Source organism: Azolla caroliniana, unplaced genomic scaffold (genome assembly GCF_043228905.1).
Source record: "Azolla caroliniana isolate FFs.n. ecotype wild unplaced genomic scaffold, voAzoCaro1.0.p SCAF_2, whole genome shotgun sequence".
Classification (NCBI taxonomy): Eukaryota; Viridiplantae; Streptophyta; class Polypodiopsida; order Salviniales; family Salviniaceae; genus Azolla; species Azolla caroliniana.
In genome coordinates this window covers 4,212,686-4,274,562 of record NW_028230437.1, presented here as the reverse complement: position 1 = coordinate 4,274,562, position 61,877 = coordinate 4,212,686, and the positions used below count along the sequence as shown (strand labels likewise).

Below are 61,877 nucleotides of genomic sequence, written 5' to 3'. Positions count from 1 at the left end.
TACTCGTAGTTGTCCGATAGAGTGCAGAAGTGCAATTCCTCCATTTTGGAGGTAGGTCCAAAGTTCTCATCACATTTTCCAAAAAGGGCCATAGCACCCTGTCGTAGGCCTTCTCGAATTCTAACATCAGAATAATCGAGCTCGATACGGAGCGACAGGCCAATGCCATAGCTTCACAAAGAAGCAACACATTATCAAAGATAGACCTGTTCTTGACAAATCCAGTTTGATTGTCATGGATGATGTCCGGTAAGAAGCTTGCTAACCGCCGAGCTAGGACTTTAGCGAGTATCTTGTATGCCGTGTTAAGGATCGTGATTGGATGCCACTGGCGCAACTCTAGGCTTTGCTCTGACACTTTGGGGATGAGATATATCATCCCCTCAGCCAGACCAATCGACATCTTTCCTGAGGACCAAATCTCTTGAACTCCGGCTTCCAAAGACAGGATAACACATTCCCAATGAATCTCGAAGAAATCTCTTGAGAGACCATTGGGGCCGGGGCATGCACCCCTTCGCAATCGCCTAAGCGCCTTTGAGAGTTCTAAACGAGAGATGGGGCTATCGAGCACAACTTCCATCGCTTGGGTTACCTTGGGGTGAATGCAAGACATCACTCGATCAGTCAGCTTCGTGTTTTGCCTCACATGCATAGGTGCGAGGAGGTCACGATAGTATTGTGTTGCCATTTCTAGAATCTCAGTCTTGTCTTCCATTATTGAGCCGTCTGGTTTGCGCAACCCTTGGATACGTCCTCCACCACCCTTGGGTGCCTTGTAGTGAAAGAAATGTCGGTTGACCTTGTCGTCTTTTCTAGCCCACCATGCTGCGTTTCTTCGAAACAACATTCGGTTCTTCTCCAAAGTCCTTTCCTGTACCTTCATCTTTGCTTCCTCCAGCTTAGCTCTAGACCAATTGCAACTAGGGTCTACCTGTAGTAGCCGTTGTGCTGCCGCAACGGCCTTCCTTAATTTTGTTTCAATGGCTCTAACTTGTTGGAGGGCGCGCTTGGTCTCCTGTTGTAAAAAGGAGGAGGAGAGGGCCAATTTTTTCTGCAAATCTTCGCTAGCTGATTCACTGCCCGTGGTGTCCTGCCATATACTCTGTAAACCGGCCTTCACCTCTTCACTTTTCATGATCTTTGTGGGGATCTTCACATTGAGACTGCCCTTGCTATCGATGGGTGGGTTAAGGTCTAGTCTCACCGGCTGATGATCTGAAAAGGTAAGACCTGCCAAGATAGCAAAGGAGCCCCCAAGCTCTTCGAGGGATGAGCTGATGTATATGCGATCTAGCCGTGCAAGACTACTGCCCCTAGCATTCCCAACGGCTCTGGAAAAGTGCAGCGAATGTGAGCTTCTCCTAAGGGAAGAGCCCCATGTATCATTCACCCCGATTTTGCCAATTAGGAAAGCCCATGAATCCAGCTCCACACCATAAATAGGCCTCTGGGTTCCTCCTTTCCTATCTCCCAGGAGTTCAGTCATGTTGAAATCACCTGCCATTACCCAAGCCTCGACATCAGGTAATGTTGTCGCTAACATCCTCCAAAAGATTGCTCTCTCGGGGGCTGAGTTAGGGGCATAAATGTTTAGCACCCCAATCTGTAGGCGATTCCATTTCAGAAGCACGTATAAGGCCCGACCCTCCACCAGTGTGCTAGATGATGTTACTTCGTATCGGGCCTTATCGTTGATCGAGATGCAGACCCCTCCTCTTCGGTGGAGGTCACCCTGCGCAGCCGACCACCATGTGGTCCACCCACCCGCAAGGGGTTTACTAAGCTCTGAGTTCGCTCTTGCGAGAGGTGGTGTGTCGAATACAAGTGTATAATGGACGTATTCACACTATCCCTTTTTGTATAGATCAAGTTTGGGCCATTTGTGTAATTAGCATAAATGGTAGATGCCCTAAGTCTGTCACTATATATAGTGACCTTGTAACCTTTTTGTAAGGTTGGGTGTTGTATTATTGCCTTGTGGAATAGAAAGAGTTTTCGTGTCTCTCTCTCTCTCTCTCTCTCTCTCTCTCTCTCTCTCTCTCTATCTCTGTGCAACGACCTAGAAACTGTCATACGCAGGTACTGAACAGAATCGAATGCTTCTTGATCTTCCGCATAGACGACCTTGTCTCCAACATCTGGTATCAGAGCCTGCACAGTATTCGGTCCTTCAATCCGCTGTCGGACGTCGTCTCAGCCTGCACAGCATTCGGTTTCCTGCGTCATTCGAAGAAGAGAGAAGAAGAAGAAGAAAAAAAAAACGAGGCTTACATCTCATCGCGTTAGATCATCTTCGCTTGGAGTAAGCCAGCCGGTTGTACTCTGTTTCTTGTGATCGTAACCGCTCGAGGTGAAATCCCCTTGTGCAACATTGACACGATCGTGCTCCACTCGGTTAAACGGCATCCGAAGAAGGTCATCAAACGCTGCTCGCCGCTCATTGTAACCACTCGGTGCAGATCGGTCTCAAGACAACAACCCCAATTCGTGCTTCATCCGGCTGATCGACATTCGAGAGGATCAGTTGGATCCGTCTCTCTCGTCGCTGCAGTCACCCGAAGCAGAATCGGTCCAAACAATCGGATTCAATAATCGGTATTTGGCATATATATTCGGAAGCGAACCGGGCTCACTCCGACTCGGCAACATTCGGGAAGACCAGTCGGTTCTGTCCCTCAAGTTACCGGAGTCAATTCGAGCAAGTTCAACAATACATATATCCGAAGCCGAACCGACTCGGGTTCAAATCCGACTAGAACGATATCGGGTGAGCCAACCGGCTGCACTCCAACAAGGTTCGTAGTCAACTCCGAACCGAGCTTCGTCAACCGAAACCAAATTTGATGGCATCAACATCCGGCTCGTCAGAAATGAGTCTACGAAAGTTCGATGGATCGAACTTCAACTTCTGGAAGGAGCAAATGCAGGACTATCTCATAGTCAAGGGGCAAATCGATCCCATCGAAAATGAAGAACCTCCAGAAGGATACAAACCAATTGAGTGGCAGAAGCTGGACAGAATCGTCCGCGCCACGATTCGGATGCACCTATCGGAATCGGTATACTTTACGGTGCAATCGTGTACGACAACATTCGAACTGTGGAAAACACTGTCGGACACCTACGAAAAGAAGGTCGCTGCAACGAAGATGTTTCTGATCCGGCGCCTCTACAACTTGCGGATGAAAGAATCCGATTCAGTCCAAGCACATCTCAATGAGTACGAAAGCATAAGCTCCCAAATCTCGTCACAGGGGACGGCAATCGAGGATGAACTCAGAGCAATGATACTCATGAGTAGCCTTCCCTCATCATGGGAAACTTTCGTCACAACCGTGTGCAACGCGTCAACCACGGCTGTTAAATACTCCGAAGTCACGAGCGCAATCCTGACCGAAGCAGCTCGGAGAAAGTCTTTCGCCAAAGACTCAACAGACGACGCTTACGTAGTACAAGGTTCGACAGACCGATCGAACATACGAGGAAGAGATTCCTCACGGCCGCCGAACAATCAGCGAAGACGGAGCCAGTCACGGGATAATCGAATCTGCAACTACTGCAAGAAACCCGGACACATCAAAGCCGACTGCCGCGCACTCAAGAACAAGAACGACAAGTCTCAGAGATCAGACAAGAAGAGTGGCCGGCATGAGGAGATCAATTACGTCAGCTTCTCAGCTGATGTGCTACCAAACGACCCGAATATACTATCAATCGAAAATCCAGTCGGATCAGAAGTTCTGCTCACGACTGAAGAATCGAGCACATGGCTCTTAGATTCGGGCGCGTCATTTCACGTGACTCCTCATCGATCCCAATTTCGGCAATATACGATCCGTCACTCCGACTCAGTTCGGGTCGGCAACTCGCAACACTGTGACATCATTGGAATCGGCACAGTAGAGCTCAACCTTGCAGGTGGCTCTACACTTGTACTTCACAATGTCCGACATGTACCCGAGCTCTCAAGGCCATTGATCTCGGTCGGACAACTAGATGAAGACGGCATTCGTGCCGGTTTTTCTTCGGGAGGGTGGACACTCCACAGGGGGAACCTCCTGCTTGCTAGAGGACCCAAGATACACTCACTGTATCCGTTACATGTTACGCTCAGAGAGGGTAACCTGTTTTTGGTGGATATTCTTGTGTCATCACTATGGCACATAAGATTAGGACACCTCAGCAAGGCCGGCATTACGCATCTATCAAGAGCCGGATACATCCCTAAACTCTCCTTCTCCGACCATCAATTCTGCGAGCATTGCCAGTATGGCAAACAAGCAGCCGCATCACACCCGACATCAGCACCAAGAGACACGAGACCTCTCGATTTGGTCCACTCGGACGTCTGTGGCCCAATGCCGCATCAGTCTCTCGGCGGTGCCTCTTACTTCGTCAGTTTTATTGACGATTCGACTCGAAAGGTGTGGGCTTATCCAATTCGCACCAAAGATCGTGTCTTCTCGATCTTCTCCGATTGGCTCGCTATGGTAGAAAATCAAACCGACCGAAAACTGAAATGCTTTCGGACCGACAATGGGGGAGAGTTCAAATCAGAAGAATTCGTCAAATTCTGCCGACAACGCGGCATCCGACGTGAATTTACGGCACCACACAGTCCGGAGCAAAACGGGATTGCCGAACGCATGAATCGGACAATCCAAGAACGGATAGTTTCCATGCTCCAACACTCCGGACTGTCGGATGGCTTCTGGGCAGAGGCTCTACTCACGACAGTACACATAATCAATATGTCGCCAAGCAGACCTCTAGGACTTCAAATTCCTCAGGAACTATGGATCGGCAGTAAGCCGAATTATGACAAGCTGAGGATCTTCGGATGCGAGGCGTACGCCCTTATTCCGAAAGATGATCGCCGAAAACTTGCACCTCGGTCCAGGAAATGCATTTTCCTTGGATATGGATCCGACGGCGAAATGGGATACCGACTCTGGGACCCCGAACACAGACAAATCGTTCGAAGTTCGGACGTTGTGTTCAACGAGTCGGCTATGAATCCATCAGTCAAAACACCGATCGAAGTCCGAAGGGTAACATTTTCCGATGTGCCGACCCTTCAAGAAGGCCCCGCTCTTAACACACGGTCAGCTTCACGGGTAGCTGAACCTTACACTACCGATTCGGACAACTCTGACTCGGCACAACAGCTTTCGGACCATCCGACCTCGATACCCGATGCGACCAGTCCAATCATACCACGACGATCCGAGAGACTGTCGCAACCTCCGGAGAGGTATTCTCCTGGAATTTTCTTCACCGACGCTGGCGAACCGACGTCTTACGAAGAAGCATCGACATCTGTCGATTCCACCACCTGGCATCTGGCGATGGAGTCGGAAATGCACTCCATTCGGGCAAACAAGACTTGGGATCTGGTCGAATTACCTAGGAACCGACGTGCTCTTCCTTGCAAGTGGGTTTATCGACTAAAAGAGACGTCTGATTCGACCACCCCAAAGTACAAGGCCAGATTAGTTGCGAAGGGCTTCCGACAAGAATATGGCGTCGACTTCGACGAGATTTTTTCACCAGTGGTGAAAATGACAACCCTTCGTTTTCTACTCGGCGTAGTGGCAGCCGACAACTTGGAGCTGATTCAGCTAGATGTCAAAACAACATTCCTCCATGGTGATCTTGAAGAGGAAATTTATATGGAGCAGCCAAAAGGCTTCGTGGCACCTGGCCAAGAACATCTAGTCTGCCGACTCAGGAAGAGTCTATACGGCCTCAAACAGGCACCGCGACAATGGTACAAGAAGTTCGACGACTTCATCCAATCGATCGGCTTCTCAAAAAGCGATGAGGACCATTGTTTTTTTACCAACACAGCTCAAGATGGATCACCCATCTTCCTCATCATTTACGTGGACGACATGCTAATTTCTGGACGCCACGCGGGCGAACTTGCCGATCTCATTCGGCAATTGCGGTTGAAGTTTGCCATGAAGGACCTCGGTCCGGCACGACACATACTTGGCATGAAGATTAGTCGGCATCGCGATCAACGACATCTTTTTTTTGTCTCAGACCGACTATATCGGACGTGTCTTGGAACGCTTCAACATGCAATCAGCCAAATCTGCTTCAACCCCGCTCCCCATGAATCTTCGGCTCTCTCAGCGAGACTGCCCGACATCCGGTCCGGAGGGGGAAGATATGAAGTCGGTACCGTATGCACCGGCAGTCGGCTCCCTTATGTACCTGATGGTCGCGACACGGCCTGATATTTCTCATGCCGTAGGAGTCGTTAGCAGATTTATGCACAATCCTGGCCGATCGCATTGGAACGCAGTCAAGCATGTGTTCAAATATCTGGCTGGCACAAAAGACCACGGCATTCTTTTCGGTCCGAACTCAACTACAGGCGTAGTCGGTTACACCGACTCGGACTTCGCCGGCTGTATAGACAGTCGGAAATCAACAACTGGATACTGCTTCAAATTCGGCAATGGAGCAATTTCGTGGAAGTCGAAACTTCAGGAGTGCACAACGACCTCAACGACCGAAGCAGAATATGTAGCTGCGTCCGACGCTGCAAAAGAAGCTTTGTGGCTCGGCCGGCTGGCGCACACGTTTCGACAAGTCGACCATGACTCGGCCCCAGTTGTCTATAGCGACAGTCAAGGTGCTGTTGCCTTGTCGAAAAATCCGGTTCACCACAACGCCTCCAAACATATCGACGTTCGATATCACTTCGTTCGGGACTGCGTCATTTCAGGGAAAATCGGTCTAGAGAAAATATCCACAACCGACAATGTCGCAGATGGAATGACCAAGTGTCTTTCGGCAGACCGCTTTCGGTCCCTTCGGCATCAGATGGGCGTAACGACAAACCAGTCCGGTTAGAGCCGGACACATCGCAGGATGGTTTCCGACAACCGACATCAGTTCCTTAATGATCGGCTTCAACTCTTCCGACACGACCAGTTCGGTCTTCTGCCTTCGGACCCTGCCGACTCGAACAAAACTGATATGTCCGAGAACCTAGGTTTATGCCTGTAATCTTAGATAACCCATGTATACGCCCATTACGGGGGAGTGTCGAATACAAGTGTATAATGGACGTATTCACACTATCCCTTTTTGTATAGATCAAGTTTGGGCCATTTGTGTAATTAGCATAAATGGTAGATGCCCTAAGTCTGTCACTATATATAGTGACCTTGTAACCTTTTTGTAAGGTTGGGTGTTGTATTATTGCCTTGTGGAATAGAAAGAGTTTTCGTCTCTCTCTCTCTCTCTCTCTCTCTCTCTCTCTCTCTCTCTATCTCTGTGCAACGACCTAGAAACTGTCATACGCAGGTACTGAACAGAATCGAATGCTTCTTGATCTTCCGCATAGACGACCTTGTCTCCAACAGTGGTGTTCCTGCAAAAGCAATATGTCAATATGGCCCCCTATATTAAGGGGATTTAGCTACTCCTGAAGTCTTCTGCACTCTTGGTGTTGTCGGCCTCCACCAAGGCCCTGTACATTCCACGTTAGGATCCTCATCCGAAAACGGTGATGTTGACGCCCATGTTCGGGCCGATCCCCCTGTTATGGGGCAAACTAACACCTGTTTCGGGGGGTATGGTCTCCACAACAGGTTGCAAATCCCCTATGGGATTCTCAGCCGGTCGTTCCTGACCCGCTTCAAATAGATCCCGCGATACATTTGTGCTCCGAAGCGGTGGCACATCTTGCATCCCTCTATCTAAGAGAGTTGTCACCAAACCAGGTGTTGGTCTGCCTATCTTACCCTTTCCTTTGTCCTTGAGCTTGCCCGTCCGGATCCACGATTTCACTAATTTGAGGCCACTACCACATTCACGTTCCAGCGGGAGGGGGGCCTTTGCCAACTTCTCTTCCGGGGTGGACGATACAAATTGGGGTTGCATCTCCATCGGGGTAGAGAACACGAGTTCAAGCTCTCGTGGGGGAAGGCATGAGGTATTGTTTTAGCAAAACAAAAACATGACAATTACGAAATAACCAATCTTGGGAAAATAATATTTTTTGGGAATGCGGTGGGAGTAGTACAAAGTGTAATAAAGAGAGAAAATAGGGGCACACTGTTGCGAGAGGATCTTACAATTTTGGGGGCTATTTTTCCCTGAATACTAAAGTTTTTACATTATAAGTTTCTTCTATTTCATTGTTTTTTGTTCTAATTGAGCTTTCACCATTTGATTGTTCAATAATTTCTAGATTTGAAGCTTCTTCCATCTTATCTTATCAATGACCTAAATATTAATTGATGACACCCTAAAGCTTATTTATCCAAGGTAACATGAGGTGATCTATAGCTTGCTTTTTTGGATTTATTCCAACAAGCTTCTTCTGTTTGAGGGTTCTTCTCCAACAATACATTCTTCTTCCATTCCATCAAAGATTGTTTCATTTCATTAGGGTGTCTTCATCTAAGGTATTCTTCATCTCATTGTTGTAAATGGGATTTCATTGTTCTTCATTTTTGAGGTCATGGGCCATGGCTTCATTTGTTTTCCTATTATTTATTTGATTCTTATGTGATTCCTTGCCCTTTTTCAAATCATGGTTTCCTTGTTTTTCATATTCTAAATATGATTCTTTAAGGGGTAGTTTGCTTCAAGAAAGATCTTTTTGTAAAAATGTTGCATGTTCATATTCTCATATTCATTTTTCTTCTTCCATTTCATCATTTTCAATTTTGAAATCATGGTTTTCTTTTTTGATTTCCTATTTTTTATGTGATTCTTTAGGATGGGTTTTTTTCTTTTTTTTTTCCAAAAATTTTAGGATGGGTTTTGTCCGTGTTGAGAAAAATCTTGTAAAAATGTTTCATGTTCATATCCTCATGTTCATCTTTCTTCTTCTATATCATTGTTTTTTGCAATTATGGTTTGATTGATTTTCATATTTTGAATGGTGATTCTTTAAAGGATTGTTGTCAGCTTTAGGAAATATCTTCTTGGAAGAATGTTGCATGTCCATATTCTCATGTTCATCGTTTTCATTTTTGCAATTATGGTTTTCTTGTTTTTCATATTGAAAATTTGAATGTGATTCCTCAAGCCTGGGTTCTTGTTAGCTTTAAGAAAGATCTTCTTCTAAGAATGTTGCATGTTTATATTCTCATGTTCATCTTTCTTCTTCCATTTTATCGTTCTCATATATGAAATCATGGTTTCTTTGTTCGATACTGTCGTGACTCGTGAGTAGGAGACAGTGAAAGAGAGAGAGAGAGAGAGAGAGAGAGATAAGAGTTGAAATGGAAATGAGATTATATTATGAGAAACAAGATTACAAAGAGTAGGCTAAGGGCTAAAGACTGGCGTTGAACAGAATGAGTTGTGATGAATGAATGGACACTTATTTATAGATCCTTACGGAGTATTCTAGAATGTTCTAGAATATTTTAGATATTTATGATAATAAATATAATAATGAAATATTCAAGGATGTTCCAGAATAATCTAAATATCTCCTAATAACTAAAAATATAATTATTATAATTACACATTATATATGTTGTTACAATGGTTTAGGGTTCAACACATAGACCGAGAATTTGTGGGTTCGATTCCTAGTTAACGTATGTCTTTGTGACATTATCCCCCCTTTTCAATGACGAGTTGTATGAGTCGGTTTATGAGGATATTGGTCGTGAAATGCAACAACCATGTCGGAGGCATTAGCAATATGCTCGGCAGGCTCCCATGTTTGATCATTAGGTGTATAACCTAACCAATCAACCAAATAATATAGTTTGTTGCGAATGATTTTGGAGTCGAGAATGGTAGCAACCTCATATTCAGAGCCATTGGAAACTTCGATTGGAGGTGGGGGAGGTGTAAGACGACCCGGAATAGAGCTTGTTGTGTAGGGCTCCAAAAGTGAAACATGGAAGACCGGGTGACGACACATATGAGGAGGAAGATCAAAACGAAATGTCACATCATTGATCTTACTAGAGATCACATATGGGCCGAAATGTTGATAATCCAATTTGTAGCAAGGTCGGGTGGTTTTGATGCTACCTTGTAAGAGACATACATGATCGCCTACTTGAAACGTAGCCGATGAATCACGTCGATGACGGTCAACAATCTTCTTTTGAGTGTTTTGGGCATCACATAAATGATGTAAAAGTATATCCTGAACTTCTTAGAGTCGGGTGAGCCGATCTTCAACAACCGGGTTTTTCGGGAGTTCGAGATGTTCAAGCATCATCCAACGAGGATAATACCCAATGTTCGCAAAAAATGGGGAATATCCAATAGAAGAATGTTCGGAGTTATTGTAAGCAAATTCCGCCGAATGTAATAGATCCACCCAATCATCTTGTTGATAGTTGACAAAACAACATAGATATTGTTTGACTGTTTGGTTGGTGCGCTCACTCTGCCCATTAGTCTCTGGATGGTAGCCAGAAGAGAGTTTACAAGAAGTATGTAAGAGTTTAAACATGTGTCGCCAAAAATTCGAGATGAATTGGGGACCCCGATCATTGATAATATCATCTGGAAGACCATGATGGCGAAACACCTCCTGCATGAGTAAATCAGTTGTCTCTTGACTAGTAATGGTCTTCGTGCATGGAAGGAAATGCGCCATCTTCGTAAAACGATCGACTACCGTGAGAATAGAATCAAAGCCCTTGGAAGGTGGAAGATCTGTAATAAAGTCCAAGGAAATAGATTTCCATGGGCTCTCGATAATATTCATTGGCTGTAATAAGCCATATGGATGATGTCAAGGCTTTTTTGATCGGCAACATGTATTGCAACTACGAACATAATCTGTAAAAAAATGGCGAAGCCATGACCACCAATATCGGTGAGAAATCAACTCAAAAGTCTTGTGGATGTCGAAATGTCCAGCCACTAGTGTGTCATGACATTGTTGCACGACTTTGAGTCGAGAAAGACCGTCAGGCACATACAAGAGAGTTTGTTGAAAAAGTAAATCATCATGCCAACTGAACTGGGTGTAGTCTAGACGAGGATTTTGCGATTGGGAGTTGGAAGCATGATCTGGGATAATATGGCTCAAACCTCTTGGGCGAATGCATCGGTCGCAATATGCTCCCGAATGGAATCAAGAAGCCTTGAATCTCCTGGTGTGTTGATAGTATGCATCGCCATTAGTCGTAGACGATCAAGACCTAAGAGGATTTACTTTTGACTTTCAAATGCGGCCTCTTCTGGTTGAAGTTCCATATACGAACGTCAAGATAAAGCATCTGGTTTTCCTTGTTGCATCCCAGGGCGATATAGAATTACGAAATCAAAACGAGTTAAGAATTGTGCCCAATGAGCTTGTCGACGATTCAAGACTCGAGCATATTTGGAAGTATGTTAGATTTTTGTGATCATTGTAGACAATAATCTGTTGAGAAGAACCCTCCAAAAAATGACGCCATTGTTGAAAAGAATCCACAATGGTAAGAAACTCTTTGTCGTGAATCTCATAGTTGATTTCTGCGGCTTCAAATTTCCATGAGTGAAAAGCCACAGGGTGTAATTTGCCATCTTCGCCAATCTAGGATAGTATGCTTCCGAGTGCAAAATCAAATGCATTAGCTTCAAGTATAAAGCGCCTCATTGGATCGACATGCATTAAAATTGGTGCAGATGTAAACACTTGCTTTAAACTCTCAAATGCAAAGTTCGCATCTATACTCCATACAAATGGTCAATTCTTTTGTGTCAGTTGAGTGAGGGGCAATACAATCTTTGAATAATCTTTGATGAACTTGCGATAAAAGTTTCTGAACCCCCAAAAACATTGTACATCCCGCATAGACTGTGGTGTTGCCAATCCAAATTTTTTTGAACCTTTGATGGATCCATAGAGATGCCATTTGAAGAGACTATGTACCACAAAAATTCCACTTGACACTGGTCGAAACTACACTTCTCCAATTTTGCATAGAGACCATATTCTCACAAGTGCTGCAAAACTTGGGGAATGTGTATCTCATGCTCCTCTTGAGTTTTTGAGTAGATCAAGATATCATCCAAGTAAACTAGGATGAAGATATCGAGGAAGTCTCGAAAAATGTCATTCGTCATATGTTGGAAAACTGCTGGTGCATTTGTGAGACCAAATGGCATCACTGTATACTCAAAATGACCATGTAGCGAGTGCGGAACACAGTCTTTCATTCATCCCCAAGACGAATTCGAACAAGGTTGTAGGCACCTCGAAGATCTAACTTTGTGAAATATTTTGCTCCGCTGAGGCGTTCTAGAAGGCTTGAGATCAATGGTAGAGCATATCGGTTTCAAATAGTCACTTTATTCAAGCCTTGATAATCCATGACCATACAAAGTGTACCATCTTTTTTCTTAACACAAAAGATGGGTGCACCAGCATGAGATCTTGAGTGTTGGATAAAACCATTTGCTAGGTTCTCATCGATATATTCACGAAGAACCTCTACCCCTGTGGGCGAAAGGTTATAAATTGGCCCCCATGGGGGCTCTTTTCCTAGTTGCAAATCAATTGGACAATCATATGGTCGATGCTCTGGTAGTCTATTCGTCTTCACCTTATCAAACACATCAGAGAATTCTATATACTTCTTTGGTAGTTGGACCCCCAATTCTTGTGAGCTAGATGAGGGAGTTGCTAAAACCGTGAACACCAACATGTCTTCCTTCCTTCCATCCTCACGTAACTGATGTATAGAGATTGTTGAAATCGTGTGGGATCCTAAGATCCTTTGTTGGAGTTTCAAGAGACTCGGATTGTACTGTGACCTCTTCAATAGTTCTTTTTCTCCAATCAATAGTTGGGTTATGTAACTCAAACCAATAGGGAGTGCTCTAGACTACTAATGATGTTGAATGAGATGACACTAGCCAAATTACCTAGGACTACATGAATTGGTTCAAACTCTTCGACTATATCACTTGATGCGATAGGGCGACCATCGATGACTCCTATGGCTATTAGGTTCAAGTGTTTATTCAAGAGGATGTTTTGGGTCAATGCAAACTCGTGATCCATGAAACAAGAATTGGTTCTAGAATCTAGGAGGGCAAAGTCTAGGACTCGATGACCTGTAGTTGTGCTAAGCTCGACTTGTGCAGAAAAACTCTACTAACTTGATTTGATGAAATGGAACCACAACTAGGTACTGACTCTACATATCTAGGATGGTCTAACCAAATGGCTCCTATTTTGGCCGGACTTATTCGTTTGACACATCCTCTAATTGGCTCAAGACATCAAATCTATTCTCAAGGCATGGGCTATTAGGCTTAGTACTTAAGTTATAGTAGAACCCGAGGTAGGGTTCTCATGTGCACTTACTTGGCAAACTCGACGTCTGGTTTATGTGGACAATAGAGGCATATGCGATGCACCCAATGTCATTGTTTCTCAGCATCTGATAAGGGCCCTCGATGTTGTGTTGACTCTATCTCCATCGGAGTGGGACCATCCCTCATAATGGGTCTGGGAACTTGTGGCGGTGTTGCAACTATTGAAGCATATGCCTGTTCCTGTTGGCGGCATAGCATTTGTTGACGTTCAGAACGTTGCTCAAATAGATGATTATCACATCACACAACTCAACTAATGGCCTTTGTAAGAGACTTCGACTAATGGCTTTTGTAAGAGACTTCGGATCTTTGTGGAAAGTAAGAAGAAGATCTTTGACATCGTTACGCAAACCCTGATGGAATTGATCCATTAAGGCTGCCTCATCCTAAGGGATGTCACATGCCAAGAGACGGAAATTTGCTGCGTAGGCCGAAGTGGGACAATCTCCTTGTCGGAGTCTTCAAATCTTGTTTATTGCCATCCTAGTGCTATTGGTGTCTCCAAAACTAGCTTGAAACTCCTAAACGAATGCCTCAAAATACTCCAACAATGGTGATTTCTTCTCGAGAAGCGGTGTAACCCATGCTAATGCTTTACCGCTTAGCAAGGTTCCTACTAATCCCACACGAGTAGCATCAGTTGGGTACCGATTGGGATGTAACTGAATCACCAAACGAACTTGATTCAGGAAACCTCGAAACAGAGATCTAGCACCATCAAACTTGGCGGGGAGGCTAATCTTTGGTTCCCTTGGGGAGTTTTGAACCCCCACCGCTTGTTCTCGTAATGTTAATATAATAGCCTTGAGTTGATGAACCCGTTGTGATAGCTCCTCATATTGATGAGCTTTCTCGGTACTCACTTGTTGTAGATCCCCAAGTAGCCTTTGATTTTCTTGCTCTAATGCCACAAACTTAGTCGTGAGTATGTCGAGCTTAGAAAAGACACACATATACTCTTGCTTGCTGACGGACTCTATAATTGAGGGGGAAAAAGAAGAAATCTTGCTAGGGTTATTGGAAAAGGAAAAAGAAATCATTCGGTTCAAATTGTCGTGACTCGTGAGTAGGAGAGAGAGAGAGAGAGAGAGAGAGAGAGAGAGAGACGTGATGACGTTCCAAGAATAGTGTTGAAACATGTTTCTGATGTAACTTTGTCCACCGAACTCCATTTTTTATGATTTTTGGTTCATTGCGAAGCTCGTTCAGAGGGCTTTAGAATGATTATTTAGAAGTTATATTTCGTTATCATTACAAGAAGCTATAAACAAAAGTGTCATCGTCTCAGGTTAGTTCTCTCAATCTCTATTAGGATGGTTGACACAACAACAGGAAGTGAGTTGATGATTGTTGATGGATGTGGTTGTGATGATGGTTATGAAAATTACAAGAGGAAAAAGTGTATTGATTACATAGAACATGAGAAAACATTAAATGCTGCTATTCTTGGTGGGAAAGATGTTATTGGAGATGATTATGATATTGACAGTTGTTGTGATTTTGCTAAGGCTTTGCTTTCTGATTTTATGGAAAAAAATGAGAAAGATGCTAAAGATTGTGTAGAGGAGGATGTTGTCGAGGTGGTGATGGAGACCAACTCTATGTTAGCAACTTTTGACAGGTTCTATGATCGTGGTGTTATTTTGTATTTCACTAGCAAAATTCCTTTGGTATCATGGATTAAGCAGTGGTTGAATTCATTCATAATGCCTAATTGTGTTGAGGATGTGTATGTGGGTCCAAGAGGTTTCTATGATGTAGTTTTCCGATCGTCAGAACTCATTACGACTTTGATGGCAAAGGTACCAATCTTTTTTGATAGAAGATTAGTGCATGTGATGGAATGGGTTCTAGTGGTGGATTATAAAGATTTATTAAAACAATAATGTCCAATTTGGGTGACCGTTGATTGTAGTAACTCATTCTTTTGGGATTTACTACCAGGATTGATGTCTCAAATTGGTAAAGTTTTGGTTGCTCCTCATGTTAATTCGTTGAACATTGCATGTTATGGGATACAAGTTGTAAACTTCCAGGATGGTTGAGTATCAATACATTTCGATTTGGTCAATTTCGTTTTAAGCTTCAATGGGAAACCTTTGGAAGACTTTGTTTTAAATGTGGTAATTTGGGGCATTTTATGGCTGAATGCCAAAGGGAACATCTCATGGGTTAGAGCGAGATCCTAAAGTTCATGGTCATGTTAGAGGTGTTGGGGAGGAGAATGGAGTATGTAATAATGATGGCCCAAATGTTGAAGATGGAGAGTGGCATAAAGTGAAGCATAAGATAAAAGGGAAGGGTGTTGCCATACAAAGGGAATCAAAAAATACTAATGGTATGACATTACCAAAAGATAATTTGAGATTGAAGGAGGGGTTTAAGAAAAATCCTTGGCAGAAACAATTGTGAAATCAGAGATTGTCCAACCAATTACAATTCGATTCTTCAGGAAGGATGGTACGACCTCAATTAAATCAAGGACTTCGTTCTTGTGGAGTTAGACAAAAAAACCATAATATTGGTGGACGGGATGTAGTACACACAAATCCTTATGTAGCTCTTGAACAAGTAGTTTGTACAGTCATGAATACACTTGCTCATAAAGAGCAAGTTCTTAGCAAAGGTGTTAAATGAAAGTGGTATCATGGAATGCGAAAGGGGCATCTTCTCCTCATAAGAAATATATATTATGGAAAACTTTATTTGATAAAGATTGGGATGTTTTATGTGCAGTTGAACATAAGTGTCATGATTTAGTAGGATCTGTGTTACATTTGTGTGGATATTCCGCATATTATGCAGGACAGTTATCACATCATTACTTAGGGGTTGTCATGATTATTCGTGATTCGTTTTGTCCACATATAGTCTATAATGATCCATATAGACGTTTTTTGGTGATGGAAGTCAAGTATTTTGAGGATTTGATATGGTTGGTAGGAATCTATGCACCCAATAATGCTAATCAATGCATTGAGTTATGGTCTTCAATGTATCCACGGTTATTAGTGGGACGTGTTGGTTTGTTAATGGGTGATTTTAATATGTGTGTTGATGCTTCACAATCTACTTCACGATTCTCATTGATGGATTCTCCTGAGCAAGCAGTTTGGGACAAATTGGTATAAGAGGTTTTGAAGTTGGATGTATGGAAATGGTGGCATCCAGATGAGGTTGGGTTTACATTTTAGTCTATGCAATATAAGGAAACATGGAGTAGGTTAGATAGAATGTATGTTATGCATGATGAGTGCTATTTGCTAGAGATGTTTAATATGTCAATTATGCAAGAGGTTGTGACATTGGATCATTTTCCCATATGTTTTGAGTTTAATAAACATGGGGTAGATATGTACAAAACATTGCTTCAACGAGTTCCTTTGAGGTTTAATTCTTCTTTATTATTACATTCTTTATTTGATGCCTATATGCAACAAATTTTTGGCATGTTTTCACAACAGGTTATTTCAAAAGGATGGCATCCATGGGATACAACACTACAAAACGTCAATGATATTCATCGTATGTATGGTATGAATAATGCTAAAAGACGTAAGAAATTGATTGATAAGTTTTCATATATTCTTACGCGGTGCAATGTACTATTGATGAATAATCCACATGATGAAGAGCTTTTGGATGTTCAAGTTCAAGTACAGGACATTGTGAAGATTTTGTCTTTTCAAAGTTATCAACAGACAAGACTACGTCAATTAAAGGAGGGATTTATAGACAATCAAGCACAATCTCATATGTTTTTTCAAGGATTAAGGCCACCATATGCTCGTTCAAATGTGATACAAATTAATATAGGGGATGACATTGTTGTAGACCTAGTCAAGGTTATTGAGTTATGTATTACTCATTTAAAGAATTTGATTGGGCCAGAGTTGATTATTAATGAGGATGTCTTGAAAGCACGACAAGAGTTTTATAATGTAATTGGGAGTGCCGTGAATACAAATATTTGTCAAGAATTGGATGCTGATTTTGAAGAAGCTGAGGTGGAAAATGTATTGTTACACCTTCCAAATGGTAAAAGCCCTAGCTGGGATGGTGTTACAAATGAAGTTTTTAAGAAGTATGCTAGCATGCTTAAGAGTCCATTCACAAAAATGTTTCAACAATGTTGGGATTCTGGTTTCATGCCTGAGAGCTGGAAGGTGGGCTTAATCAAATTGATACCAAACTCCGGAGTCATTTCATCAATGGAGGCCTATTTCATTGATGGGAGGGTTATACAAAGTGTTTGCAAAGATATTATCTAACAGACTTAAGAAGTTTGTACCCCAACTTATTCATCCATCTCAATATGGTTTTATTACAGGTAGAAATATATTGCATAATGTTTTGAATGTTCAAATGGCGATCGATTATGCTCGACATACACATCAAGAAATGGCTATGGTGCAATTAGATTTGGAAAAAGCATATGATCATGTTAATTAGTCTTTCCTCTTAGGTGTGATGTATAATATGGGGTTTGGTCCTCGTATGTGTCGACTTATCTTTTTGCTAAGGCAAAATGCAACCTCCTGTGTGATGCTTAGTGGTGGAGTCACTCCGAAAGTGTTTCTTACTAGATCCGTGCGGCAAGGATGTCCACTAAGCCCATTGTTATTTGCTATTGTTACACATCCTTTGTTAGTAATGTTGTCAAATCTTGCGGCCAATGGTGATATTATGGGTTTGCATCTTCCTTTTGGTGGACAATTGGTGGCACAAGCATTGGCAACCTCAAAAGAAAATCTTAAAAGGAGTATGCAAGTTTGGGATCAATTTGCTTTGGCTTCAGGGTTGTATATAAATTGGAGGAAGTCTCGCCTTATTTCTTGTATGGAGAGTGATTTTGAATGTTTGGGATGGCGAGGGTCAATGATGTTTGGGATGGCGAGGGTCAATGATTACACGAGGTTTAATTTATTGACATTTGGGTTATCCATTGGGCATTGATGTTACAAATGTTCAATTGATTGATTGGATTGGTAGTAAATTGAGGGACAAAATTATGTATTGGAAGTCTCAATTATGGCCCTTTCATGTATGACTCAAAGTGGTGCAATGTATCTTGATACCCATGTTATTATATTTTTTGCCTTTACTTCCTTGGACTAAGAAGGCATTATAAAGCATGTTACAACCTATTCGGTTCATGTTGTGGCGGAAGGGAGAAATGATGGGACTTACATGGATTTCATGGGACCATTTGGCTACTCCTAAAAGGTTAGGTGGTGCAACAATATTGGATTTGGAAAGGCATTTGATGGCTCGTAGATTTACATTATTACGAGATGTACGTCAACAAGATCAACCATGGATATTTATGCTGCAATATTTGATTGAGCATGAAGGATTGGTGCACGGGAAAATAAAGATTCAAGCATCATGGTGGTCACTACTGAATGGAAGCATTACTCTAAAGATTCGACATTCTGTATGTGGACAACATTTGGTGAGATCGTGGCAAGATGCATTATCTCTTTTTGAATGGGAACCATCAAGTGATCAAGAATATTGTAATTCATTACAAAATGAATTGCTTGTTTCTGCTCAAGTGTTGTTTTGGCATGGGAAAGAGAAGTTGAGATCTCAATTCAATAATTTATTTCGATTGGGGATTGTACATTTAGAAGACGTGGTTGATAATGAATCTCAAAGGTTGTTGGATTTTGAAGATGCCAAGAGATGGTTATGCATTCCCCCAAATTATGGATTTATTTGGGAGAAATTACATGATATACCATTGTTGCAAGGATCTTTGCCATTGAAAACCAAATTTGCACCTTGGGTAGATTGGCGGTTACAAGATGGTATGCGCTTGTTACATGTCACTACAAATATATTGTATCATCATGCGATGGCATCATTATCTTGGCTATCTCCTAAAGCAACGAAGTTATGGAATGTATATAAGTCAGATGCAAGGTGGTGTAAAATATTACAACGTGGTTAGCATTCCCATCTATTATTTTGTGCAAAGATATTCATATGGAGAGTTATGATTGGTGGGCTCCCATTAGGTTCGGCCTTAAAGAGACCAGGACTAGGGTCTGGCACTTGTTTCTTTTGCACTGTTCCATTGGAGGATAGTACACATAGGTTCATTAAATGTCCTATAGCGTGTACCATTTGGAAGTTATAACTCGTTGTTATTTGAGACCTCAACAATGGGGTTTTTCTCAATATGTTCAAAATGGATTAAATGATGAGATGGAGATATTGTTCCAATTTTTACATTATTGGGTTCTACAACACATTTGGATTATGCGTAATGCTTTCATATTTGATAATAGACATGGGGTGAAAGCCTATATAAAGAAGCTTAAAGGTATTCTTATGTGGAAATTTTGGATGTTAGAGCATGTGGGGATCATTTCCTCAAATGCATATTCAGGTTTTTCAATAGCATTACAGAATGTCCCTCTCCCTACATAGGCATATGATAAGTAGAGGAGACTAAGAAGTGTTGTAACTAAGTGGATTTTACATACAATTAATATAATTATGTGCTTTTACCAGAGAGAGAGAGAGAGAGAGAGAGAGAGAGAGAGAAAAGCGAGAGTGGAGAGGGGAAGAAAAAGAGAAATTGTTTTTATTGCTGTGCTCTCTATCGGTAACGGAATCGAGCATAAAGACATGCGTTGGAAAGCCCTCGATTAGAGCTCCGTAACGAGATATAACAAGTTAAATTTGGTGGTTTGTGCGAGAAGCGAAGATTAAAATAAAGAATCTTGTGCTGTTGGCATCCACATACTCAACACACATTGCGGGTCTTCGATTGTATTGATCATCTTTGACCTCTTCAATCGGGTGAGTTCTGATTGTCTTTCTTGTTCATGGAAAATTGTTTTTATCCCCGATCACTATCGCGTCAAGAATAATGGATATCAACATAAATTCCTCTCAAATTGTGGGGGACATCGATATGAAAACAATTGATCCAAAAAAGAGTAATGTGATGGTTGAATGTAATCGTGAAAGGGAAGACATTGGAAGCTCTAAGAGGTTTAAGGGCATTGAGGAAATTAATGAGAAAAAAGCGACATATGCCGAAGTAATACATGTAGATGAGGTTGACAAGGATAATTGTAATTGGGATACTTTATGGGGAATTGCCAATACCTTATTGTCTGATATTGTGGAAGAAAATGAAAATGCAGCGAAAGAATGCAATGATGAGGATGTGCATGATGTGGATGTTGATGCTAAGGTAGTGTTGCAATCTTTTGATGTATTCTATGATCGTGCAGTTATATTATTTTTTACTGGGAAACTCCCATACATTAATTGGATTAAACAATGGTTGAACACAATTGTGTTCCCAAATTGTGTTGAAAATATATATGTAGGACCACGAGGGTTTTATGATGTAGTGTTTTGTTCACCGGAACATCAAAGTGCACTGGTGGCTAAAGTTCCAGTGTTTTTTGATAAACGATTGGTGCATGTAATGCAATGGTCCCATGTTGTGGACTATCATGCTTTGTTGAAACAAGAATGCCCTGTTTGGGTAACAGTGGATTGTAAGCATGCTTTTTTATGGCCACTTTTACCAGAGTTGATGAGTCAAATGGGTAAAGTGTTGGTTTCTCCACATGCAAATGCTACAAATAAGTGTAGATTTTGTGTGTTATGGGATACAAGTCGTAAGAGGCCAGGATGGGTGTGTATGAACACACCTGCAATGAAAAGACTTTATTTTAAATTGAAGTGGGAGACATTTGCAGGTCATTGTTTTGGATGTGGTGAATGGGGTCACTTTATGGCAGAATGCCATTGTCATTGTCCTTCAACTATAGAGGTTCCTAATGAAGGGAATGGTAAGGAAGGAGTTGGGAGAGATGTTGGTGTGTTAGATATGGTGGTTGTTATGGATGAAGGAACATCATCTAGAGCAGGTTATAAAGAGGTTTCACTTCAAGGTTTGGGCCCTAAGAATAAGGGAACTCAATCTATGGATATGGAAAAACAAAATTTGGTGGTTATAGATAAGGGGAAAAACCGTTGGATAGAACTAGTAATGATGTTGTTGTTGAAAAGGATTGGCATCAGGTTAAGGACAAGTCAAAGGGCAAATCAATGAATATGCAACGTAATAGTTTGCCCACTACTCGTGAGACTACTTGGAAAAGTAATTTAGGAACTAGGGAGGGTCCTCGAAAAGTTCCTTGGCAAAGACAAATTAGATTACCCCTTCACCTTCAATTTGATTCATTGGGACGGGTTGTAAATTCATCGAATTCTCGAGGTTTTCGTCAAGTGGGAGAACCTAAACAAAAGAATTTGATAGACAACTCTAAGGATGTGGTGCATGAAAATCCATATGCAGCATTGGAACATGCTTTGACTAGTTTCATGACATCGGTTGCTCTAAAGGAGCAAGTGCACCCATAACATTGTTGACTGAATGAAAGTGGTAACATGGAATGTGAGAGGGGCATGTTCTCCTCATAAGAAGTATATATTATGGCAAACTTTATTAAGTAAAGAATGAGATATATTATGTGTAGTTGAGCATAAGTGTCATGAGTTAGCAAGATCCACAGTTCATTTGCGTGGATATTCATCATTCTATGCATGACATTTTAATAATCATTATTCAGGTGTGGTATTAATCGTGCGGGATAAGTATTTTCCTCAAGTGGTGCATAATGATCCTTATGGTCGGTTTTTGGTTCTAGAAATCACTTTTTTTGGCGAGGTTGTGTGGGTGGTTGGGATTTATGCCCCTAACCAAGCCACAGATTTTAGTGGTAAGAGCCTTGGTTGGGATGGCTTGACAAATGACGTTTTTAAGCGATATTCACAGATTTTAAAGGGGCCCTTAACTTTGACGTTTCAAGATTCTTGGGATTCTAGTCGTTATGTCTCAAGCTTGGAAGGTTGATCTAATTAAATTAGTTACAAAGATGGCATCTCCAGAGTCATTTCATCAATGGAGTCCTATTTCTTTGATGGGGGGGTTATATAAGATATTTACAAAGGTCTTGGCAAATAGATTACAAAAGTATTTGCCAAAGTTGATACATCCTGCCCAATATGGTTTTATTGCAGGTAGGAATATATTGCATAATGTGTTGAATGTTCAAATGGCCATGGATTATGCTCGAAACACTCATCAAGAATTGATTATGGTGCAATTAGATTTGGAGAAAGCTTATGATCATGTTAATTGGTCCTTTGTTTCTGGGTTAATGCATACAATGGGCTTTGGACCTTGTATGTCTCACCTCATATTTTTATTAGGACAAGATACGGTGTCTTGAGTCATGTTTAATGGAGGAGTTACATCAGATATTGCCCTTACAAGATCCGTTCGTCAAGGATGCCCTATTAGCTCGTTGCTGTTAGCTAGTGTTACTCATCCCTTGTTAGTGATGTTATCAAGGCTTGCAATAAAGGGTGATATTGTGGGTCTACACCTTCCGTCTGGAGGGCAACTAGTTGCACAAGCTTTGGCTGATGATTCTTTCATGTCTCTACAAGCCTCACGAGAGAATCTTGAGAAGGGGATGCTTGTATGGAACCAATTTGCATTGGCTTCCGGATTACATATTAATTGGAGGAAGTCTAGTCTCATATCATGTATTGAAATGGATTTGGAATGTTTAGGATGACAAGGATCCGTGGTGAAGAAAGACTCTATTTTTCGACACTTGGGCTATCCATTAAGAATGAATGTTACAAATGGTCAATTGATTGAATGGATGTGTAGTAAGTTGAGGGATAAGTTCATGTATTGGAAATCACAATCTTGGCCATTTCATGTACGTTTGAAGGTTGTACAATGTATTATGGAACCTATGATATTATATTACTTGCCATTGTTGCCGTGGACAAAGAAGGCTTTCCATTCTATTTTGCAACCTCTTTGATATTTGTTGTGGAAGAAAATGGATAAGATGGGAATCACTTGGGTTGCATGGAATCATCTAGCAACTCCTAAGCGCTTGGGGGGAGCTGGAGTATTGAACTTATCTAAGCATATGATGGCTCGTAGATTTTCATTATTACAAGACATGTGTTCAAACTCACAACCATGGATATCTATTGTTCAATATTTCATTGAGAACAAGGGTTTAACACATGGGAGGACAACAATTAAGGCTTCATGCTGGCAATTACTAAATGGATGTATTTCACTTAGGATTCCGGTGTCGTAAAGGGATACGAACGATTGGTGCCACCACGATTCCACACTTGCCTCAACTACAACCACGCATCTCGACTTGGTTCGGTGACCCAACGCTCCTTGGAGATCCACCTGATTCGACTCATTGGAGTTGATTTACATTCTAGACTCAAAGTTCTTTAGTATTATTCTTCTTAGGGATTATTTGCATTATTATGGAACAAATGTTGTGTAGTCAAAACCATGTAATATATTTCATGTGCACCATATAACACACATGCAAATTTTCTCTACATGTGTGCCACATGGCCCACATGCTTTATATCGTGCACATGCACAAGCTTCTCTAGGTGTGTGCCACGTGGCCTACATGTAATGACATCAATTTAGTATAAGAGGGGAGGATTATTGTCATGGAGGGGGGGGGGGGGGGGGGGGGCAATCAAAGTGTCCTATTTTGTAAAGGGTTTTTCTCTTGAAGAAATAGTGAATTTCCTATTTTGGCATTTCTTCTTCGTCTACTTTTGAGTAGCGCTATATGGTATTTTCCTTATAATTCTCAATTCCGACGTCTGTTTTTGACGTTCTATAGCTCGTTGGAAAGCTCTTCTAGAGGGATTTCCAATCTGTGTTTGCACACTTAATTTGGTTATTGTTGAGCGGCAAGCTCAACCGGAGCCGGATCGGCTGAATAAGCCGGAGCCGGTAAGCGAGACGGATCGGACGAAACGGATCGGTATGACGGTGAGCAACCGAACCGGCAAGCAGTGGAGGCCGGGTGCAATCCGTAACCGGAAGTCCAATCGGAAGCCTAGTATAGGATAGACTACTAGGTAGCTATAGTCTCGTAGTAAGTGTCAGATGCTTGTGTGAGCATTGAAGTACATGGTACTTCTGTCAGTCCCAAGAGGACTTGTATAAATAGTGCTACTTAGCACAATGTGTGTACAGAGTCTTGATATAATTTTGAAATTACGATCTACTCTCTCTGTCTCTCTCACGCTCTCTCTCTCTCTCTCTCTCTCTGTGTTGTTCTCTGTTTTACGCTTCCGCAAACACTTACGTTCACAGTTATGTAGGTGGAACGATATAAGGTTTTTGTCTTCACGGGTAGGGCTGCAAACCACTCGTGACTATCAAGATACTTCCGGCTCAACTTCCCACTCTTCTCTTTCATCTTCTTATTTCCACTCTCCTGGTTCAGAACCCCAGCGGTTCCGCCCGGATACGCCAAGATCTTATACGCGACGTGCTTCGACTCGACATGTGGTGAACCCGACGTGAAAACGGGCGGCAAGGAGAGTGAGTTCTTTGCGATTTTACCTGTTCTAACATGGATGCAACACAACTTCAATCAATTCTAGAAGCTGTTCTTATAGGGAGGGAGAGGAGTCCGAATCTAGATCGAGTTGTGGATGGGGTATTAGAGAAGTTAGGTCCATTCACTAGAAAGGATGTGACCCGATTTTTGCAGATGTTCGATGCGGAGATGTTACATCGCAATATTCCCGCTGATTTGAAGAAATCCAACTTCCATCGTGTGGTAGCTGCCGATGTTCTTCCTATCATAGAAGAGCTTCAAACGCAAGATGTTGAATGGGAGGAATTCCGTTACGGCATTTGAAGCTTGGGTGGAGTTGGAGAAGAAGCATGGGTCAGTTCTAGAGACCCTTACTGATTTTGAAGCAAAGTTCCGACAACTCTCAGTTCGGGAGCAAACTTTGCTTGAACCAGAGAAGGTGGTTCTCTTCCTTCGCTCGGTTCCCTATGCGGATAAGGTAGAGCTAGGAAAACTTATGGAATCAAGTGAAACTGAAACATGTTTAGAGGAGGACTGGAGCTGAATTCGGTCCATCTGCCTTCGATATGAGAAAAGAAGAACATGGTTGGGCTCAAAGGGACTTGGAAACGCTACTCCGACCTCTTCTTTGAAGACATGAACAAGGATTGAGGCATCTATGGAGAAACCACAACCAAGTGACGTAGATGACCTAGTGAAGCAATTCATGGAGTGGAAGATTTCTTCCATGTCGAAGGTGCAACATCAGCCACAAGTGCAACAAACTCTTCCGACTAGGGATTTTCGATGCTTATGGCGTGACAGTTTGGAGCATCGAAGATCGGAGTGTGCGGAGCATCAGGAGGTGATGCAAAAGAACCTCATATTCTACAAGGATCGGTTGATCCACTCATCCGTGACTCGTCAACCACTAAAGACAAATTTTGGGCGAGGAGGAATGAAAAAGCTTTTGGAGGAAGAAGAACTTCGACATGCACAAGCTATTTTCCATTCTACTTAGGATGCTATTCAACTAATTAAATTGCCCAAGCAAAGATCCAACTATTCAAACTGTTCTTATTGAAGATGGTTGTCAAAAGACTGGTTGGAGTGATCCAACTTTTCCCACAAAATATGATGTGATGGTAGAGGAGAAGAGGAGAAGAGAGGAAGAGTTGGATCGTGAAAGAGTTCTAAAGAGGGCTGATTTTCATTCTCCATCCGGAAAGCAAAATTTGGACATGCAAAAGGCTGAACCAAACCCTGTACAAGTATCCAAGAAGTCATCTCCAACATTCCGAATGCGGACTGAATTGGAACAAGAGGTAGATGCTTTCTCTTTCATTGAAAATTATGTTCTAAAGCAACATGTCTCGGTTCCATTAGGAGACTTGTTGGCAGTCTCCAAAAAGGAAGTTCATGATGATTTAATGGAGAAGATGTGAAGAAAGCGAATTCCGGTTGATACAACAATGACTGCAAAGGAGGCTGGATGGAAAGAAGGATCTACACAAGTCTTGAAGCATGAAGATAATATTCCGAGGAGCCACTTTACTCGGAATCACTGGGCTTGGGCAACTACAAAAACAAAAGTACAACTTGGTGGTTTATCGGAGGCAGTCATGGCTTTGATTGATAGTGGATCGGAGATAAACCTCATGTCCTTGGAGGTTTACAAGCAAGGAGGGTGGCCGATGACTTCTAATCACCATTGGAGGATTCGAGCAGCAACACAATCATCAAAGGAGTTATCTGGAGCTTGCCCAGATGTGGAGGTGTCAATCGGTGGTGTTATTGTGCTTCAACATTTCTTTATTCAGGATTCAGCCACATATCCAGTTATATTGGGGCAACCCTTTATGGTTGCTGTCCGCATGGAGACCAAGGTATTGGATGATGGATTGGCTTATGCTCGAATCAAAGATATGGATGGTGGAAGGATAGTACAATTTCAGACAGTTCGACCTAATCATGAAAGAAACAAGGATAGTTTACATGTATCCTCTAATCGGGATTTTTAGATAGGACTATTATAAAACAAGGCTATAATAGTCCGGGACAACAAAAGTCCCTGTATGAGAATAATTGTTCCGGAAATAATAAAGTTTATGTTTCTTATACCGGAGCAATCTCATTTTCTTCTATTGATGATTTAAATCGTAAAAGCCAGGTAAATGTGGAAGACATTCGGGTGATGCTTCTTAAACATCGGATTTTGGAACCAGATGATCAGGTGTCAGGAATTATGGAAGAACTTTCCTTTGTGGATACCATTGGAGAGTTGGATAATTCTTTGTATTCAAATGAAGGTCAGTCATTTTTTATTCCAGCCAATTCAGTGGATATGTATGCTGAAATTGCAACATTTCAAAATCAGATGGATATGGTTGCTCGTGTCCATACTAAATATAAGACAGTGGATTGGAAAGTTCGACCTGTAGCAGAACCATTGCCGGCTAATAGCGTAGATCGGCTAAAAAGGGTGAAGGAAGAACCAATGTTACGGGATTCGAGGAGGATTGGTCATGTGTTTACGGAGTCTTCGCAAGGGAAGCTTCAGATAGGAGGGGGTGATTTCCTTAATCAACCTGAAGAAAGCCAATTTCGAAAGATGTTATCTCAACATGGTAAGGCTTTTGCTTTTTCACCTTTAGAGATAGGTTGTGTGGACCCACAACTGGTGGCGCTAATGATTATCTTTACTGTCCCTCATATGCCTTGGAACTTGAAACCAATTCCTGTTCCAAGAGCTCATATTCCGAAACTCATTGAGTTGCTAAAAGAGAAGGTGCGGATGGGTATCTTAGAGCCTTCGAATGCTCCGTATTCTAACCGGTGGTTTACAATACCAAAAAAGAACGGATCTCTCGGGTTCATTCAAGATCTCCAACTAGTTAACAAAGTAACGATTTGGAATTCATGAGTTGGTCCCGTCGTGGATTCCTTCGCAGAATCTTTTGCAGGTAGAGCTATCTACTCCATGACTGATTTGTATTCTGGATATGATCAATTTCAGCTTGCTTTGGATAGTAGGGATATTACTACAATGTGTACACCTATTGGGCTGGTTCGAATGTGTACTTTACCACAAGGCGCAACTAATTCTGTCACTTATATGATGAACGCAATGAATAAGGTGCTCAGGGACCACATTCCTCATCGAACAATGCCTTTCTTGGATGACATTCCGATTAAAGGATGTCTAGAAGAGGAGAAGGATGTAAAAGTTGGGTTGGATGGATGTCGGAAATTCGTCTCAAATCATATAGCAGACTGTGAAGACATATTGAAGAATTTAGAGGAGGCACATTTGACAATTTTTGGAGAAAAATCAAGTTTTGGTAGATTTGAAGTGCGGATTGTGGGGTATTTGTGTGGCCCCTATGGTCGGAAACTTGATCCAGCCAAGGTGGACGACATCAATGCAATGGAGGATATCTACAAGTCAACATCAGAAGTAAGACGATTTTTAGGTGCATGTGTTTTTTATCATATTTGGATTCCACATTTTGCAGATATTATTGATCCCTTATATAAGTTATTATGGAAAGGACAAAGTTTTATATGGGAGGAGGAGCATACATTGGCCATGAAGAAGATTAAGATACTTTTGTCATTTGCACCAGCCTTGCGACGACCAATATATGAGCAAGGTCGACCTATCTTTGTGACTGTAGATGCAAGTCTGACTGGAATTGGATGGGTGATTAATCAAGAGGATGAAACTAGAGATCGATATGCTATTTGGTTTGGAGCAAAGATTTTACATGATCAACAAAGAAGGTATGCTCAAATAAAGAGAGAGTTGTGGGGCATAGTTTCTGCGATTAAAGCAGACAAGGATTATTTGATTGGATCGGAAGTGGTTATAGAGACGAATTGTTTGCCGATCCTTGGAATGATTTCAGGATGCTACAAATATATCCATGCTAAGATGGATTACCTATATATTAAAACATTTAACCTAGAGATCCAACACATTACAGGGAAAACCAATGTTATGGTTGATATGTTGTCTCGAGCACGGACTATTCTAGAGTCGTCTTCTCTGGAGGAAGAGGATGATTTTGATAATGGATTCTTTTGTAATGAGAATTGTTTGCAAGTGGCTGAATTTAGAGAGGAGGAATATGAAGGAGAGCTACTGCAAATCGGGAAATTCCTACAAGCACAAGAAGGAAGCCCTGATTAGACACGAAAGGATTTTCGGATATTCAGGAAGAAGGCTTATAGGTTTCTCTTGAAGGATGGATATCTTTGGAGACTTGCAAAGAAAGTTAAGGATCCTCCAACTCGAGCTATCGGTTTATAGGTTCAGAAAGATAAGATTATTTCCGATTTTCATGATAGTCATTGGGCTGGACGTAAAGGAGTGGTCAACACATTTTCGAAGGTTAAGGATTGGTATTGGTGGAAGGGAATGTATGCGGATATCCAAAGGTATGTGGAATCATGCATTGAATGTCAAATGTATTCTGATTATAGGGTGAGAGATGAGCTACATCCGACGTACTCACCTGTGTTGCATTATAAGTGGATGGTGGATATAGTTCATATGCCCTCTGGTCGAAATCAAATGAAATACTTGGTTCTTGCTCGAGAGGATTTGTCCAACCAAGTGGAAGGAAGATCTCTCCAAAACAAGTTTGCATCGGCTGTTCTAAAGTTTTTATTAGAGGATGTAATTTGTAGATATGGTAATGTTGGGCAGATTGTAACAAATCGAGGGGAGCTTGATTCAGATAAGGTTTGAATGTTCTTCCAAAGATTCGGGATCCGATTGACTTTGACTACAGCATATAATCCGGAGGGAAATGGTAAAGTGGAAAGGGGCCATGGTCCAATTGTGAAAGCTTTGGTCAAAGCATGTGATGGCCGAATTTCTATGTGGCCTGACATGCTTCCTTATGCTCTCTGGGCTGATAGATGCACTCTCAACTCTGTTACGGGATTTATGCCATCGGAACTACTTTTTGGTCAGAAGCCCATTATGCCTACGGAGCGGATGATTCCCACTTGGTGAGTTTTACCTTGGGAAGATCAGATGGAACGTGAAGATTTGTTGGCTATTCGGATTCAGCAATTAGAGAATAGGCCGGAGGATATAGCTGAAGCTGCCAGGAAACAACAAGAAGTTCTATTGAAGAATAAGGATCTATTTGACAAGAGACATCGAATTCGGAATATTCCCATTGAAAAAGGAGATTGGGTTTTGGTGTTGGATAGTAGCCTTGAGCATCAACACAAATCTATTCGAAAATTCTCTCATCGATGGTTTGGGCTGTATCGAGTGGTAGAAGTCTGGCAAAATGGAACATATAACTTGTCAGAATTTGATGGAACTCTTCTTCGAATTCCGATCGCTGGTAAACGAATTAAAATCTTTAAACAAAGAGCCTCTCTTGTTCCTGACATTTTGCAGGATGAACGATCCGTGGAAGCTAATTCGAATTGGGAAGAAGATGTTGAAGAAGAGGTGGTCCATGACGTGGCAACTACAAGTATCCAATTAGAAGCGGTAACGACAATTTCATCACATGATACTCGTCTAGAAGAGAAAGTAAACGAGAAGTTTGAAGGGGAGAAGATGTCTCTCATGTCGATTCTGGAATTGAATGAAGATGAGTGGCATGCATCAAATGTTCAAATAAAAGGAAAGAAGACTTTGCTTCAATTTTCTCCACTTGGCACATACCAAAGGATGTGCAGGTTAGGAGGGGGTGCATGTCGTAAAGGGATACGACCGATTGGTGCCACCACAATTCCACACTTGCTTCAACTACAACCACGCATCTCGACTTGGTTCGGTGACCCAACACTCCTTGGAGATCCACCTGATTCGACTCATTGGAGTTGATTTACATTCTAGACTCAAAGTTCTTTAGTATTATTCTTCTTAAGGATTATTTGCATTATTATGGAACAAATGTTGTGTAGTCAAAACCACGTAATGTATTTCATGTGCACCATATAACGCACATGCAAAGTTTCTCTACATGTGTGCCACATGGCCCACATGCTTTATATCGCACACATGCACAAGCTTCTCTAGGTGTGTGCCATGTGGCCTACATGTAATGACATCAATTTAGTATAAGAGGGGAGGATTATTGTCATGGAGGGGGGGGGGTGGGGGGGGACAATCAAAGTGTCCTATTTTGTAAAGGGTTTTTCTCTTGAAGAAATAGTGAATTTCCTATTTTGGCATTTCTTCTTCGTCTGCGTTTGAGGAGTAGCATTGTATGGTATTTTCCTTATAATTCTCAATTCCGACGTCTGTTTTTGACGTTATATAGCTCGTTGGAAAGCTCTTCTAGAGGGATTTCCAATCTATGTTTGCACACTTAATTTGGTTACGTAGGTGGAACGATATAAGGTTTTTGTCTTCACGGGTAGGGCTAAAAACCACTCATGACTATCAAGATACTTCCGGCTCGACTTCCCACTCTTCTCTTTCATCTTCTTATTTCCACTCTCTTGGTTTAGAACCCCAACGGTTCCGCCCGGACACGCCAAGCTCTTATACGCGACGTGCTTCGACACAACACCGGGCTCTACATGTGTTCAACACTTGGTTACCTCATGGCAAGAAGCACTCTTGTTATGTGTATGGAAATTATCATCTAGTAGAGAGCATTGTAATTCTTTGCAAAAAGAGTTACTTGTGTCTTCTCGATTATTATGTTGGCCAGGAAAGGAGAGATTACGCTCTCAATTTAATCATTTGTTTCATTTTGGGGGTCAAAGAGGTGGGAGATATAGTTGAGGCTCCATCTCAAAGAATTTTGGAGTTTGTTGAAGCACGACAATTATTACGCATTCTGCCTAATTATGGGTTTATTTGGAGACAACTACAAAATATTCCTGTTAGCCGACCGGCAAGGGAAGTCCAGAATGGGAAATGAGGGGATAATTAATAACCAGGAGCTGATTATATATTTATATAGAATTATTATGATTTTGAGAAGCGAACGGACGGACACGGAATCAGTATGCCAATCCGGATCCGGACTGGTTCGTAGCCGGTTGCTGGTTGGCACCAGTTTGTACCTAAAGCTAGAGACCTATAAAAAGGGTCGGCTAGATTGTAATCATTAGCGGATAATTAATAGAATGTTGTTGTCCTCTGATGTGTGTTAAAGTAGAGACAAATATGTCCACAGTTTACAAGTTAAAGCACACATGTGTCTCCTCCTAATCACCATTTCAATCATCATTACCATATCCACCTAGATCATTCTTAAAGAAGATGGAGAAGATGACGATGATCATGATGAAGGCGAATATGAACATGAAATGGTGTGTGGTTCGTGGAATCATGTGACACTCTACCAAGATCATAGACATGAAATATCTTTATATGAAAACCATGGATCATTCGGTGTACTAGGAATCATGAGAATTATCGTCAAAATCACATATCTGAGGTAGAAAATGGCTCAGAACAAAAGATTGGAAAGTAGGAGACAAGAAGGCAAAATGGATTGAAGGACGAAAAACAGGCCGCGGAAAACAAGTCGAAGATGGGACTGGGGTGGATCCGGGACATTGTACTGGCATGGAAGAATCGAACGAAGCAATTGGTGGAAGAAAGCTCAGTACAGTGGTGGTCGAACTGGGCTAAGTAGGCAGCTGAGCTACAGTTGCTGCGGGCAGATGCGGAAAACCGGCAGAAAGAAGGCGACGAAGTTTACATCCTGGATAGAGAAAGCATTGAAACAATAAAGGATGAACTGTCAGTTGATTTCCTATCCTTGGCTGATGAGCAGAGGGTGGCGATACGCTAGTTGGTGGCACAACTGGATGATGACCAATTGGACAACAAACTCCGCTTCGAGAAGTATGAACGGGAACGGCGACGGCAAGAAGTGGCCAAGAAAACTACAACGATTAGCATTAGTGACGAGGAGCCATCTTCAGAACAAACGCCGATTAAAGCCGGGGAAAGCCAACCAGATAGTACTCAAGAGGAGCCGCTAGAGGGAGGTCATTGATAGGCACTAGGGCATGCCGGACAGCAGAACCAGGAGACGCCAAGATCAATTGAGCCGGAAAAGGAGGAAGAGCCGGTAAGATCAGTTGAGCCGGAAATGGAGACGGAGCTGGTAAGACCGACGGGAGACACCAAGGCCGAGTGAGCCGGAAAAGGAGGAAGAGCCGGTCAGACTGACGGAGCCGCAGGTGACGGAAGTCAACCAACAACAGCCACAGCCACAGCCGGAGCGGCAAGAGGAGCCGTCACAGCCACAGGAATAGTAGGATGGGGAGCAACAACAACAGACGACAGAACAGCTTCCCAAGGAGCCATTGGAACCCTTAGATCAAAGTATTCTGGACATTTTGGAGGATGAATGAAGGCCGGATAGTGGGATTCGACGTACAAGGTACTGTCCCACGGGTGTGCCATGTGTTAGTCGGCCGGCAAGGGAAGTCCAGAATGGGAAACGAGGGGATAATTAATAACCGGGAGTTGATTATATATTTATATAGAATTATTATGATTTTGAGAAGCGAATGGACAGACATGGAATCGGTATGCCGATCCGGATCCGGACCGGTTCGTAGCCGGTTGCCAGTCGGCACCAGTTTGTACCTAAAGCCGGAGACCTATAAAAAGGGCCGACTAGATTGTAATCATTAGCGGATAATTAATAGAATGTTGTTGTTTTGTATCTTAATCATTGTTAATTACCGTTCTGTGCTAAGTGTAATTTATCCTACACGTTGTCGTGAAGAAAACCGTCCACAAGTGGAATCGGTGTACTGGAGCGTAGAAACCGACTCTTCATGCACGTGCGCCTTAAGGAAATCCTAGGTAGATTCGGTAGGTAGGGAGTAAAGGGGAAACGGCTCCGTCCTTGTCTATAAAAGGAGGGAGACGAGGAGAGTAAAGGGATCGCGGAGAGTCGAGGACGAAGTGCTGTCGGATTGGGCGCGAAGGCTTCTCTCTCTCTCTCTGGTTCGCAGACTCCATAGCTTTCTCCTGTGCAGGTTTCGGGAGGCTCGCGCTGCTCTGAGGAAAGCCCGAGTGCTTCCGGCAGCACCTCCAACCTGTTCCTGTCTTTCTGTGCGTTTACGAATAGGTATCAGCATCTGTCCGTCGGCCTGTTCGGTTGTAGCCGGCTTCGTGTTTGTTGTCTTCGTGTTCTTGTTGTTTGTCTTGTTAATACATACATACATTCATGTCTTCCTGTGTCGCTGTCCCACTTGCGTCTTTGCGTCGAAGGGCCGTGTCCCTGTGGATCTACGCTCGCACATAGAGGGTTCTTCCCATTCCTCTCTCGCTCTTTGGTACAGGACCCCCGAGGTTTCGCCTCATTCCACGCACCCGCGAGGAATACCTCGACAACGTGTAATGATCCCATCGTGGTCGCCAAAAACTGTGTTATCGCTAGGGCTGGACAATGGCCTTACACAGGGTGTCCCTTTGAGACACTTCACCAAAGGGGTGTTGCGGTGAGATAGAGTTAGACCAACTATTAATGGAACCCTGATTGGTCACTAAGCGGCAATATCATTAGTCACAATACACGTGTAGGATAAATTACACTTAGCACAAAACGGTAATTAACAATGATTAAGATACAGAACAACAACATTCTATTAATTATCCGCTAATGATTACAATCTAGCCGACCCTTTTTATAGGTCTCCGGCTTTAGGTACAAACCGGTGCCAACCGACAACCAACTACGAACCGGTCCGGATCTGGATCAGCATACCGATTCCGTGTCCGTCTGTTCGCTTCTCAAAATCATAATGATTCTATATAAATATATAATCAACTCCCGATTATTAATTATCCCCTCGTTTCCCATTCTAGACTTCCCTTGCCGGTTGGCTAACACAATTCCATTGATGCAAGGTTCCTTACCTCTACAAACAAGAGAATAACCTTGGATTGATTGGTGTTTAAAGGGTCAAACATTGTTGTTACAAGTGACTACAAATCTTTTGTATCGTTGCTCTGTTGAGTCTCTTGGATGGTTATCATCTAAGGCTGAAGAAGAATGGAGATTACACAAATCTGATCATGGGTGGTGGCAAATCTTACAACGTAGTTGACATTCTAAATTGCCACTTGTAGCAAAGGTCTTCATTTGGAGAGTTTTGATTGGAGGATTGCCTTTGGGATTAGCTCTAAAGTGTCGTGGATTAGCAACGGGTAATTGCTTTTTTTGCACTGTTCAAATGAAAGATAATACTGATCGATTTATACAATGCCCGATTGCTTCTCAGATTTGGAGTTACATTTCTTAAATTTGGCAAGTTTTATCACGGTGTTATTTGACACCTAGACTGTGGGTGTTTGCACAATTTACATAGGTGGACCCAAAGTCAGAGATGGAGATTGTTTTTCTATTTTGGAGATATTGGGGATTGCATCATAATTGGAATATGCGCAACGCTTTTGTATTCGATGGTAGACATGGAGTGAAAGCATATCTACGAAAGTTGAAGGGAGTACTAATGTGACAATTTTCTTTATTGGAGCAAGTGGAAATCCTTTCCTCAGTGGAATGGTCGTCTTGCCTATTGGCAATTCAACATGTTCCACTACCCATGTAGTGTAGTGTAGTTAGTGGGTGACCATATTTCATGGTCACACCCATTGTAAGTAGTGTTTTTTACACACATTTATTAATATAATTGTGTGTTTTCACCAAGAGAGAGAGAGAGAGAGAGAGAGAGAGAGATAATATTTGAAATGGAAATGAGATTATATTATGAGAAAACAAGATTACAAAGAGTAGGCTAAGGGCTAAAGACTGGTGTTGAACCGAATGAGTTATGATGAATGAATGGGCATTTATTTATAGATCCTTATGGATTATTCTAGAATGTTCTAGAATATTTAAGATATTTTTTCCTTTTAAATAAATATAATAATGAAATATTCAAGGATGTTCTAGAATAATGTTCTAGAATATTCTAAATATCTTGTAATAACTAAAAATATAATTATTATAATTACACATCATATATGTTATTACAATGGTTAAGGGTTCAACACATAGACCAAGAAGTTGTGGGTTCGATTCTTGGTTAATGTATGTCTTTATGATAGATACATTCTTATTTATTGATTTCTTATGCTCGTAGGTTCCATTTGGTTTAAAAAGTCCACTATTTCTTACTATAACCTTCATTACCTATTATTGTCTTAAGTATTCATTGTCAGTAATATATATATTGAGAATGGTGGTAATAAATGAGATTGAGGTGTCTTTAGTATTGATGGACCAAAGTATTAGACCAATATCTGAAAGGAGTAAGCAACGTGTCGTTCTTCATACTTTGTTACTTATTGGAGGTTATAAAGAGATTTAGCAAGGAAGATCATAGAGATATTATTTCTAGAGTGTTATACCGTCAAAATTTAAATGAACACACAAAGAATATAAGGTTTAGGGACTCGGGAGTTCATGGAGTCATCCTTAGACTTAGTGAAAGGGGTAGAGAGTGTAAATAACCTTATTGTAAAGAGAGTAACACTTCGCATGGTTATAAATGGGATGTTAAAAAGATATAGGGATGCAAAAGTTGCACTAGCCCTTTGAATTCAAAGGAGAAAGTTGTGGAAACATTGAAGAAATATATAATCAAAACAATTTAAATGGGTGAGATTTGGTAGTAGATAAAGAAGTGATGTCTTGTCTCAAGAGTGTCGAATACGAGTGTCTAATGGCCATATTCACATTATCCCTTTCGTAAAATCTAGGTTTAGGACAATTCTTTAATAATGTGAAAGGGTAGTTGCCCTAATTACTTTATAGTTGAGCTTTGTAGTCTAGTTCATGATGATGTTGTCTCCATTCTTTGTAATTTGAGATTATATAGTTACAACTTTGTACCTCTATCTCTGTCTCTGTCTCTCTATCTCTCCTTTCGTTGTTTCTTGATCTTAATCCTTGTGAAGTACTTGTATTTCTTCACCCTATAGTGCTCTTATTGTTTCCGCATTGACGACCTCGGTTTTCAATATTTGGTATCAGAGCGAAGGTTCTTCAATCTGCTGTTGACCGTCATTTGTCTTCATCAACACTTTTGTTGTAGGCCTTTAAGATTACAAGTTGGTCATACTTTGGAACAAATTCTCAGATTTCAGTTCGACTGAAATCTTTTGATCGGCAACTCACCAGATCACATTCAATGAGAATAAACACTCTGTCGATTTGCACTTCCAGCTGTACTTTCTTCCATGGTTGTAGTAGTTTGGAGTGGAATCTTGATCCATATGGCACCATTTTGCTCCATTTGACTGACTGGCATTCGGATAGGTTAGTCGACGCTGCCCACTTATCCACTGTAGTCACTCAGAGTAGGATCAACATCATGATCGACACCTTGATCAACCTTATCTGTGCTTAATTCGGCTAAACAAACATTCGAGAAGACCAATCTATTTTGTCCCTCCGTTTGTTGTAGTCATCTCAAGCAGGATCGGCATTGAGATCAACATCTTTGATTGGCATTGCAATTAGCACAATTAGTGCCTTATTTGAAATCGGCTCTCAAATTAGCCTTCGACCATTTAATTGGCAAAATCGTGTCCAATTCGGCTAGGCAACAATTTGATTCGGCCATAGCCACTCTAGACAGAACAAGCCGACAACTAAAGCTAGTTTGACACGTGTCCAATCCGGCTAGAACGAGTTCGGGTGAGCTAGTTGGCTGCACTCACTTATCGTTCATAGCCAATTCCGGACAGAGTCTTCAACCAACACAGATTAAGATGGCTTCAACATCCGGCTCATCAAAGATGAGTTTGAAGAAGTTTGACGGCTCGAACTTCAACTTCTGGAAGGAACAAATGCAGGACTATTTGATCGTCAAAGGTCCAATTGTGTCACGAACAAACCCATCGTGGACTCGGACGGAGCATGGATGATGGGGCTAAGAGCGTGGAACTTAAGAAGTTGGGAATGACACAAGAGCATGAAGACAAAGATAAAGATCAAGAAGACAAGATGAGGCGAAACTTAGATTGATGTGTCAATGGCTGGTGTTGAATCCCTTGAAAGGGACCAAGGAAGTTACAAGTATTTATACAAGTTCTAAGATTGAATATCCCTAGAATATACCTGAAAAATATCTCTAGAATATACCCGACAAATATCTCTAGAATATACCCATCTAGAATACACCATAGAATATTTTTAGAATATTCTGGAATGTATTATATGCTAGAATAACAATAATAAACCATTATATATAAATATATGCTCATATCGAAATGGTTAGGCATGACTTCTTATAGATGTGAGGTTGTAGGTTCAATCCTCACTAATTACGTATTTGATGTCATTGTGTCTTGACATTATCCTCCCCTTTAGGCCGCCTTTTCGAAAGTGTGGTGTAGGGGTGGATGGGAATTGGAGCACCGATGGGAGTGAGGAACCATATGTTGTCCTCACCGGAGACTAGAACACCGACAAACTTGAGCGATCATGTGCAGTCCTCACTGGAGATTGGAACACCGACGGGTGTGAGCGACCATGTACGGTCCTCACAAGAGACTAGAACCCCAACGGGTGTGAGGGACAATGTGTGGTCCTCACCAAAGACTAGAACACTAACAGACATGAGCGATCATGTGTAGTCCTCATCGGGAACATGAATGGGCATGAGCGACCATGCGGTCCTCACCGGGAACTGGAACACGAACAGGAGTGAGCGACCATGCGAGGCCCTCACCAGGAATTGGAACACGAGCGGGCATGAGCGACCATGCAGCCCTCACCAGGAACTGGAACACAAACATGCATGAGCGACCATGCGGACCTTAGCGGGAATGAGAACGGGACTGACCATGTGTTGTCCTCATCGGAAACACAAACGAGCGGATGCTTCCAGTTGGAAGGGATTTCAAACTGTCATGTCTAACAGTTTCGATTTGAGCATGTATTTATATATAATAGTTTAGTATTGTTATTCTAGCATATAGTACATTCGAGAATATTCTAGAAATATTCTATGGTGTATTCTAGATGGGTATATTCTAGGGATATTTGTTGAGTACCTGAGAACTATCTCTAGAATATACCCGACAAATATCGCTAGAATATACCCATCTAGAATACACCATAGAATATTTTTAGAATATTCCGGAATGTATTATATGCTAGAATAACAATACTAAACTATTGTATATAAATACATGTTCATATTGAAATGGTTAGGCATGAGGTCTTGTAGATGTGAGGCTGCAGGTTCAATCCTCACTAACTATGTATTTGATGTCACTATGTTGTGACACTTGTATTGATGAGCAACCTACCTCTTTTTTGGGAAACATTTGTCACCACTGTGTGCAATGCGTTAGGAACAACCATGAGTTACGCCGAACCCAAGAGCTCAAATTTGCTTGAAGACGCTCGGAGAAGATAATTTGTTCATGATTAAGCAAAAGACACCGAACAATCGGGTAAGAAGTTCTTCCCGGCAATTGATAGATGCTCGAAGTTGGAGCAAGTTCAAGGACAATCAGACATGCAATTACTATAAGAAACCTGGACACATAAACGCCGAATATTGCGCCCTTAAGGTGAAGAACGACAAAGCTCAGCGAGCAGATCGAAAGGGTGACCAACAAGAGGAAGTGAACTTTGTCGGCTCATCAGCTGAAGTTATGTATTTGATGTTCACTATGTTGTGACACTTGTATTGATGAGCAACCTACCTCTTTCTTGGGAAACGTTTGTCACCATTGTGTGCAATGCGTTAGGAACAACCATGAGTTACGCCAAAGCCAAGAGCCCAAATTTGCTTGAAGACACTCAGAGAAGATCATTTGTTCATGATTAAGCAAAAGACACTGAACAATCGAGTAAGAAGTTCTTCCTGGAAACCGATAGATGCTCGAAGTCGGAGCAAGTCCAAGGACAATCATACATGCAATTACTATAAGAAACCTGGACACATAAAGGGCAAATGGTGTGCCCTTAAGGCGAAGAACGACAAAGCTCGGTGAGCAGATCAAAAGGGCGACCGACAAAAGGAAGTGAACTTTGTCGGTTCATCAGCTGAAGTTATGCATTTGATGTCACTATGTTGTGACACTTGTATTGATGAGCAACCTACCTCTTTCTTGGGAAATGTTTGTCACCAATGTGTGCAATGCATTAGGAACAACCATGAGTTATGCCGAAGCCAAGAGCTCAAATTTGCTTGAAGACGCTCGGAGAAGAACATTTGTTCATGATTAAGCAAAAAGACACCGAACAATCGGGTAAAAAGTTCTTCCCGGCAACTGATAGATGCTCGAAGTCGGAGCAAGTCCATGGACAATCGGACATGCAATTACTGTAAGAAACTTGGACAAACTTGGACACATAAAGGTCGAATGTTGCGCCCTTTAGGCGAAGAACGACAAACCTTGGTGAGCAGATCGAAAGGGTGACCGACAAGAGGAAGTGAACTTTGTCGGTTCATCAATTGAAGTTTTGATAGATGACCCAAACATATTATTTATTGAGAAATTAGTCGAATTGGAAATTCTACTTATGATTGAAGAGTTAAAGCCTTGGCTTCTTTATTCAAGAGCGTCGTATCATGTGACTTCTCATAGATCGCAATTTCGGCAATACTCAGCTTGACACTCTGACTCAGTCCGAGTTGGCAATTCACATCACTGTGCTATAATTGGCATCGGCATGGTAGAACTCAACCTTTCGGGTGGCTCTACCCTTGTACTACACAATGTTCAACATGTACTTGAGCTTACTATGCCGTTGATCTCGGTCACACAACTCATGCTAGATTCTCCTCAGGAGGGTGGACACTCCACACGGGGAACCTCCAGCTTGTACTTGGTCCGTTTGTCATTCTCAAAGAGGGTGACTAGCAATGGGCAAGGTTCGGTTTGGTTTCTTTACATTAAATTAAATAAGCATTCAAGTTAAATTAATAAACGAAACTTTAATTAAACCATTAAATTAAATAAGCATTTAAGTTTAATTAATTAAATCGATAAAAAACCATTAAATTAATAAACTGTTAAGGTAAAAAAGAAAAACCTAAAACCAATAAAACTTTAAACCAAACCATTTAAATTTATAAATCGATAAAGCTGAATTTTAGAACCAAACCAAACTGAAACTAAACCGTTTGTTAAAAATCCAATCCAAACCAAACCAAACCATTAAAATTTTTTGAAACCAATAAACGTTAAACCATGGTTTAACAGTTCAGTTTGGTTTGAGTTCGGTTTAACGGTTCAGTTTGGTTTGAGCCGGAACTGTGCCTATTGGTACTAAAGGGAAATTGCCCTAGCTTAGTTACTTTATAATTGAGCTTTGTAAGCTAGTTCATGATGATGTTGTTGCCTCCATCCTTTGTACCTTGAGATTTGAATAATACAGTTATAGCTTTGTGCCTCTATGTCTCTCTCTCTCCTTATGTTGTTTCTTGATCTTAATCCTTGTGAAGTTGTCTTGCTCAATCTGTTTCTCCACGATTTTGCTTATGTATACATCATAACCTGTCTTTCTTCACCTTGTCATGAAGACATACATTTTGAACTTACAAGGATTCGAACCCACGACATCTTGGTCTACATATTAGACCTTTAACCATTATAATAACATATATGATGTATAGTTATAATAAATATATTATTAGTTATTACAAGATATTTAGAGTATTCTAGAACAATCTAGAGTATTCTAGAACATTCTAGAATATTCCATGATTATATTAAATATCATAAATATTTAAAATTTTCTAGAACATTTTAGAATACTCCATAAGGACCTATAAATAGGTGTCAATTCATTCATCACAACTCATTCGGTTCAACACCAGTCTTTAGCCTTTAGCCTACTCTTTGTAACCTTGTTTTCTCACAATATAATCCTTTTTCCATTTCTTGTCTTCTCTTTCTCTCTCTCTCTCTCTCTCTCACGAGTCACGACACACCCTATAGTGTTGTTATTGTTTTCGCACTGACGACCTCAGTTTTCAATTAAGAGATTGTTGAGAAAGTGGTTGTTGTTTGGATGAACACCACTCTTGTTTCACGAAATAAAAAGGACATGGGTTAGACAACAACTAAGTCGAGGTAAATAAGAAATTCACCCTAGACACTTCTCCAAGATGATGGAGGTAATTAGTTCTTTCATTTTTATTCATACTGTATATTGATTTTGATATTAACTTTGTTTGTTGACTATATATTTTTATTTGTAGGCTGCCTTCATCATGAACTTCAAAGAGCAAAATTCAAGCACCCTGTTGGATTTCGCAAGTTTCAAAGTTTGAAACATTTTTTTGTTAGAAAGTTAAAAGAAAGGAACACATGTTGTTGTGTGCATTGTGCACCACATTAAAATGGACTTATTAAGGTTTGGAGTGAACACCGCGCATACTGATTCTAAGGTTATACAAGGGGATGGACGTGATTGCACATGTGTAGTATGTATTCAACCATATGGGGAGGATAATATGTGTAATGCTCAAAACATGACATGTGCATAACTTTCTAAGTTGTGGAGGTCTTAAGTTTGTGTGAAACAATAAGAATGTGAGTGGTATAATATTTCATGACTTTTAAGAATATGCAACGTTTGCCCACCACTGGTATTTTGTTCACTTGAACTTTAGGATTGTCGAGTTTAATATATTCAACAAAGTGTATCATGATGGGTGTTGGCTCAAGTTTAGTTCTCAAAAGGGAGTATGGTTTCAAATCCCACTCTTGATAACGTTGCGGCATTCATTAACATAGGTCAGTTCTTTAATATCGAGTATGCTTTTATATATCCCTATGTATATGTTTATCATATTTTTTCTTAAAAAGGAACACACACGTGCATTTTCCCACAATTGTTCTAATAGTAGTTAAGGATATTTGTGATAGAAAACTTGTATTACCATGATTTCAATCAAAAAAATCTAATTAGGATTGATGAGTGTAATATATTTGACAAAGTATTCTCTCTGAGGTGTTCTATTTCTAAAAGGGACATGTATGAGGAAGTTGTATTCAAGGTGGCTGAGTGGCCTAAGCGAATGTGAGTTCAAATCCCACTCTTGACATTTTTTGATATCGAGTATTCATGATCAACCTTGCTTTGATATGTTTCAATGTATATGTTTACGTGAAGGTGGCCGAGTGGTCTAAGGTAGTAGACTCAAGCTCTAGTTTTTGATAGAGAGATTGGGATTTTATGCCAAGGTGGCCAAGTGGTCTAAGGTGCTAAACACTAGTTCTATTTCTCGAAAAGGAGTGTGGGGCCAAATCCCACTCTTAACAATGTTGTGGAATTTATACATGGAAGTTCTTTGATATCAAGTATCCAAGGTGAACCTTCTTAAGCAACACTCTAAGAAAGATGAACACCTTGCCACCTTTTTCATAAGATTGTAAAGGTATAGAAGTATGAAGATCTAGAAAGAAATTGGCTAAGTTCACAGACTAGTAACTAGTCTTGGCGAACAACTCGCACACACGTACGCATGCACGATGAAAGCCCTCAACCTATGAGCGCATCAAAATTATATCATTTTTGTTTGTTTGTACATGTTTCTTGACATTAAGGTGGTCGGGTGGTCTAAGGTGCTAGACTTGAGATCTAGCTCTAAAAGAAGAGAGTGGGTTCAAATCCCATTCTTGATAAATTATGTTGTGGCATTCATAAATGTAAATTCTTTGATATCGAGTATTCATGATCAACCTTGCTTTCATGTGTTTCAATGTATATTTATGAAGTGAAGGTGGCAAGGTGATGTATATGTTCATGCCAAGGTGATTGAGTGGTCTAAGGTGCTTGACTATACTTTAGACTTTTCTTGAAAGGGAGTGTGTTCAAATCCCATTGTTGACATTGTTGTGGCGATCAACATTAGTATGATTTCTTGACAATGTATCCACTAGTTTTCTTTCCCAATAAAGAAAAATAACCAAAAGAAAATAAGCTTTGTTACTTGTAGTACCAATTAAAAATATACGACACTCTTTTTAACTTAGAGGTCTAGCAATATCCACAACTTCGTGTCAAGATGGCCGAGTGGTCCAAGGCGCTAGACTCAAGTTCTAGTTCCTGAAAGGGAGCGTGGGTTCAAATCCCACTCTTGACAATGTTATCGCATTCATTCATGGTGAATTAATATTAAGTATACATGAAAGGTATCACGAGACAACTTAGAGGCAGAAGGTAACATTCAAGGTACTCTATTGCTAAGTCTAGCTTTCATGGAAGCTTTGACCATTTATGGACTAGTTGTAGCTCTAGCACTACCTTTTGCAAATCTGTTTGTGTGATCCATTTCCATCACAAAACATTAACATTTGGGATCTTTACTTACGAAATATCCTCCCCAAATACCCCAACTTCCATGGAATTTGTACTAAAAGTTTTCCTTTTTTAGAACAGGTGGGGGCATTCCATGAGGAATCGTTACTTCACCCATTGAATGACTATATCTATTTCTATGATTCTCTTAGGAACTTCTCTCCTACATGAAAAGAGGAGATTCTATAAGTTCTTCTTTTCATTAATCGTATTAAGCAATTGGTTATTTATTAATGTAAAGGTGGCCAAGTGGTCTAATTTTAACGATATTGTGGCATTCGTGAACTTAAGTTCTTTGATATTGAGTATTCATGACCAACCTTATTTCATATCTTCCTATGTATATGTTGATCGTATTTTTTTCTTAAAAAGGAACACATGCATGTATTTGTCCACTATTTTTAAAATAACCATTGAGGATATTTGTAATAGAAACTACCATGAATTTATGAAAGAAATCTATTTAGGATTGATGAGTTTAATTTATGAACTCTAATGTGTTGGGCTCTAGTTCTAGTTTTGAAAGGGACATGTTAGTGGTCTAAGGCACTAGATTTAAGTTCTAGTTCTCGAAACAGAGTGTGGGTTGAAATTCCACTCTTGACAATCCTTGATATCGAGTATTCATGATCAACCTTGCTTTGATATGTTTGAATATATATGTTACGTGAAGGTGGTTGAGCAGTCTAAGGCACTAGACTCAAGTTGTAGTTCTCGAAAGAGAGAGGGGGATTTGATATCGATTATTTTATATGTTTCAAGAAATGTGTTGATACCAAGGTTCTCATGTGGTCGAAGGTGCTAGACTTAAGTTCCATTTCTCAAAAGGGAGCATGGGTTCCAATCCCACCCTTAACAATGTTGTGACATTCCGTCGCAACTATTTTAACACCAGATGATTTAGAACAAGTAATATGTCGCATTCCTTTATTGATAAATACATGAGATGTCAAGAATTACAATTTTTTAACAAACTTTCAAGAATGTATCACACATGCGCACATGACTTTTAAAAAAATCAATAAAAAACATAGTTAATATTATCAAGATTTCAAATTTAACCTATATTTTCTCAATTCATACACATTTAGCCAGACATTCGTTTGGATTACGAGAATGCTTTCAACTATCATTGTAATATGCTTCATTTTACATAATGTTGAATTTAAATCCAATTGAACAATTTTAGAAACACAATTTTAATGCTACATTTCTCTCTAAATCCTATAAAGCTTGTTATATTAAATGAGCAAATTGCATTTTTGGGTATAATTACACACATATTCACAAGTGAATATCACATTATATACCTCACATGCCCAAAACCTTCTACGAACATTATATCCCAATCATATATGAACAACCTAAATGTAAGATCAAGTGAGCAACAATGTTGACTCAATATTATTATGTACACTCGAAACTAAATAACCAAGATTAAAGAGCTCAAAAATCCTAGAATAAAGCTAAATTCAATTATATTAATAAAGAAACAATTATAACCGACATTTGTCATACAATCGATAAGTTCATCATCATCTATTCAATAAAAATTATACTTAACAACCACATACTTTGCGAGTCAACCAATACAAATATATGATAGGCACTTAAAGTTTGCAAACCATCAGATAATGTAAAGAAATGGTACTCAAACAAAATAATCTTATATTCCAAAACAAGTTTAGTGTTACAATTTTATAGTTACAAATACAAATCACTCCATTAGGAAGTCTGGAACAGGCTACTCTCTAAGATCAACTGACAGTGGTGCTGCATCGACATGTTCGGTCTCCTCAGCTGAACCTTGTATATGATCAAAACCCGATGCATCTTCAAGGTCGACAAGGTCGCCTCCTTCCTCGTTTATAGGTTCCATCGGCTCTCTGGAGGCCATCTGAAACATCTCTGTTTCGTTGATATGCTTTGCCCCAACCTCTTGGTCCTATTCGAGACAATTCCAGATGCCTTGGATCCTCATCTTAATAAAATTGACTTGGTCTGGTTCCTGAACAGTTTAAGAGCACATGTAGTCATTGTTCCGAAATGGTTGAAATTTGAGTATTTATGATTAACCTTACTTTCATTATCCTCTACAAACCTTAACATCAAGGTGGTTGACTAGTCTAAGGTGTTAGACTAAAAGTTCTAGTTGCCTATAGGGTTCAGGTCTCATTCATGGTGAATGAATATTGAATATCCATAATGAACCTTCGTGTTTGTTAGCGTCAAGGTGGCTGAGAGGTCTAAGGTGCTAGACTCGAGTTCAAGTTCTTGATAGGGAGTGTGGCCTCAAGTCCCACTCTTGACAGTGTTGTGGCATTGATAAACATAAGTTTTTTTATATGTAGTATTCACGATCAACCTACCTACATATATGTTGATCATATTTTTTCTTATAAAGGAACACATGCATCTATTTGTCTACTGTTATTCATAGATTCACCCATGCGTGAAATTCGTAGTATTCAACATCCGTAATATTCGTAATATTCGAGAATATAAAATGACCCCAAGAATATTATAGAACCATTCGTTTATTTATTTATTATTAAAAAAAAAATACATCTACTATATAAAAATATTACTAGTCTAAGGTTCCCTTTTTAGTGTCAAGAGAGTAAAAAGTGGGGAATTAATGAACCTTTTATTTATTTATTAAAAATAAAACAAATATTTTTAAGTTTTTCATCTATTATAAGAATATTATTAGTGTGAGGTCCCCTTTTTAATGTGAGATAAATTTTATGAGAACCTTTTATTTATTTTACATATATATATATTGTTTTATTAATAAATAAAACATATACATTTAAGTTTTATATATATTATAAAAACATTATTAGTGTGAGTTCCCATTTTTAATGTGAGATAAAAATATAAAAATTATGGGAGCCTTTTATTTATTTAAGTATATTTATTTATTTTTTGTTTTATTAAAAAATAAAACAAATACATTTAAATTTTATATATATTATAAAAACATTATTACTATGAGCTTCCCTTTTAATAATAAAAATATCATTTTTTTGTGGGAGAGTAAAAAGTGGGGAATTAATGATCCTTTTATTTATTATTTATTATTATTTTTATATTTATTAAAAATAAAACAAATACTTTTAACTTTTAAGTTTTCCATCTATTATATAAAAATATTATTTAGTGTAAGTCTCATTTTTAATGTGAAGTTAAATATCCCCTATTTAATGTGAAAGTCTCTTTGTTATATGATATATATATTAGAAACTAAAAAGTATGAACTCTTTTTTTTTAACGAATATTTTTCATGCATTCTTATGCGTATTCGTATGCATTCGTTTGGTAACCCCCACAAATGCAAATATGTCAATCTATGTTATTATTATAATAATCGTTGAGGATATTTGTAATAAAAAACTTGTATTACCATGATTTTAATGAAAGAAATCTATTTAGGATTGATGACTTTAATATATTCGTCAAAGTATTCACTTTGAAGTGTTCTAGTTTTGAAAGGGAAAGGTTCGTCGTCTAATGTGCCAAACTCAAGTTCTAGTTCTCGAAACAGAGCTTGGGTTCCAATCCCACTCTTGGCATTCTTTAATATTCACTATGTATGATTAACTTTACGATGATACATTTTAAGATATGTCTTCATGTCAAGATGATGTAGTCGTCTAAGGCGCAAGACTGTCGGCTTTATTTCTCAAAAGGGAGCTTGGGTTCAATCCCACTCTCGACAATGTTATGGCATTCATTCATAGAAGTTTTTAGTAGTCACGATCAACCTTGCTTTCATTATCTTCTCGAATAATTGGATACATTTGATTTGGTCAACCTGACTAAACCAACAATGAAACAGATAGATGGATCAACCTTAGTTTCATTATCCTCTCACAATTGGATACATTTGATTTGGTCAACCCGACTAAACCAACAATGAAATGTTGGCCAAAGAAAGAGTAGGATCCGAAGGTGGTGTGAACTGGAGGCCGGAGAATAATAGATAATTATAGAGAAAATGTATTAGGAAGTGACGGATCCGGATAGTTGTACCGATCTAGATCCGCACTGTTTTGTAATCGGATAGCGATAAGGCACCGTTTTGTACCCATACCGGATGCCTATATAAAAGATCCAGATTGATTGTATCTAGAACGAAAGTAGTGCAAGTTAAGTTATTGATTCTCTATCTTGTGTACTTGCCGTCTGTGCTATATCTTGTTATTTTACGCGTGTAATTGATTGTCAGATACGGTGTATGTATTCCGGAAAGTAATCGGATAAGTTATATCTGTGATAAAGTATTAATCCATCTCTCTGACCACACCTTTGGAGACGTATTCCGGAAGGGGATACATTGTGTTTGTGGCTAGAGTCTAGCCTAGGAATAACACATATTTTGGCAACCATGATTTCTGCATTGAGCAGTGGACACTGGAGGATGGATATTGTCTAGACAGACGAACGACCCAGTAGCCGAACGAGCGAGAATACTAGCCGAGAGACTACGGAGACGAGAAGTGTACCAGCAGGCGACCGAGGAGATCTGGCAAGATCAATCTTTTCCCATAGTGATTCGGAGGGTTGCGGAACAAACGGTTCAAATACAGAATTAGCGTCAGCCAGACGAGTAGAGCAACCTAACGAGCCTCGACGACGCTGAAATTATATTGCAGACCTATTAGGAAACAGGTCCCTCCGGATGGGAAGTGAGAAAAACAATGCTGCTGAGCAAACTCGATTGAGGCCAATAGGCCTCGGCCGAAACCGGATGTGGAGTACCCGGCTACGGAAGACCCGGTGAGAACCGGATGACGAGTACCTGGCTATGGAAGACCCGGTGAGAACCGGATGACGAGTACCCAGCTACGGAAGACCCGATGAGAACCGGATGACGAGTACCCGGCAACGGAAGACCCGGTGAGAACCGGATGACGAGTACCCGGCAAAAGCCGGATGGTGAAGACCCGGTGAGAAGTGCTCACCGGATGAAGGGACATATTCGTAAATATGTTTTCTGAGAGTCCATCGGGGTTATATTTTGTAAATAGCCGAAAAGTCATATTAGTATAAATATGACTTAGGGCAAACTTAGTGTGTTGTTGTCATTCTTGTTGGCGCAAGATTAGAGCACAACTGTGTACAGAGAGAGAGAGAGGGAGAGAAAGAGACGAAGAGTTTGTATCTCTGTTGTAACCACCGCCTATGGCGAAGACAATGAACAAGAGGTCGTTGCCTCTGTGTTCATCTATTGTACATTGTTACATAGTGATAGTTAGCAGTAAGTGGACTGCCGTGGTTTTTTCCCGTGCTTGGGTTTTCCACGTAAACATCTTGTGTACTCTTCCCTCCATTGTGTCGTGCATTCATTCCCCGTTTTCTGTGTTTGATTCTAAGCTCGGTTGTGGCCGAGCGTTGGTTATCGGGAGCATGTAGTTCTTGTCAAAGACCCTCACAACAGAGGCAAGAGATTCGGAAGCATTTTCGACATTTGAATCAGGGTCGGACAACGACACGAAGGACGAACGGAACGTTTAGTCCCATTAACGATCCAGTCAAGACACTCCGGAGGAGGAAGTTCTAGAGTAGACACCAACGCGGGGTCTAAAACCAAGCCACCGACACCACTGGTGGATGCAATGATTCTGGTACAAACACCACCAGTAGAAGAAGTTATACCGGTGTAGACACCGACAACAACGACCAACCAGGCCAATGAAGAAGACATTGTGTCGTACCCATATCCGAAGTACAAAGATGAGCCAGACATGGAGGCACACGTCCGCGCATGCTTGACAACGTGGGAGGCCAACCATGTCTCCTAGTGGTGCGTGGAACCAGAGGCGGAAAAATAAAAAATTGTGAATGGTACTCCCAACATAACCCAGGGGACTTTGTGACATTGCAGGCCCTGCGGGACAAGTTCCTACAGCTATTTCACCGGCAGGTTTCCCAAAGAGAATTAATCGGAATATTTTATGCCACCTATCAAGAGGCGCATGAAACAGTACCATAGTTTATTATCAGATTTCTAAATCTTCACAAATAGTTGACGCGGGCACCCCCAGACGATGAGGTCAAATAAATATTTCTGACGGCTCTACGAAATCCACTCCGGACTACTTTGGCGGTTTTGGATTTTAGAACCACTACGATCGATCAAGTAATTGATCGGGTGATCGACATGGATCGGGCCTAGAATGGCAATCACATGGCAATGGGGGCTTTATAACAAGCATTGACCATGGAAGAGGATCTCCACTTCCGACAGGCGGTCCAATGTACAACGTCCCTGAACCTAGGCCAGTCTGCCTTGGAATGCACCATGCAGACACATAGTTTGTTGTGCCACTCAAGGACACATACCATGAACCAGTGCGAATACAACCTGCTTAATCGGCAAGCGGCACCGGTAAGACAGATAAACCCCCGTGAGGATCAGCAGCCAGAAGAATATCGATTCCGACGAGAGGACCGATACGAACCAGATGGAAGATACCGGTACGACCACGTCCGAAGGAGGTACGAGTACCCCCGGGACTGGTATGATTGAGATTATTTCCCAGAATACGATCAGAGAAGAGGAGTGGAACGGAGGTACCCGGACTTGCAAGGGTACCAGAATCAACACCGAAATCATAACCACCGACACGGAAACTACAATCGGCGAAACGAGCGTCATGAAATGGGACTTGAATAGTGACAAGGCCTGGACACAAGTAAACCATTGCTAGAGGGTGGAATAATGCATCCGGAGCAAAGAAGGCAAGAAGAATTTACTCGAATGGCTCATGGTATGCAATCGGTAGGCGGATATAAAGGTGAATCTAGCGGAGCCAGGAAACAATATTGTTACTATTGCTGACAAGAAGGGCACTACAGCAGCGAGTGCCCGGTCAAGGCTAAGGAAAAATAACTTGTGGTAAATATGGTCATAGCCGAAGTCACCGATGTACAAAAAGTCACGACCCAGTCGAAGGGGAAAACCATAGAATGGGAGGCACAAGAAGTGGTCCGGAAGGCAGCCACAGAATGGGTGGAAAAGACTAATCAACGAAATATCGATAATATGCAGCAAGAACAGGCCAAGCAAACACCGAAACTACAGTCGAACGAAGCAACCAACATAGTAGAAGCGAACCCAGCCTGGCAGGCACTAACACAGTGCCAAATTATGTTGCCGCTTGGCCGATTATTGCAATTAGTGGCCCGATTCACCGAAGGTCTTAAATCGGCATTAGCGCCACCAAAACCAGCAACGACACTAACGTATTTTACAAACCCAAGTGAAGGATCGAATGTGATCGACAAGAACAGTCCGGCGGTGACATTAATCATGAAGTGAAAATAGGTACCTAGAACAATCATCGACGGAGGATCTAGAGTGAACATAATTAGTAGAAGGATGTGCGATAAACTAGGGATCCGGGAATGGGAACCGTGCCCATTCTAGTTACGAATGTCTGACACAAGCTTAGTTCGGCCAACCAGACTCATCCAAAATTTGGAGATCACCATTGAAGGAAATGCATTCCGGATCTCAGGAGTAGTCTTACAATTGAGCGCCCTAGGAGCGTACCCTTTACTGTTGGACAGACCTTGGTTAAAGACGACCGACATAAAGCATGATTGTGGTAACCTCTTTCTTTGTGTTGACAAGGAGAAAGATGATGATGGAATTGTCAATGTGTGTGTGGGTGTGTCTAGGAGTGTGAGGTTTTTCCTACCGACTAGCGGGGGTTTTACTCACATAGTTTGTTTCTTTTTCTTCTCTCCTTCTTTGTCTATAGCCTACCATAAGGCGAAGGAGTTTTTTTTATTCTTTTTATCTTCGGCTCACCATAAATGGTTCGCTCAACAAGCAAGGGGGGGGGGGGAGCTAAATGTGAAAGTGTTTTTTGAATTCAAACCATTGAACACTAGATGGATATAAAGTATGGATAATTCACATTTGGAGGATAAGAACACGAACTAAGACCTTAGGGAAGAAGTCAAAAGTAAAAGTACGAGACCAAGAGAAAAGTAAAAAGAGAAAACGCAGACTATAAAAAACAGTAAAAATAGAATGGTCATAACTCCCTCGTTGTTTATCCAAATATCACGTTTAAATATGGATTAGAAAGCTTGTAAAAAGAGCTTTCTATAGCTTTTTAAATCGCTTAATTTGGATATCGGATGAGGGAGATATGACGATTAGAAGGTCGATGTGTCATAGCTAAAAATAGGGAGATAAAAAGCTTCTAAAAATAGCATGAACGTGGATAAGAAGAGGAAGGTTATAAAAGAAGAAGTGATATTAGTGAGGAGGGGGGCTAAGAGTGAAGGCCAAAGAGTGGATGAGGAGTGTTAGGAAGAAGTGTCTTTGTGGAAGAGGAAGTGTCTTAGAAGAGGAAGGTCTTTGGTTTTAGTTCAATGTGGAGTTTGTCTCCTTTGTATTCTCTTGATGTTGGAATATCAAAACATTCTTATTTCTTGCTCGCCTTCTCTATCTTTTTTCTTAGTTTCTTGAGTTATACTCTCTAATCATAATTACCTAGAGCTATATAATATATTATGATTTTCAACTCCATCTAATCGGTTTGGTCAAGCCCTCATATAGTGTATAACTATCTATTATCTTATACACCCTATCAATTTTGGCGCTCCAGGGAGGGCCGATCCTTTCCGTATAGGAAGAGAAGTTATCATTTAATTGTGTTACTATATTACATTAACTTAGCTATGCAATTTGCATTTTCGGGTGAAAGAACACAAGATGCTGGTGCCTTTTTGGCATGCTTTGAGCATCATGCCATATCTATTGGACGCATCACCGACAACGAAAAGTTGCCCTTGTTGGTAGCTACATTCTATGGTCGTGCTCGAGATTGGTATGACTCTCTTCCGCAAAATGAACAAGGAGAATATCAATTATTGGTGCATCAATTTCGTACAAGATATATTCAATGGAAAAGTGCAACTGAGGTAAGGGAGGAGCTTTTTCAACTAAAGATGGAATCACCTTTTGGTTTTTTAGAGTATGAACGAAATTTCCAAGAATTGTGGACGACGTGGATTCGTCTTCGTGGTGGCACCGAAGACGAGTGGTTTAAGATAGAACAATTTAAGGTGGGCCTTGATATGCATTTCCGTTTGGAGGCAAGCTTGAAGGATCCAACGACTTTTCAAGCTCTTCTCCAAGTTTGTCAAGATTATGATCGACAAGTGAAGATGATGAGTTCCATGGGGGATCCCCAAATGACGGCTTTGGGTGCAAATTTGATGCCTCGTGCCAACTTTCAAGCCTTATCTTCAATTGTGCATGGTGGACAAGTGTTTCCAAATGTGTATACCACCACAACAATAAACCCAACAAGTATATCTCAAGAAGTGGAACAAGTGAAGAGTGAACAAGATACAATGGCGTTGGTGAATCGGCGCTTTGATGAAGTGATGGCCCACTTGCAACAATCCTAAGCAATTCGCAACACTATTCCCGATGGTGGTGGCTCTAGAGGGCATCACGGTGTAATTTGTTATTCTTGTCAAGAGGAGGGACACATCTCAACAAGATGTCCTCATCGACAACAAAGAGGCATGGGAAGAGGCATGTATGAAGTGCAACGGAATGGACAACGACCTATCAACAATGGAGTCGAAGGAGGCGAATCCATAACACTTCCAATGACTCAGGTTCCTACAATTCCTCATAATGTGAATCTTCTTAATTTTATTGATGATAGTGATAGTGCTTGTGAAGTAGCTCTTGTGAAAAGGACAAGAGCCTCGCAAAAGGAGAAAGAAGTTGAAGGAGAATCTAGTGAAAGCAGTAGTACAACGAAGTCTAAGGAGAATGAGAAAGAGGACAAATTGAGAAGGAGACACTCTAGAAGGAAGATAAAGATGGAGGATATTCCTATGGGAGAAGGTGTAGAATCTTTCAATCGGAAGCATGAATTGATATCGAGTGGACCAAGGATAACATGGCCGCAACTTCTCCAATTATCATCCACATTACAAAATGAGTGGGGGAGGCTTGTGAGTATTTGCCAAAGTCAAAAGACCGTGCATTACGTGGGGATCGTGCGAGTAGAAGATCGAAAGGACATACGACCAATCATCCCTGTCTCCATCAAAGGGGTTCACATCAAAGATGCCTTGGGTGATAGTGGTGCTAGGGTAAGCTTGATTTCTGAATTTGTAGTAAACAAAGTAGGAATTCCTATTAGTAGGTCATCTTCAACAAGGGTGGTTGTAGTAGATAGTGGAGTGGTGCATTGCACAAGCATAGTGGAGGATGTGTTCATCAAGTGTTTTGGAATAAGAGGAGAAGCTTGCAACAAATACCACATCAACTTGAAGGAAAGTGTATCAATTTCCCCAAAGCTTCGGCAATTGAGTGTTGAACAAAAGGAAGAATTTATGCAAGAGTTCAACGCATGGTTACAAGAAAGTTCCAATTATAAGATGGAAGATTTGAGGTGTGTGTCACCTATAGTTTTGGTTCCAAAGAAGAATGAGATCAATTTCAAACCCTTGAATGATTCGACCAAACGAGATGAATTTTCACTTCCTTCTCGAGATGAGATTGTCGATAAAATGGTTGTTTATACAAAACAAGGTAGTGTGGACAATATGTTGTGCCAAAAAGGATTTCATGTGGATGATTCAAAGATTAACATAATTACAAAGATGACAATTCCGACAAGTCTTGAAGCTTTGAAAGTATTTGTGCAAAAGGTGCGCTCGCTCGAAAGATTCATTTATATGTTGACATGCTTACTGCTATCAAGAGTGATTTATCCCATGGCCCTACTAGTCTTTGGAGAGTTAACGAAGACATAATGATTGTGGTAACCTCTTTCTTTGTGTTGACAAGGAGAAAGATGATGATGGAATTGTCAATGTGTGTGTGGGTGTGTCTAGGAGTGTGAGGTTTTTCCTACCGACTAGCGGGGGTTTTACTCACATAGTTTGTTTCTTTTTCTTCTCTCCTTCTTTGTCTATAGCCTACCATAAGGCGAAGGAGTTTTTTTTATTCTTTTTATCTTCGGCTCACCATAAATGGTTCGCTCAACAAGCAAGGGGGGGGGGGGAGCTAAATGTGAAAGTGTTTTTTGAATTCAAACCATTGAACACTAGATGGATATAAAGTATGGATAATTCACATTTGGAGGATAAGAACACGAACTAAGACCTTAGGGAAGAAGTCAAAAGTAAAAGTACGAGACCAAGAGAAAAGTAAAAAGAGAAAACGCAGACTATAAAAAACAGTAAAAATAGAATGGTCATAACTCCCTCGTTGTTTATCCAAATATCACGTTTAAATATGGATTAGAAAGCTTGTAAAAAGAGCTTTCTATAGCTTTTTAAATCGCTTAATTTGGATATCGGATGAGGGAGATATGACGATTAGAAGGTCGATGTGTCATAGCTAAAAATAGGGAGATAAAAAGCTTCTAAAAATAGCATGAACGTGGATAAGAAGAGGAAGGTTATAAAAGAAGAAGTGATATTAGTGAGGAGGGGGGCTAAGAGTGAAGGCCAAAGAGTGGATGAGGAGTGTTAGGAAGAAGTGTCTTTGTGGAAGAGGAAGTGTCTTAGAAGAGGAAGGTCTTTGGTTTTAGTTCAATGTGGAGTTTGTCTCCTTTGTATTCTCTTGATGTTGGAATATCAAAACATTCTTATTTCTTGCTCGCCTTCTCTATCTTTTTTCTTAGTTTCTTGAGTTATACTCTCTAATCATAATTACCTAGAGCTATATAATATATTATGATTTTCAACTCCATCTAATCGGTTTGGTCAAGCCCTCATATAGTGTATAACTATCTATTATCTTATACACCCTATCAATTTTGGCGCTCCAGGGAGGGCCGATCCTTTCCGTATAGGAAGAGAAGTTATCATTTAATTGTGTTACTATATTACATTAACTTAGCTATGCAATTTGCATTTTCGGGTGAAAGAACACAAGATGCTGGTGCCTTTTTGGCATGCTTTGAGCATCATGCCATATCTATTGGACGCATCACCGACAACGAAAAGTTGCCCTTGTTGGTAGCTACATTCTATGGTCGTGCTCGAGATTGGTATGACTCTCTTCCGCAAAATGAACAAGGAGAATATCAATTATTGGTGCATCAATTTCGTACAAGATATATTCAATGGAAAAGTGCAACTGAGGTAAGGGAGGAGCTTTTTCAACTAAAGATGGAATCACCTTTTGGTTTTTTAGAGTATGAACGAAATTTCCAAGAATTGTGGACGACGTGGATTCGTCTTCGTGGTGGCACCGAAGACGAGTGGTTTAAGATAGAACAATTTAAGGTGGGCCTTGATATGCATTTCCGTTTGGAGGCAAGCTTGAAGGATCCAACGACTTTTCAAGCTCTTCTCCAAGTTTGTCAAGATTATGATCGACAAGTGAAGATGATGAGTTCCATGGGGGATCCCCAAATGACGGCTTTGGGTGCAAATTTGATGCCTCGTGCCAACTTTCAAGCCTTATCTTCAATTGTGCATGGTGGACAAGTGTTTCCAAATGTGTATACCACCACAACAATAAACCCAACAAGTATATCTCAAGAAGTGGAACAAGTGAAGAGTGAACAAGATACAATGGCGTTGGTGAATCGGCGCTTTGATGAAGTGATGGCCCACTTGCAACAATCCTAAGCAATTCGCAACACTATTCCCGATGGTGGTGGCTCTAGAGGGCATCACGGTGTAATTTGTTATTCTTGTCAAGAGGAGGGACACATCTCAACAAGATGTCCTCATCGACAACAAAGAGGCATGGGAAGAGGCATGTATGAAGTGCAACGGAATGGACAACGACCTATCAACAATGGAGTCGAAGGAGGCGAATCCATAACACTTCCAATGACTCAGGTTCCTACAATTCCTCATAATGTGAATCTTCTTAATTTTATTGATGATAGTGATAGTGCTTGTGAAGTAGCTCTTGTGAAAAGGACAAGAGCCTCGCAAAAGGAGAAAGAAGTTGAAGGAGAATCTAGTGACTCAAGACAAAAGAAGAAGTCTAAGGAGAATGAGAAAGAGGACAAATTGAGAAGGAGACACTCTAGAAGGAAGATAAAGATGGAGGATATTCCTATGGGAGAAGGTGTAGAATCTTTCAATCGGAAGCATGAATTGATATCGAGTGGACCAAGGATAACATGGCCGCAACTTCTCCAATTATCATCCACATTACAAAATGAGTGGGGGAGGCTTGTGAGTATTTGCCAAAGTCAAAAGACCGTGCATTACGTGGGGATCGTGCGAGTAGAAGATCGAAAGGACATACGACCAATCATCCCTGTCTCCATCAAAGGGGTTCACATCAAAGATGCCTTGGGTGATAGTGGTGCTAGGGTAAGCTTGATTTCTGAATTTGTAGTAAACAAAGTAGGAATTCCTATTAGTAGGTCATCTTCAACAAGGGTGGTTGTAGTAGATAGTGGAGTGGTGCATTGCACAAGCATAGTGGAGGATGTGTTCATCAAGTGTTTTGGAATAAGAGGAGAAGCTTGCAACAAATACCACATCAACTTGAAGGAAAGTGTATCAATTTCCCCAAAGCTTCGGCAATTGAGTGTTGAACAAAAGGAAGAATTTATGCAAGAGTTCAACGCATGGTTACAAGAAAGTTCCAATTATAAGATGGAAGATTTGAGGTGTGTGTCACCTATAGTTTTGGTTCCAAAGAAGAATGAGATCAATTTCAAACCCTTGAATGATTCGACCAAACGAGATGAATTTTCACTTCCTTCTCGAGATGAGATTGTCGATAAAATGGTTGTTTATACAAAACAAGGTAGTGTGGACAATATGTTGTGCCAAAAAGGATTTCATGTGGATGATTCAAAGATTAACATAATTACAAAGATGACAATTCCGACAAGTCTTGAAGCTTTGAAAGTATTTGTGCAAAAGGTGCGCTCGCTCGAAAGATTCATTTATATGTTGACATGCTTACTGCTATCAAGAGTGATTTATCCCATGGCCCTACTAGTCTTTGGAGAGTTAACGAAGACATAATGATTGTGGTAACCTCTTTCTTTGTGTTGACAAGGAGAAAGATGATGATGGAATTGTCAATGTGTGTGTGGGTGTGTCTAGGAGTGTGAGGTTTTTCCTACCGACTAGCGGGGGTTTTACTCACATAGTTTGTTTCTTTTTCTTCTCTCCTTCTTTGTCTATAGCCTACCATAAGGCGAAGGAGTTTTTTTTATTCTTTTTATCTTCGGCTCACCATAAATGGTTCGCTCAACAAGCAAGGGGGGGGGGGGAGCTAAATGTGAAAGTGTTTTTTGAATTCAAACCATTGAACACTAGATGGATATAAAGTATGGATAATTCACATTTGGAGGATAAGAACACGAACTAAGACCTTAGGGAAGAAGTCAAAAGTAAAAGTACGAGACCAAGAGAAAAGTAAAAAGAGAAAACGCAGACTATAAAAAACAGTAAAAATAGAATGGTCATAACTCCCTCGTTGTTTATCCAAATATCACGTTTAAATATGGATTAGAAAGCTTGTAAAAAGAGCTTTCTATAGCTTTTTAAATCGCTTAATTTGGATATCGGATGAGGGAGATATGACGATTAGAAGGTCGATGTGTCATAGCTAAAAATAGGGAGATAAAAAGCTTCTAAAAATAGCATGAACGTGGATAAGAAGAGGAAGGTTATAAAAGAAGAAGTGATATTAGTGAGGAGGGGGGCTAAGAGTGAAGGCCAAAGAGTGGATGAGGAGTGTTAGGAAGAAGTGTCTTTGTGGAAGAGGAAGTGTCTTAGAAGAGGAAGGTCTTTGGTTTTAGTTCAATGTGGAGTTTGTCTCCTTTGTATTCTCTTGATGTTGGAATATCAAAACATTCTTATTTCTTGCTCGCCTTCTCTATCTTTTTTCTTAGTTTCTTGAGTTATACTCTCTAATCATAATTACCTAGAGCTATATAATATATTATGATTTTCAACTCCATCTAATCGGTTTGGTCAAGCCCTCATATAGTGTATAACTATCTATTATCTTATACACCCTATCAATTTTGGCGCTCCAGGGAGGGCCGATCCTTTCCGTATAGGAAGAGAAGTTATCATTTAATTGTGTTACTATATTACATTAACTTAGCTATGCAATTTGCATTTTCGGGTGAAAGAACACAAGATGCTGGTGCCTTTTTGGCATGCTTTGAGCATCATGCCATATCTATTGGACGCATCACCGACAACGAAAAGTTGCCCTTGTTGGTAGCTACATTCTATGGTCGTGCTCGAGATTGGTATGACTCTCTTCCGCAAAATGAACAAGGAGAATATCAATTATTGGTGCATCAATTTCGTACAAGATATATTCAATGGAAAAGTGCAACTGAGGTAAGGGAGGAGCTTTTTCAACTAAAGATGGAATCACCTTTTGGTTTTTTAGAGTATGAACGAAATTTCCAAGAATTGTGGACGACGTGGATTCGTCTTCGTGGTGGCACCGAAGACGAGTGGTTTAAGATAGAACAATTTAAGGTGGGCCTTGATATGCATTTCCGTTTGGAGGCAAGCTTGAAGGATCCAACGACTTTTCAAGCTCTTCTCCAAGTTTGTCAAGATTATGATCGACAAGTGAAGATGATGAGTTCCATGGGGGATCCCCAAATGACGGCTTTGGGTGCAAATTTGATGCCTCGTGCCAACTTTCAAGCCTTATCTTCAATTGTGCATGGTGGACAAGTGTTTCCAAATGTGTATACCACCACAACAATAAACCCAACAAGTATATCTCAAGAAGTGGAACAAGTGAAGAGTGAACAAGATACAATGGCGTTGGTGAATCGGCGCTTTGATGAAGTGATGGCCCACTTGCAACAATCCTAAGCAATTCGCAACACTATTCCCGATGGTGGTGGCTCTAGAGGGCATCACGGTGTAATTTGTTATTCTTGTCAAGAGGAGGGACACATCTCAACAAGATGTCCTCATCGACAACAAAGAGGCATGGGAAGAGGCATGTATGAAGTGCAACGGAATGGACAACGACCTATCAACAATGGAGTCGAAGGAGGCGAATCCATAACACTTCCAATGACTCAGGTTCCTACAATTCCTCATAATGTGAATCTTCTTAATTTTATTGATGATAGTGATAGTGCTTGTGAAGTAGCTCTTGTGAAAAGGACAAGAGCCTCGCAAAAGGAGAAAGAAGTTGAAGGAGAATCTAGTGACTCAAGACAAAAGAAGAAGTCTAAGGAGAATGAGAAAGAGGACAAATTGAGAAGGAGACACTCTAGAAGGAAGATAAAGATGGAGGATATTCCTATGGGAGAAGGTGTAGAATCTTTCAATCGGAAGCATGAATTGATATCGAGTGGACCAAGGATAACATGGCCGCAACTTCTCCAATTATCATCCACATTACAAAATGAGTGGGGGAGGCTTGTGAGTATTTGCCAAAGTCAAAAGACCGTGCATTACGTGGGGATCGTGCGAGTAGAAGATCGAAAGGACATACGACCAATCATCCCTGTCTCCATCAAAGGGGTTCACATCAAAGATGCCTTGGGTGATAGTGGTGCTAGGGTAAGCTTGATTTCTGAATTTGTAGTAAACAAAGTAGGAATTCCTATTAGTAGGTCATCTTCAACAAGGGTGGTTGTAGTAGATAGTGGAGTGGTGCATTGCACAAGCATAGTGGAGGATGTGTTCATCAAGTGTTTTGGAATAAGAGGAGAAGCTTGCAACAAATACCACATCAACTTGAAGGAAAGTGTATCAATTTCCCCAAAGCTTCGGCAATTGAGTGTTGAACAAAAGGAAGAATTTATGCAAGAGTTCAACGCATGGTTACAAGAAAGTTCCAATTATAAGATGGAAGATTTGAGGTGTGTGTCACCTATAGTTTTGGTTCCAAAGAAGAATGAGATCAATTTCAAACCCTTGAATGATTCGACCAAACGAGATGAATTTTCACTTCCTTCTCGAGATGAGATTGTCGATAAAATGGTTGTTTATACAAAACAAGGTAGTGTGGACAATATGTTGTGCCAAAAAGGATTTCATGTGGATGATTCAAAGATTAACATAATTACAAAGATGACAATTCCGACAAGTCTTGAAGCTTTGAAAGTATTTGTGCAAAAGGTGCGCTCGCTCGAAAGATTCATTTATATGTTGACATGCTTACTGCTATCAAGAGTGATTTATCCCATGGCCCTACTAGTCTTTGGAGAGTTAACGAAGACATAATGATTGTGGTAACCTCTTTCTTTGTGTTGACAAGGAGAAAGATGATGATGGAATTGTCAATGTGTGTGTGGGTGTGTCTAGGAGTGTGAGGTTTTTCCTACCGACTAGCGGGGGTTTTACTCACATAGTTTGTTTCTTTTTCTTCTCTCCTTCTTTGTCTATAGCCTACCATAAGGCGAAGGAGTTTTTTTTATTCTTTTTATCTTCGGCTCACCATAAATGGTTCGCTCAACAAGCAAGGGGGGGGGGGGAGCTAAATGTGAAAGTGTTTTTTGAATTCAAACCATTGAACACTAGATGGATATAAAGTATGGATAATTCACATTTGGAGGATAAGAACACGAACTAAGACCTTAGGGAAGAAGTCAAAAGTAAAAGTACGAGACCAAGAGAAAAGTAAAAAGAGAAAACGCAGACTATAAAAAACAGTAAAAATAGAATGGTCATAACTCCCTCGTTGTTTATCCAAATATCACGTTTAAATATGGATTAGAAAGCTTGTAAAAAGAGCTTTCTATAGCTTTTTAAATCGCTTAATTTGGATATCGGATGAGGGAGATATGACGATTAGAAGGTCGATGTGTCATAGCTAAAAATAGGGAGATAAAAAGCTTCTAAAAATAGCATGAACGTGGATAAGAAGAGG

The 61,877-nt window shown here is 40.7% G+C and overlaps 1 protein-coding gene and 1 non-coding gene across 2 annotated transcripts; both read left to right on the top strand.

Annotated features, from left to right (window-relative positions):
* The first annotated feature begins 20,243 nt into the window (after positions 1–20,243).
* Positions 20,244–20,786, top strand: LOC147867157 (uncharacterized). The gene is made up of 2 exons (XM_087339626.1): positions 20,244–20,533; positions 20,673–20,786. The coding sequence occupies exons 1-2, from the start codon at positions 20,249–20,251 to the stop codon at positions 20,694–20,696; spliced, it is 309 nt and encodes a 102-aa protein (XP_087195752.1). The 5' UTR covers positions 20,244–20,248; the 3' UTR covers positions 20,697–20,786.
* Positions 20,787–43,730: 22,944 nt separating this feature from the next.
* TRNAL-CAA (transfer RNA leucine (anticodon CAA)) lies at positions 43,731–43,814 on the top strand. The gene has a single exon. It is a non-coding gene; the product is annotated as a tRNA-Leu (tRNA).
* Positions 43,815–61,877: the final 18,063 nt, after the last annotated feature.

Bases quoted from the DNA above. Each gene is read 5' to 3' on its own strand.
- LOC147867157 (XM_087339626.1), top strand. From the start codon at position 20,249: ATGAAAACAATTGATCCAAAAAAGAGTAATGTGATGGTTGAATGTAAT. The intron at 20,534-20,672 runs GTAGTGTTGCAA...ATATATATGTAG, and splicing joins ATGTGGATGTTGATGCTAAG to GACCACGAGGGTTTTATGAT.